At 36.2% G+C, this 61,779-nt stretch overlaps 1 protein-coding gene across 2 annotated transcripts; it reads right to left on the bottom strand.

Moving 5' to 3' along the window:
* Nucleotides 1-8,524: 8,524 nt before the first annotated feature.
* Nucleotides 8,525-51,117, bottom strand: MYBL1 (MYB proto-oncogene like 1). Of its 2 annotated transcripts, XM_047073991.1 has the most exons (16): nt 50,914-51,117; nt 41,202-41,307; nt 40,794-40,865; nt 38,280-38,372; nt 36,428-36,648; nt 28,665-28,839; nt 26,412-26,486; nt 23,784-23,888; nt 19,764-19,997; nt 18,356-18,724; nt 16,306-16,448; nt 15,637-15,751; nt 11,452-11,568; nt 11,254-11,358; nt 10,665-10,844; nt 8,525-9,146 (listed from the first exon to the last, which is right to left on the bottom strand). In XM_047073991.1, the coding sequence occupies exons 1-16, from the start codon at nt 50,931-50,933 to the stop codon at nt 9,018-9,020; spliced, it is 2,259 nt and encodes a 752-aa protein (XP_046929947.1). In that variant the 5' UTR covers nt 50,934-51,117; the 3' UTR covers nt 8,525-9,017. The 2 variants fall into 2 exon arrangements, with proteins under 2 accessions (XP_046929947.1, XP_046929948.1); XM_047073992.1 differs by lacking the exon at nt 10,665-10,844.
* Nucleotides 51,118-61,779: the final 10,662 nt, after the last annotated feature.

Below are 61,779 nucleotides of genomic sequence, written 5' to 3' on the forward strand. Positions count from 1 at the left end.
CGGTCATTTTTTTAATGTGTCTCTCTCTCCCCTGTAGGGGCCAAAGGCAGGCCACCAAAAAATGTGCCCCTTTGGTATATTGATTATTTTAAATAAAAGCTACGTAAGAAAATGCTGATATAAGGACGCTCAGACCCTTCTCTGTTACCCTGAAAGCAGGAAACAAATCTCCCATATGAAAAATATCCTCCCTGTGCTAAGAAGTAAAAAGACATCTTTATCTCCAGGGACATCTTTAAAGACGAGAAAGCTGTAGAAACAAATCTTGTTATTTTTTTCTAATCTACTACCTCGGCCCTAATTCTGCTTAGAATTCCCTACTAGTTAAAGCTCCCAAACATCTGTTTTGTTTATCCTGTCAATTCCTCACAATTTATTGTCTTTTTGTCTAAAATGTATAAAAACTAAAAAAATAAAATAAAAAATAAAACAAAATGTATAAAAACTGCCTGCCTTGATCATTTCTTTCGGTCTCAGATTTCATTACTGGGCCTCTGTCACACATAATAAAACTTTGGGGTTTTCTCTGTTAATCTGTCTTGGGCAAATTTAATTCTTAGTCCAGCTGAAAGACCGTGAAGGGTAGAAGAAGAATTTTTCCTTCCCTATATCACCAAATATCAAATCCCATAAGATTAGAACCAAGTCTGTTTTATCCTTACTAATTTATGGTAGGACTTGGTCAATATTGGTTGCATGAATGACTTAATGATGAACCTAAGGTGTGGCTCCAAAGCTCCCTTCCTCCTCCACTAACAAATACTTGGCTAATCTAGAAACCAAGTCAATGTAGGTGAGCCAAAAACCAGAAAACAACTCTCCAGAATATTTAGAAAATATTTGTTGAGGGCTGGAGCCCAGTGGGAGCTGGAGCTCTTCAGAAATGTACAAATCTAGAAGAGGAGCCAAGGCATACACAAAAAGCTCTAAAAAGAGACAGAAGTAATGATAACTACAAATAGGAGACAGATAAAGTGCAATGGAAATTCAGAAGAGGCAAAGTGACATCCACTTCATGAGGCAGTGAGGTTATCCTGCCTCATTCCACAAACCACCTTTCTTTTTTTTTATTTTTTTAATGTTTATTTCTTTCTGAAACAGAGACAGAGCATGAGTGGGGGAGGGGCAGAGAGAGAGGGAGACACAGAATCTGAAGCAGGCTCCAGGCTCTGAGCTGTCAGCACAGAGCCTGACACAGGGCTTGAACTCACAAACCATGACATCATGACCTGAGCTAAAGTCGATCGCTCAACTGACTGAGCCACCCAGGCGCCCCCACAAACCACCTTTCTTGATAATATTCCACACTCCCTTGCCCCTCAGTCCTTTTACTGCATCCATTTGGCAGATGGATATGCAATCTGCTTCTGCTGCTGCCCTGGATCAACTGGTCCTCGCAGTGGATGCCAAGGGTGAGGCAGATGTGTATCACCATGTATCAGTGCAGGGCCCCTGGCCTGTGGTTGTGCACCCCAGCTGAGGGCACAAGTGGGGCTTAATTAACACAAAAGCATCATTATGGACCTAGCAGAGGGCCTGAACTCATGCTCGCCTAAACAAGTCCTCAGTACTACTTGGCAGTTCTACTGTGTTTCCCTGATAAATCCCTTCCCCGTTCTCACCAATCATTTAAAAATTCTTTACTCTCATCAGATCTCTGACATGCCTCCCACCTCATCAGTTCCTCCTGTCTTTCCCTGCCTCTTACTCCACAAAAGAAACTGAAGTCAATGAATTGGCTCTCTGAGGAGAGTCCTCACCAAAGGGCAGCTCCACCCCTCCCCCCTCCGCCCCGGTACAGCCCACTTTCAATGAGACCCAGGGTTGGAAAAACCTGGCCTCACCTGACTTGGGACATCTTGAAGGGCCACCTGAGCCTCAGAGCTCCCCATGGAGTCGGCCAAGGTCTTCACTGAGACAGCACTATACGGGGCCAGCTTCTCCCTCTGCCCAGTCCTGTTCCCTCCCCTTCCTCAGGTGTTGATTACAAGAGCACCCTCTAACACACATCCTACATGCTCATCTCCATCAGACTGCTTCCCAGGGGTTACATGGCCTACCAGGGCTTGCCCGCTTCTTCAGGAGCCTTCTTTGCACTGTCCTCCTCCACCAACCTCACTATTACACTCTGCCTTTGGGGTCTTTTGGGGTCTTTGAATATGGAATGCCTGCTCCCTCCACAAGGCCTTACTCTCCTTACCTAGTTACCTCATGCTGATCCATCTGCTAGAACTCACTTCACACATAACTTTCTCTTGAGGAAAACAGGTCAGTTTCCTTTGTCATAATTTCTCATGGGGCCATATTTCTCTCCTTCATAGTGCTTAGAGCTCTATCTCCGCCCCTCTGCCCCTGCAGAATTTAAGCATGCTTCCAGGGCTGCTTGTTTTTGCTCACCATTCTACCTTTTGTGTTTTGCATAGTTCTAGGTGGTGCACTCAATGCTGGACACATTCTCTTAGGGAGCTTACAATCCACTGAAAGAGATGGCAATATGGAGGGTAAGAAGGTATTAGACCTCCATCTTACTAATGAAAAAACTGAAGCTTGTGACAGGCATGGTCCCAAGGTCAGCAAGGAGAAGAGTTGGGATTAAAGTAATCAACTCCAAAAGACACAGGGAGAAAGGAAGGCGGAGAGGAAAGATTCCAATGACTGTAATTTACTAAGTTATTCTGTTGTGGCCTGAAATGAGTAGTGTTTCTTCTGAATTACAAAACATTTTCCCTGTGAATTCCTGGTGACTTAAAACTGCATTGCCCAGTGCACTAGCCATTTGCCGTATGTGGCTATTGAGCCCTTGAAGTGTGGCTGGTCTGAATTGAGATGTACTGTGAAGTATAAAATGCATTTTGGATTTCAAAGAATGTGGGGGCAGGGGTGGAAAGAATGTAAAATACCTTATTTAAAAATGTCTATTAAAAGTTATAATTGGGTAAAGTAAGTTAAACTTTAAAAAATGTACAGGCCCTCTCATCTATCACTATTTGCACTCCTTGTTGAGCAAAAAGTGTTCAATTAATTAGTGAAGGTCTACTAGTATACTAGCCCCGGGTGACAGGGAAGTTGGGAATGGTGGGTTAATCAGATTGTAAGCTCTTACAAACAAAATTTGTATGTTTGGCATTTATAGCCCATGGAAATACTCACTTATTTCATGTAAACATTTTGCATAAATTTACTTTACCAGAAGAAATGGGCTCAAGATAGGCTAAAGAAGAGCAGTGAGAAGCACTCCAGAAGCCCCCTTCCTCAAGTCTTTCAACAACTCTGCTACCCAGGATAACCACTACCCTGACGTCTAATAGCATACATTAGTTTCATCTGTTTTTGTACTTTCATAGAAAAAAAAAATCATACACTATGTACTCTTCTGTATACTATGCTTAATTTAAAAAAATTTTTTGTATGTTTATTTTTTGAGAGACAGAGTATGAGCGGGGGATGGAGACACAGGATCTGCAGCAGCCTCCAGGCTCTGAGCTGTCAGCACAGAGCCTGATGCAGGCCTTGAACCCACGAACTATGAGATCATGACCTCAGATCTTAAGTCATGAAGTCGGACACTTAACCGACTAAGCCACTCAGGCACCCCATCCTATGCTTAATTTTAATTTTTAAATCTTTATTTATTTTTGAGAGAGAGAGAGACAGTTCAAGCAGGGGAGGAACAGAGAGAGGGAGACACAGAATCCGAAGCAGGCTCCAGCCTCCGAGCCTGACACAGGGCTCAAACTCATGTACCCTGAGATCATGACCTGAGCTGAAGTCGGATGCTTAACCGACTGAGCCATCCAGGCGCCCCAACCTATGCTTAATTTTAAAGAATCAGCCCAAATCTCAGATGACTGAATGCATACCAGCTCAACATTGTACTGTGTGTTTGGACAAGTTTCTTAAGCCTGTTTCCATATCCATAAAAGTGGATTATAACAATGTTTACCTAATAGAGTTTTTGGGAGGATTAAATGACATTACTTGTGTGACTGGCACATGGCCCCATCTGCTACACTGTACTCAAATTTTCAGGCTGTGAACTTCTGGGTGGTGCAAGATCCCTGGGTGGTGCGAGCCTACCCATTCTCCATAGTATACGGGGAAAAGAAATCCACACTATCTAGGCAGTAACCGAATTCTCAAATGAGCATCTACAAATATAAGAGGAAACTTGGCTACTTGATCCACCTCATTTTTCAGCCTAAGGAAGAGATGCCATTTCTGTTACACCCTTATTCACATCCCCTTCTAGAGTATCAGCTTCCTTAAAGGAAGGGTCATGTCCTGTTTACCTTAGTATCCCCAATACCTAGTACCAGGTACTGCAAGCACTTGGTTAAGTAGTGGTTGCTAATTGAACGAATAAATTAAGTGCCAACTGTATTGGGGCTTAGCAAATTGTGTCAGAATTTGATCCAATCTTTTGACCTATGGTTACAAAATTACAGTAGTAAAATCACAGCAAAGTCAATCTCCTTCCCTCTTTCCCTGTGCTGGCCAGGAAAATCCACTCAAACCTAGCACATTCTGTACTTGGAACTTGAAAAAGCACACCAGATCTGAGACCTGCAGAAATAAGGGCATTAGAGTACACTGTTTTCAATACTGAGTTTGCTCAAATGCAACAGCTTTTAATGTACTAATGCCAAGACACTAAAAAGTTTTCAAAACATTCTCTTTTCGATACATGTCAGCCATGAATAATTTTTTTCTGATATACTTTACTTTGGTTTTCTACTGATATATTTCACAGATTCTTGACCATATCTATTCATTAAAAAAAAAAATGCCAGGGAAGGGGAAAATGTAAAGTTATGATGGAATTTCACTTGGCTCACTTTACCCTCCACTACTTAATTAAAAATAAATTTTCACTGAATTTCACTTGGTTCATTTTACCCTCCACTACTTAATTAAAAATAAATTTTCACTTTTCGCAGAGTGGGAAGTACCTCTGAGAAAACTACTATCTGTTTTACATTATAATTAAAAGTCTGATTAGCTGGCAAGCCTATCACTCTATAGCTGCATAAACTAAGTAGGAAATTACATGGTTATAAAATGAGCTACAAGATTCTAACAAAATGATAGCTTATTGACTATAAAGTAAAACTAGTTCCATGTAGATAACTAAGAAACCAAAGCCATTTATATTCTGTTGTATAAAGTATGGTTAATATTCCTGATAGTCATGACTAATTTTTAAAAATTCTTTCAATTTAACACTTACTGAGATTTTTCTAAGCACCATGCTAGACAAGGAGCTATAAATAGCAGTCCCCACTCTTGAAAACAAAGTCTAGTGGGAAAGTTTTATGGAAGCTCTAGGATAATCAGGAAATGATTCACAGATCTGTGTCTTCAAGGATGAGTAAAATTTTAACAGGCTAAGGAGACAAAGCAAAGCAATCATGCAGAGAAAACATTACAAACACAGGCATGGAAGCAGAGGCATGCACATACATGTTCTTGGAAGATCCAAGTCACCAGGTCTATGTTAGGAAGTGCAGGAGACAACAGACAACCATGGGAGGTCTTTGAACAGAAGATATGTGATCAGATCTACGTGATTTTTAAGTTTATTTGAGGGGGGGTAGGGACAGAGAGAGAGGGAGATAGAGAATCCCAAGAATCCTGATGCCGGGCTAAAACTCACAAACTGTGAGATCATGACCTGAGCTGAAATCGAGTCAGATGCTTAACTGACTGAGCCACCTAGGTGCCCCTCTTTGTGATTTTTGTATTTGTTTCTTTATGCTTACACAGAAGAAGAGAATGTGCTTCATCCTCTTAGCAGTTGTATTTCACACTGTAAATTAATAGATTGGCATTCTACTTTCATGTGTCAGTCTTGAACATTTGAGATCAGCATTCTACTGAAGGGTAAACTCATTTTTGGTGGGTTAATCCATCAGATTTCTAAGCCTAGAAAGCTACAGGTAAAATCTAAATGGTGATGAATACACTGAAGCAATATAATACTCCACAGACCTGACTGGGTGACCATTTGGCCTTGCAGGTGACACCCTGATGTCACTAGCACAATTTCTTGATATTTCTATAGAATGGAAATAATCCAAGTAAGAGATGAAGGAATGGAATTAGAGCAACAGCCTTATGCAGGCTGAGAAATTTACTGCAGATTTCAATGTGGGGAGTGAGGGAGGCAGGAGACTTTTCACTGGGTGATGGAAGAAAAGGCAACACCACTAAGGAAAAAAAAAAAAAAATTGAAAGGTAGGTCCAAGTTCGGAAAAAGAGAAGATGCATTTAAGGTACTGACAGAAGAGTCCTATGGAAATACCTAATAGCAGATGAAAATATGGCTCTGCAAGAGACTGTGTATTTCCACTTCCTGAGTAAAGAGGTCAAGTTGTGTTAACAGATAAAATCACCTGTATAGGTAGTTCTAAAGGAGGGGGAAAAAGTCTAAGAACAGAATGTTGGGTCAACTCCTTAAGGATGCAATGAACATCATAAAACAAAACCAAAGTGAAATGAGGAATGCCAAGTCAGCTTGTACACAGATGCTTTATTATGGATGTTAATAGTCAATATTGTATGCAAGATTCTCTTACAATGGAAAGTTTTCCCATACATCAAAAAACTCAATTTAGTCAGGGTAATTGCTGTATTAATGTGAAAACCTTACAACAAAATGCAATATTATATATGTGTAGTCAGTTTCCATGCAAGTATGGCTGCTACATGTATGTCTGGCATTTTTATAAATACTGAAAGAAATTCAAATGAACACAACAGTATAAAGGTGATGTAAGATGCCTGACACGTTTAAGATTAAAAATCTTCTTGCAAAAAGCAACAAAGCAGTTAACTAAAGGATTCAACCAATACCAACCCAAATATGTCCTATGTCCGTCCAATAATCCCAAGCTTATCTGCAATATATTACACTTGGGATACTTTAATGCTCAAGAAAAATTATGCTTTAAAAAAATATAGCTCTTCCAAGATATTATACTTTGGTGATTGGAGACTATGTACATCCAAACCAGCTAAGGGCTATGGGCTACATTAAAACAAACAAACAAACAAAAACCATTATGTGCTATTAGTTCAAAGTAACTGAAATAGAAATGATCCAGTATGATTTTGCTACAATCATTGGTTTTTATAAAGTGATATTTCTGTGAGAAGTTCACTAATTAGGAAGCAATCAACATACTTAACAAACACACTAAGAAGATTCAAATTGGTTCATCTATTTGTTATCAACAAGGCATAATCTTAGTACCATACATTTTCTTCACTTCTCACTACATATAATATGCAAAAATGAGCAAGTGGATTTAAATAGCTTAAAACCCTTTTAGGTCTACTGTTCAAGAGCTAGGAATTCAAATACTTAGTATTACCATTTCTATTAACATAAAAACATCAGAAAATCTTAAGCTGTCTTTGTTTTAAGGCATAGTATTTTGGCATTTGCAAGAATTTGCCTGGTAATGGTTGATTCCACTAAGTTAACTTGAGAACTTGCCATCATTTGCTTTTTACCTTTTCACACAGTGCAAGTGGTGGTGGCTCTTTCCTTCTCTCATAGCAGCAAGCCGATTCTGCTATTTTCTATAGCAGCATACTTCAGGAGTGGAGAGGGAGAGAGTGTGTCAATTATAAATAATTACAACTACAGTGTACAATTCTATTTGCCTGTCAGTGTTTAAGTTGACAGCACACCATTATATGTCTCAAAAAAAGTACATAAAATCTCTACACAAAAGCAAATAAAGACATTCTTTCAAAAAAGAAATAAGTGCAAACACCTAAAACAGGCAACTGAAGCAACTGTTGTAACCTGTAGAGAAACACAAAACATTTATAAAAGGACAAAATATTTTTATAAATAAAAGGTAATGTTCTCTACTTCTGAAACACTGAGTAAATATAATAAACTTCTAAGTGCAGACTGTTTTTAGGGACCAAAGTACCATATTATTTGTTTAAACAAAATGTAAAATTTTCAAACACATATACAAATCACCAGATTAATTTATATGACCCCCCCATATAATTTAAAAAGAAAATATTAAATTATTATTTAGTAAATTTTTAGAACTATTTTATAACCAACATGATTTAAAGGGCATAGTGCAATATTTAGGTAGATGTGACATACAGTAAAGATACTGTATTCTTTGCAGCTATAACTTACTACTATTTCATACTTAAAAGTCAAAATTGTTTTTTACTATGTTAGCTGTAAATAACAGGAAACAACATTGGCTTCTAGACACCCTGTATAGGTATAAATATCTACATTTAAGCTTTAAAAATGAAAATAAATTATAAAAAGACTTCTTTCCAATTTACAAAGTCTTCTTGCGCCTACATACTGTACAATACATTCAACAAAACTCTTCTGAGATTTATGAAGAAAATACTGACTCTTTACTAATAAGGAAAAAAACCCTTTTCAATGCTTTTTGTTTTTAGTACTATGCTCAAATAAATACATTTAACACTGTAGTTAATTTTATTGTTTTTGAAAAATACCAAAAATTAGTAGTGCAACTTTCTCTCCTTTTCAATTTTTTTTTCCATTGTATTTCTTTGTAAATGATAGCCTAAGGAAATTGGCACATAGGCAAAAGTACTTCATAAAACCATGTGTGCTTCTCATACACAGACTAATGCAGAAGTCATACATACTCATAAACCTATCTGTAAAAAACTGCAGCATCAAGAGAGTAACAACATGTATCTTGTGAAGAAAATATGTGAGAATTTTAGGATATCTGTAACATTCTAATATGGTTTACCCATCTCGTTCTTTAAAAAGAATTTTTAAAAATCTCATCTCTTAAAAAATAAACTATGAAATTACCTACCCCTTACTTAAGTGGCTGGGCTTTCTGCCTGCCCAATATGAAAAATGATGTAAACCGTTTTAGTGCTGTATTAAAACTTTAAAAACAATTACTTGACAAAAATTTCATTGCAACCTAATTTAGTAAAGAATATAGTAAGAGAGTGGGGCATTTCATCAATTTTAATAACAATTACAGTATGAGAGCTCTTGAAGTGCTGCTGGCAGCTGTATAAGTACTCAAATATCTTCTTGCTTGTTCAGTCATGATAAGTTGGTCTTCTGTCTTCCCATAAACCACTGTTTCCCATTCACAATTTGACTGTGAAGGAAATATTAATAGCGATGTGAAAATTACTAAAATAACTATTCCACTTCACAATTACACTTTTAAAAGTCAATTATTTCAACTGACTGGATTTAATGATAAGTAATCACTGTAAACATGTTTTGACAATGGCATTGTGATTCTTTTTATTAAACAATGTTTTAAAAATACATACCGAAATATTTATGGCCAATTTTTTTAAGTCCATATTTTTATTTTCTTAAGTCCATGTTTTTTAGCTATCTATATTGTTTATAGACCTGTGGAGGCAGTTTGAAAGGTTTCTACCCACGACTCCCCCCAAATCAAATCAGTCTTAACATGGAAAGAAATGTCAGTCTTTATTGCTTCAAAATTTTGCAAAAGATTCAAAGAGAGGATGCAATGTCAAAAAATGAGCTGAGAACGCTTTGTTTTGCAAATTAGGAAATATATTCATAACAGAAGATCAAGTTTGTGTTTGTTTCATTGGTTTTCTTCTATTATAAAGATTACTACATTATAGGTATGGCCTGCTATATATATTTTTTCCTGAAAAGTTCTACGTTACACACTGGGAAATCAAATCATTTTAAATGGATTGAGAGAATGTGCTTCATGGCTCTTTGAAGATTGGCAGCTAAGGACTGAGACAAGGTGGCCACATTTGATTGCCAAGTATGTTTTCAAGGACTGCTTAAATGTCAGAATGCTAGGGCTGCAGTCACTGTGGTATAAAGAAGAGAACTTCCTCCTCAATGAACTCTCAAATTATCTGGGTTGAATTCTTAAGATAACGTAGTAAAAAAACTTTCCAGGCTTCATTTACAGCGACATAATGGCTGCACAGCAATAGAAAAAAGAATTTTGTTTTACAACTTCTGAGCCAAAAAGTTGACTGGAAACAATTATACCAACAAAATCAAGCTGAAACTGCTTCCAACCACTTACCCTTTCAAGATAACAATTAGGGATATACATATTTGTTACAGGAGAAGAAATGCCAGAAGGAAACTTAGATATCTTTATTTTAAAAATTAAATAGCGCTGGGGTGCGTGGGTGGCTCAGTTGGTTAAGCGTCCAGTTTCGGCCAGGTCATGATCTCATGGTTCGTGAGTTCAAGCCCTGCGTCAGGCTCTGTGCTGACAGCTCAGAGCCTGGAGCCTACTTCAGATTCTGTTATAGCAGATTCAGATTCTCACGCTCTGTCTCTCCTTCTCAAAAAATGAATAAACATTAAAAAAAATTTTTTAATAAAAAAAATTAAAATTAAAATTAAAATTAAATAGTACTTAAGAAATCAACAGAAGAGACTCTGGCTACAACTCCAATTGTTTAGTTTATATGTGTCCTGATGAAGGAGTCTCTCAAAAACGCAAATCTAGTTTGAGTGACAAAATAATGGTGAATGTTTAGTTACTACTATAGTCAATTTTGAATTTAAAAAGAAAAAGTATAATTTGTGGTAAGTCCAAAGTGATAATTGAATAAACAACAACAAAAATCACTAAGAGAAACTTATAAATTCATACCTGAAGATTCTTTTCCAATGTGACAACTTTAGAAGTGTTAGGGTTTGGTTTCTTTTTATTAAGTGTATATGTTTTGTTGGTTGAATTTAGATCTTGTTTTTCAGGAGTCAAGTTGCACCTATTGTCATGTATTTCCAATAATGGTATCATTAACAAAGATGTTGTAAATATATTTTCTGACTAAGAAAAAAGAAAAAGGAAAATAATTCAAAAATGGAGACAAATAGAGGGACTACTGAGTAAGTGGTAGTGGAAGCCCTGCTCATTTCCCTCCAAGAAAGCTTTTGGCTCCAATAAAATTTCTAGTAATGTAGTAAAATTAAATATTTCAGAAATTAGCCCAAGAAAAGTACTGAAATTTAAAGTTTTCAGAACTACCATTTTTTGACATTATACATAAGTGAGTGAACTCTTCTCAAAACAAATATAAAAGACAAGGAAGTAAATAAAATATTCTCTATAGTTAATAGTTTCTCTCTGAATTAAGCAGAATAATAAATACTAAAAGAAACTCTCTATGAATGTCTAAGAAACAAGAACCACTAGGACTTCAAGCCACCATCTTAACAAAAAAAAATTCTTTACAAACCTGCATGTCTGAAATGTCTTCAGTCAATAGTTGAGTCCCTGGTTCTTCTTTTTCCCAATTATCTAAGACCAGTGATTTTCTGACTTTCTTTACAGAAGCTGTATGCTAGAATGAATAATTTACAATAGAAACATTATGGTAAAGTCACTTTTGTTTTTAAAATCAAGACTTTTATTAACAATAATACTAAAAGATTACCTCCTGTTTGCAGCTTTTGTAAGCAGGTTCATCTTCCTCTTTGAGGAATATGTCTGTTCCAGTTTCTTCTTTTAAAACTTCCCGAATATCTTCTTCCAAGAAGGCAAGTGGCTGTGACTAAATTGTTTTTAAAAGGGTTAAAAAGTCTTTTATAGCAATTCCCTTTTTTCCCCATATATAGAAACCAATCTTTTATACTTTTTAATTATTGGCATTATTTTCACCCAGTCCCTATAGATACATAAGCTGAATGAATTTAACTAATCAGTTTTATGGCAAAACTAATACTGCACATTGCAAGCACTGAATGAAGTGTGGCACTTTCTTTATTCCAGGCTACTAAACAAAAATCTTCTTGGGGAATCTACTGTAGCTCCTGCTTCAATCAGGATCCTCAGAATTAAACAGATGAGAGATAATTTCCCAAATATTTTTATATAAAAATAAGAAATACAGAACAAATTGGGAGGGACCACACTAGCTCTTATTCTACTTTCATTGTAATTATTATATAGCATGTAATTACTAGTTAACACATTTTTCTTACCACTAAATGTGTAAGCTACTTAAGAGCAGTGAGCACATCTTTTTCATCTTTGTATATACTTTTGTACACCTAGCCTTAGGCTTAGAGCTGAGACGGTGTTCAAGAAGCAGTGTGGGTGTGTATGTCTATGCGTATATTGGAAAGAAACCTGAGTGTGGGCTGAATAGTGAGATAGTCTCAGAATACTATTTATCTAGCTTTCTATCAAATAGCTAAGCAAAAATTTGTTTAATTATATCAAACACCTTCCATAACCAAGATCTGCTTTAAAAAAAATAAGTAATCAAAGTGCCACCAAATAAAGAACAAACTGACAGCACAGAATGACCAGCAGTCAACAAAGCTAGGGAGAATAACATTCATATATAAATGATATTTCAAAGCACTTACAAAAACTTTAAAAATGGAAATAGAATTTTTTTTTTTAATGTTTATTTTATTTTTGGGAGAGAGACACACACACAGTGAGAGCAGAGGAGGGGCAGAGAGAGAGGGAGACACAGGATCCGAAGCACGCTCCAGATTTTGAGCTGTCAGCACAGAGCCTGAGGTGGGGCTTAAACTCAAACCAAGAGATCATGACCTGAGCCAAAGTCAGATGCTTAACCGCTTAACCAGCTGAGCCACCCAGGCGCCCCCAGAAATAGAATTTTTAAAGTGCTCTCACATACACCCTGAGATATGAAAGAATTATGTCAGTATTCCTATGCATTGCTCTACGAGTTTTTGTTTTAAGGATTACATTTCACAAATAATATAGATTAGGTGCTCTTTAAAAAAATCTATAATTTCTTTTTCCCTCATAAGAATACAAATGTCCTAGAGAAGTGACTAAGACATAGGTGAATTCATTCGCTACCATGAATTATTCTCTTAATTGTCCTAATGTGACAAAGAAAAGAATTACTGTATTTAATATTTCCTAGGTTTGATACTACCAAAATTTAGATTTATATTTAAAGGACTTCCAGAGTTTTTAGTCTTTTGAGTGATTTTCAATGAACATTAGAAGAATCAATGTTTATTAAGAAAGCAACAGATACTTAAGGTGTACCTGATTAAAATTCCAGAGCCATCTCGAAGAAGTGCATATGACTCATAAGATACATTAGAAAAATAAATGGTTAGCATATAGTAGGTACTCAGTAAATAACAACTGGAGAAGGAGGAGGAGGAATGAAAAGTCAACTTGCTGTAAACAAATGTATGAGCATATGGATATTTTAGAAATTGTAATTACTAAATCATTACTTTCTTTTCATCTTAAATTGTTGACAAAAATCATCTGTTTTGCCAATGGATAAATTCTTCCCAAACGAGAACAAACTGACAGGGACTTTAGGTCACCTAAAACCTAATTACTCATGCACTATTACTTTTTTTAATGTTTATTTATTTATTTTGAGAAAGAGAGAGAGACAGACAGAGCACACACGCAAGCGGGAGAGGGGCAGAGAGAGAGGAGAGAGAAAGAAATCCAAGCAGGTCCATACTGTCAGCGCAGAGCCCAATGCGGGGCTCAAACCCGGGAAACTAAGATCATGATCTGAGCTGAAATCAAGAGCCTGACATTTAACCAACTGGGCCACCCAGGCGCTCTCTCATGTACTATTACTAAAATAACAATTTTATTCAATTTATATGTTGACCAAATGGCCCTGAAGCACTGTAGAATTCTTATGCCTTCAGATCATTATTTATTTGTCTAACTTCCAATTAGGCTACACACTCCTATGAAGGCAGACACCATACCTGACAGGTTCAACATTACATCCCCAGAGCCTAGTCCAGTGCCTGGCACCTATTTATTAGGGACTCAATTATTTGTTGAATTAATGATGAATTTTAAAATGAATAGGGGCGCCTGGGTGGCTCAGTCGGTTAAGCGGCCGACTTCGGCTCAGGTCATGATCTCGGGGTCCAGTGAGTTCGAGCCCCGCGTCAGGCTCTGTGCTGCTGACAGCTCAGAGCCTGGAGCCTGCTTCGGATTCTGTGTCTCCCTCTCTCTCTGACCCTCCCCCGTTCATGCTCTCTCTCTGTCTCAAAAATAAATAAACGTTTAAAAAAAAATTAAAAAATAAAATAAAAAATAAAATAAAATAAAATAAAATAAAATGAATAGCAAAACACTGAAATAGGTTAGTCAGATCAATTAGGTAATTCCATACAACGGAATATTACACAAATATTAAAAATTATGGGATATATATACACATTTATTAACTTAAATCTTAAAGAATGTTACAAGATAGTACGTTGATTCTACTATATACCCATATATATATACTATATAATCCAGTATTTCAAAGAAAGGGAAAAGAGCAGAAGATTTGAGAGTGTGACATTCCTTTTGGTAGAAAACTGATTAAATCAAACAAACCAGATTTTAATGAATGAATCAACCCAAAATATGACTAAAAATAGAAAAACAGGGGCGCCTGGGTGGCTCAGTCGGTTAAGCGTCCGACTTCGGCTCAGGTCATGATCTCGCGGTTCGTGAGTTCAAGCCCCACGTCGGGCTCTGTGCTGACAGCTCAGAGCCTGGAGCCTGTTTCAGATTCTGTGTCTCCCTCTCTCTCTGACCCTCCCCCGTTCATGCTCTGTCTCTCTCTGTCTCAAAAATAAATAAACGTTAAAAAAAAAAATTAAAAAAAAAATAAATAGGGGCGCCTGGGTGGCGCAGTCGGTTAAGCGTCCGACTTCAGCCAGGTCACGATCTCGCGGTCCGTGAGTTCGAGCCCCGCGTCGGGCTCTGGGCTGATGGCTCAGAGCCTGGAGCCTGTTTCCCATTCTGTGTCTCCCTCTCTCTCTGCCCCCCCCCCCCCGTTCATGCTCTGTTTCTCTCTGTCCCAAAAAAAAAATAAATAAAAAACGTTGAAAAAAAAAATTAAAAATAAATAAATAAATAAATAAATAGAAAAACATAACTAAAGTTTCCTAGAAGTGACCAATATTTTAAAAATAGTTTATTTCTAATGAACCTAATTTGTCAGAAATCTGTTATGTCTGGAATTAAAATGCCCATAACTCATCTAACATACTTTCCAGTTGATAATATATATGCAAAAGCACAGATTATACTTCCCACCTCCATTTATGAACTACTATTGTTACCACTATCATTAAAATAATAATAGCAACTAAGTAAAAACTACTTGAAACTTAGCACCAACCACTTTATTTCTACTATCTTTTTTATCTTCAGAAATAACCTCTGAGATGTGGGTTGAATAGAAAACTGAGCCCGATCAGAGTCATAAGTATTATCAGCAAAGTGCTTATGTATATCAAAATATTAAAATTATTTTATTCGACTGCAGGTAACCACCACAGAAACTACTAAAATATGGGTTTTAATATTAAGGGTTCAACTGACACTTGATTTGCTTTCTCTAGATGATATAATAGTAAAAAAAAAAAAAAAAAAAAGTATAAATTCAAAACAAGCCAAGCAAAGGTTTAGTTACAAGTTAAGGAAAAAGATTAACACAACAAATTCTAACTTATAAATCAAGAAATCACATTTTATCAATTTCTGTGCACATCTTTTTTAAAATGTAAAGATTCAAAGATAAATATCAAAATTTGTGTTTTATTAAAATTAGGAAAATTCTTAAGATTAAAAAGAGTATACATACCACAATTTTAAGAGGTCCATATTTTTTCTCTTGAGCAGCAAGCGCATTCTTAAAAGGAGTAGGAGTTCTTGGTGTGGTACCCAATATAGATCTTCTAATAGTAGGTGTTCTAAACCTAGCCAATCATTTAGATATTTGTATTATAGTCAAAATTTGATTTTAGAAGAGTTAAGGCAAAGCCATGATAAAAGCATTACACTAAATTTTTCTTGTGTATACACATGCTTTATTTAAACATTCCAGGAGTATTCTAAAGTATGCTTGCCTAAACTAATTCTTACTGCAATCAGTCATCTTAAAATAGAAAAGGAACAAATGTAAAAAAGTACTAAAAATGTTGTTTGCTTCATATCAAAGTTTTCCACTATGTTTACCTTGTTTCACTAGGGATAAAATATGAGGTTATGATTTTTTTTTCAATTCTAAGTCCTATATGAATAGGGATTAGGATATTTGTATAAGTGGACAAAAAGTTAACCTATTTTTTTAAAAACAGGATTTTTATTACACATTTTTAAGTAAGCTCTGTGCCCAACATAGGGTTTGAACTGATGACTCCAAGATCAAGAGTCACATGCTTCACCAATTGATCCAGCCAGAAACCCCACTAATCTACTCTTAAAATTGTGCTTCCCATTTTCTTTAACACAATTATTTAATACTACTTACCCTACATTTTCCTTTTGCTCTTTGGGGGTTGTTTCCTTATGAAGAGGAGTAGTAATGAGAACTTTCTGCCCACAAATAGGGGTTGATGTAAATGAAGGATTTTCTATATTAATTTGTTCATTTCCAGGGCATGTGTTGAAAAACTAAAAAAGGAAGAGAGTTTAAAGACAATTTCTAGAACATTAATTTCCCTACACAAATATTACACTGATAGGATTTTCAAAGATATTTTCAAATGTAAGATATTTCTCCATTCCTTTTAGAATAGAATTATCAATAATATTTCATCTACATTCCACTCCATGAAAATTAAGCTCCATGAGGGCAGGAATTTTTATTTTGTTCATCACTGCCTCCTCAGCTCTTTTAAGTGTTTAGCACATAATAGGCATTCAAGAAATAGTTGTTTAAAAAATATTCAAAAGTTACAAAACACCATACAACAATTTAAAAACAGTGTATTATTAAATAGGAATCTACAGAAACTGTTAAGTAAAACAGATTCATACAACAGTGTAACTGGAAAAATTTTATTATTTTATTAATAAGTGTCTTTATTAATCTTAAGTGTCCTTTTCCATGAGAATACTTTGAATTCAGAAAATAATAATCATGCTTTGCTGATAATACAGCTGTCTAGAAAATTTGCTTACCTAAAATACAGCTCTCAGAACTTTGGAGTAGCCAGAATTGGTATCAAGAATTCATTTTCCAAATGACACAATTTACTCACTGAATCTTAACTTACATACAACCATGAAATACTATTTTTGTAGCCAACAGAATAGAAGCAGTGGTAGGAAGAAGTGGAAATTACTTTAAGGCTACTTATAACTGAAATAAATTCTAGCTCTATCACTTCTGGCTCCTAATATTTACAATACTTAACGCTGAGATTAGCAGTCAAACCCTCTCAAAACTCTGCAATGATGCCCATGAGTTATGGGATAAAATTCAAGCTCTTTGGTATGGGACACTAGGTCTTTCTTATCATTACTCAACCTTCTCAGCTACTTTCCACCTTAGAATTTATACTTCAACAAAAATTGCTAGTGTTCAAAACTCCAAAAATAGAAAATTGCTGGTGTGCTCAACCCCATTTCACCTTCCTCAGGATGCTTTGTGACTCTAAGAGCTGGGGTGATGTTGGGAAATGCAACTCTTCAAACTGTAGTCCATGTCAATTGCATCCCCTGAAGCACAGGGGGTTTAATTTTCAGAGAACACAGTTTTTGTATACAGCCAGATCCTCCTAATTTTCCCAGCATCAAAATACACTTTCAATAATATCTCAGCATCCTCCAAGTTTATTTGACCATTAAACTTCCTTCTTTTCCTGTAAAACTTTTTAACCTCTATCAAGACACTTTCAGCAAACATCAGCTCCATCCTCTTACTGACTGTGGACAAACTGCTTAACTTCTGAATTTCATTCCACCTCCCTTCTAAGGTTTTTTGCAAGAGGATTAACTGAGATGCTGTAAGAAAAGTGTTTAGCACACAGCCTCGAACACAGTATTCATTAAGAAAGATAGTATTATAAAATAAGAGATACAGTTTGCCCTGTATCTCTTATAAATTGCTGCTGCCCAGGGACGTAACTACAGGAGAAAGCAGATAGTTCCTGACATGCCTAGAAAACCTTCAGACACATGAAATTCTTCCAGTGAGCAGTCATCTATGAATATACACTTGATACCTGTTGAACAGTTAATCAGGAAACAATCTCAGTCTCAGCTCTGCCATCAGGTAACTTTGGGCAAACCATTTTACCTTTCTGGGCCTATTTCCTGATGAATCCTATAAAGATGTGCAAGCAACTACTTACCTAAAACATCCCTTTTAGCTCTAAAAATTTTAAGATACTGTAAAGTAACTACTATACTTTATGAGATACATTCTGATCTACCAGAGCTCAGCACTCTCATGTATACATTTAAATACCTTATCCATTTTTATCAAAGCAACAAACTGCTAGTAAGAATATTAAACATCTAATGTAATCGAGCTCATCAACATTTGGAAACATAAACAAACACAACACTACTACCTGTGAAGGAGAAAATGGTAGTGTTTTCACCGGTGTGTGTTTTAGTGCTGTATTACCACCATCATTGAAGGAGCCATCGCTATGTTCGCTGCCTGGGGACTGACCCACTCGCATTCTTCTCTTCTTTCTGAGGATGGTTGGTGGAGTGCTAAACTTGGCCACATTTGGGGATGTTACAGGAACAGCCTCACTGTCTGTACTGTTACAACTGTTTTTTTTCCCTTCAAGTACAAGACTGACATTAAACTGACATCCCATGGCTCCTTCATTGTGTTGAATTCGCATTAGTTTGACGGGGGTAGACTTGACAGGAGAAGCAGCAGCATCAGAAAGATCAAAACTGGTAACATCACTCCATGCTACAGGATCCTGCAATAAAATAAATCCTTAAGTTAATGTTATAAACTAGTTAAATCTGACATTGAACACAGAAAGATGACTTTCACAAAGTTATTCATTTCTATTAGGAGAAACAGGCTTTCCTTGTTCTTTTTTTTTTTTTTTTTTTAAGACCATTTGAAAGGAACAGATTATGGTTTCACTACACTCCAGTTTGGAACATCCTAAAATAATATTTCATCTAATTCAGTAGCTGAGGAATACTGCCAAAGTATTTTAAATAAAAAGAATAAATTATTTTAAGTTACTATCAAAGAGTACAATTCTTCATAAAACTGTGCACTCTACTCTGTATCAGAAAAATACTATCAAATTCTATAAAGTCATTTGGAAATGTGTATAGAACATCTTCAAAATGGCCATACACTTTGATCCAGAAGTTCAATCTAACCTAAGGAAATAATCATGATTTTATACAAAAATTTACATAAGATGCTCTGCAATTTTCAATACTAAAAAATTGGATACCACCTAAATGTTCAATAACAGTACACTGAGTAAATAAATTTTGTTACATTCATATGAAAGGATAAAATTGAAGTTTAAAAAACAGTTAAGAAAACAAAGACATGATCATGATATAATGTCAAAAAAATCCACAAACATAATACGTAAGAGTACGTTTCAGTTTAAAAATATATGCATATATGTATGTTTTATATGTATAGAACACAGCCTGAAAGAAAATACTTGAAATTATTAACTCTGGGCTTATGAGGATTTTTCTTCTTTACAGTTTCCTCTAGTTTCCAACTCTAATATACTTGTACAACTTGTACAATAAAAAACAAATTGGTAACTTTTAAAAATTTTAGACAAACTACATACTTGAGATATAGATACAATTTTTTATGCCAAAAGCTACTGCAAAAAATGAAAACAAAATTAAGCATGACATATAAAGGAATGCTTAAAATAAAACTGGTCAGTGTCCCTTAAACTAAGTTTCTGAACATGAAACCATGTAGCTAAAATTGAGCTTTTTATAATCTCACAATTTCAAACTTACAGATTCAATAAGTTCTAGAGTCTCTGCAAATTCTGGGATGGTCTGTAGAGAGGACAGCACAGCATTTGCCTCTACGGCCAGGAACTTTGTGGGTGAATTCTGCTGAGCAGACAGAGTTTGATTTTCATCCATACTGTAAAACTCACTAGTGTGCTCCTCGAGGCTATTTAGAGTATTAGACATGCTATCATCCATGAGGAAACTACCAGACCAGCTAGAAAAGCTTCCAGGTTGCTAAAAGTACAAAAGAAATGTGAATATTATTTGTCATTCCCAACCTAAGCATAAATTTGGATTTTAAGTATGAGTTTTTTCTAGAATAACACACTTCACAACATTTCAGCTAAAAATATAGCAGCAAATATACTGTCTTTCCTCAAAATGGATGTAAACATTTTTTTCATTAAACCTCTTGATTCTATTTCTTTTCTCTATTTTTTTTAAATGTATAATGTCATGGTAAGATAAAATTAGCATGTGTATACAACATAAAGTTCAAACTCCCAGAATCTGTCCTCTCTCTACCTTTCACACTTCATCTCCCAACATTTCCACTCACAAGCCCTCCTTTTATGAAATATCAAATACCCAACTACAGTTGTTGCAATTCCCTCATGAGTTAGTCTTTTACCCTAGAGTGTCTTTGCACATACTGCTGCTCCCTTTATCTAGTTGCTCTCCAACACAGACCAAGGAAAACTTGTATTCTTCATTTAAGATACACCTCAAATACTGGAAAGTACTCCATCTGATCATCCACTTTTACCTGTTTCACTTATAATAATGTTCCAGTTCACCTACTTTGCTAGAATATAATCATTGTCTTTCAACACTGCACTCAAATAGAATTTCTTCTAGGAACCCTTCTCTGACTACTCAATCCTTAGAAAACTCTCTTATGTGTTCCCATAAAACTTTGTGACTTATCACACTATATCCTATTTCTTGTCTGTGTCCTCATTGTGGAGTAAATCTTTTGAAGTCAGAGACTGTGTCCTATTTATCTCTCTAAAGAGGTACACTGGGCAATCTTTCGAGCTTAGTTTCCTAGTATCTCATAATAAAAAATGAAAAGAGACCTTGAAGAATCATGGTTAAGAAACAATATGTAATTTGAAAGTTGTTAAGAGTGGATCCTAAGGGGCACCTGGTGGCTCAGTTGGTTAAGTGTCTGACTCTTGATTTTGGCTCAGGTCATGATCCCATGGTTCATGGGATCGAGGCCCGCATTGGGATTCTCTATCTCCCCCTCTCTTTGCCTCTCCCCTATTCATGCTGTCTCTCTCTCTCAAAATACATAAATAAACAAACAAACAAACAAACAAAAAGAGTGGATCCTAAGAGTTCTCATTACAAGAAAAAAATATTTTTTCCCTTTTTCTTTTTCAATATAGTTTTGGGGGCGCCTGGGTGGCGCAGTCGGTTAAGCGTCCGACTTCAGCCAGGTCACAATCTCGCGGTCTGTGAGTTCGAGCCCCGCGTCAGGCTCTGGGCTGATGGCTCGGAGCCTGGAGCCTGTTTCCGATTCTGTGTCTCCCTCTCTCTCTGCCCCTCCCCCGTTCATGCTCTGTCTCTCTCTGTCCCAAAAATAAATAAACGTTGAAAAAAAAAATTTTTAAAAAAAAAAATATAGTTTTGTACCTGTATCGGATGACAGATGTTAACTACACTATTGTGGTAATCCTTTCACAATATACATCAAATCATTATGTTGCACATCTTAGACATACAGTGTTGTATGTCAATTATATCTTAACAAAACTAGGGGAAAAATATGTAAAATAATAGCTCTGTCCAACAGAACTCTCAGAGGTGATGACAATGTTTTTGCATCTGAAACTGCTCAATATGAGAGCCACTAGCCATATGAGGAATCAAATGTGACTAGTGCAACTGAGGAACTCAATTATTAAATTTTATTTAAAATTAAATGGGGCTAGTAGCTACCATATTTTAGAGAGTACATTGCCCTGTCCATAGGAAGTACTAAAAAAATGGTACCTATTACTTTAAAAAAAAAAATTACTAGACTGTGCTAGATATTCATAATAACAAAATGTTAAGTTTCAAGTTAAGCAAGGTGAAAAAAGTTTTGAACATTGTTACAAAGTAAGTTCCACCTGTTTTAAAATTTCTCCAAAATAAAAGAAATTAAAGCAATCTTATTTTATTAGCACAGCCAACTTCTGAGTTTATGGTCACTTTCTGGAGATAGCTTCCAAACCATAAGCATTTCAATTAAGTTTGGAGGTGGGAAAAAGATTCCAAAGGTGACTAGGCCCAGTGGAAAAACCACAGGGCTACCTTCAGACACACCTGAAAAATGAATTTCTAACAACAAACCACAAACTTCAGAGTTAATAATAAGCATTACCAAGAATACATAAAACATATCTAACAATGCTCCAACATAATGGATACCCAGTAAATGACAATAATTACTATCACATAATTTTTAATAATAAATACTTTTACATACATACTTTATGTGGATAGACTAATTCACTGGGTGTAACAACTTCCCTCTAGAATCTAGAATCTCCAACCAGATCTTTATAAGAGTGATATTTAAATAAACAAGTTCTAAAAAATTAATATCTTTCTTCATTTTAAATGCCATTTCTTTTAGCTAGTTATATCTTCCTGTTAAATTAAAAATGGGCGTGCCTGGGTGACTTAGTTGGTTGAACATCCGACTTTTGATTTCAGCTCAGGTAATGATCTCACAGTCGTGGGATCAAGCCTGTGTCCAGCTCCACGCTGAGAGTGGAACTTGTTTGAGATTCTCTCTCTCCTCTCCCTTTGCCCCTTTCCCACCCACGTGCTTTCTTTCTCTCTCTCTCAAAAAAATAAAATAAAATAAAAATAATAGTAATAATGGTAGACTCAAAAAAAAATCAAAAATGGTTTAAACATGATATAATTATCTAGAAACGTGGACTCTCTTAAAAAAACCAAAATTAACTTTAAAATAAGTGCACTTTAGGTCTTCCTACTTGCCCATGGTTTTTGCAGTTTCAAAACAAAAACTATGCTTCCTATGGCATATATCTTGTCCATTAGTTAACAAATGTGATTTTTATTAATACTGTTTTAAATGGTATAAAGACATCACCAGTTGCCTCCTAACACTATTTCAAGATCTCAGGTAATTCTATTTAGCAATTTTGTATTAGTTCCTAGTCACCTTAAACGGACAGTCCCCTCATTAAGCCCCAAACCAAGAATAACCTTTTTCTAAATGTAAAAAGTCTCAGGATATTAAACTTTTAAAACTGTCATTTAAGTATAATTTTTTTTTTCTTTTAATCCATCAAGCATAGCCTAGTTTAGCTAGGATGATTACCATTTATCCTAATACTCCTAATTGTTCTCACCAACCAAATCCCAGACAAGAGTTTGCACATGTAGTAACCAAAACCCAACATCCATATAAAAATTTCTTTAAAGAACATAAAATTTAAATATTCCCTTTCCCTATATTTTTTAAGTTATTATTTTTTTTCCAAATTACCGAATTTGTATTCTTAATATAGTAAATAGGAAAAAATGTTCAAGGACAGAATAAAAGTAATTTTGAAGCACATAAATCTCTACATGTCTATTAAGTTCTTTATTTTTTAAACTTTTTTCTATTAAAGCCATCATTACAAGGAATGTCTAAAATAAAAGCAAAGACTAATCTAAACCACACATTTTACAAATATATAGACATATATTTTTATATATATACATATACACATATGTATAGATATATAATCATACCTTAAGTCTGCTTGACATTTATGACTCAAAAAGCATCTTAGTACAGAACACTGTAAAATACGTTCAAAGAGCTGTATATCAAAATCAGGCAACCTCAAAGTTGCAAATTAGAAAAACTATTTTTAGTCTGTATTAAAATCTGAAGTCATACTGAATAGGCTTTCTGTGTTAGTATATGAAAGTCAATGCTGATGAAAACTACAAGAGCACAAAAAGACTTCTAACAAGGTCTAAACACTTAAGCTTATTTCTTACCGATGAAACTCGCTTTCTTCTAACTTCATTCTCAGCTGACATAAGAAGCAACTCAAGTTCCTTTATTTTTTTTTCCTTATCTGGATCTTCATCAATGAAGGGTGGCTAAAATAAGTTAAGTAAAATAGAAAGACTATTTAAATAATGCCTTTATTATTATTGTTGTTGTTCTAATTTTTATTTTCTTTTATGCAACATAAAATCTATTTTCTCTAATAAAGCTTAATTCAAGTAAATCCCAAATGCTCAATATCACAATCCTTCTGGTATCTAAAGAGATGCTTTTTTTTCCTTCCCCTCCCCCATGGTCTTAAGTTTCGCAAGATCTACACATGAGTGAAAACATATGGTATCTTTCTCTGTATGACTCATTTCACTTAGCATAACACTCTCCAGTTTCACCCACGTTGCTACAAAAGGCCATATTTCATTCTTTCTCATTGCCACGTAGTATTCCATTGTGTATATAAACCACAATTTCTTTATCCATTCATCAGTTGATGGACATTTAGGCTCTTTCCATAATTTGGCTATTGTTGAAAGTGCTGCTATAAACATTGGGGTACAAGTGCCCCTATGCATCAGCACTCTTGTATCCCTTGGGTAAATTCCTAGCAGTGCTATTGCTGGGTTATAGGGTAGGTCTATTTTTAATTTTTTGAGGAACCTCCACACTGTTTTCCAGAGCGGCTGCACCAGTTTGCCTTCCCACCAACAGTGCAAGAGGGTTCCCGTTTCTCCACATCCTTGCCAGCATCTATAGTCTCCTGATTTGTTCATTTTAGCCACTCTTACTGGTATCTGAGTGTGGTTTTTATTTGTATTTCCCTGATGAGGAGTGACATTGAACATCTTTTCATGTGCCTATTGGCCATCTGGATGTCTTCTTTAGAGAAGTGTCTATTCATGTTTTCTGCCCATTTCTTCACTGGATTATTTGTTTTTCGGGTGTGGAGTTTGGTGAGTTCTTTGCAGATTTTGGATACTGGCCCTTTGTCCGATAGGGAGGGAGCCAAAACATAAGAGACTCTTAAAAACTGAGAACAAACTGAGGGTTGCTGGGGTTGGGAGGGAGGGGAGGGTGGGTGAGGGGTATTGAGGAGGGAATCTGTTGGGATAGGCACTGGATGTTGCATGGAAACCAATTTGACAATAAATTTCATATTAAAAAATAATAAAATAAGAAATAAAAAATCAGAAATGCTAGCAAATATTTTCAATTTAACAGAAATGATTTGGGAAATTTATTATTTTATTTTAAGTAATCTCTACCCTGGGATCATGAGTCACATGCTTTACTGACTGAGTCAGCCAGGAGCCCCCAGAATTGGGAAATTTAAAAAAAAAAAAAGGTCATTAAAAAACTTATATCATCTATATTCTACCCAGTTTATCAAAACATATATCCATGGGAATGCAAGTTGGTGCAGCCACTCTGGAAAACAGTATGGAGGTTCCTCAAAAAACTAAAAATAGACCTACCCTATGACCCAGCAATTGCACTACTAGGCATTTATCCAAAGGATACAGGTGTGCTGTTTCGAAGGGACACATGCACCCCCAAATTTATAGCAGCACTATCAACAATGGCCAAAGTATGGAAAGAGCCCAAATGTCTATGGATGAATGGATAAAGAAGATATGGTGTGTGTGTGTGTGTGTGTGTGTGTGTGTGTGTGTATACACACACACACACACACAATGGAGTATATGGAGTATTACTCGGCAATCAAAAAGAATGAAATCTTGCCATTTGCCACTACGTGGATGGAACTAGAGGGTATTATGCTAAGTGAAATTAGTCAGTTGGAGAAAGACAAAAATCATATGACTTCACTCATATGAGGACTTTAAGAGACGAAACAGATGAACATAAGGGAAGGGAAACAAAAATAATATAAAAACAGGGAGGGGGACAAAACAGAAGAGACTCATAAATATGGAGAACAAACAGGGTTGCTGGAGGGGTTGTGGAAGGGGGAATGGGCTAAATGGGTGAGGGGCATTAAGGAATCTACTCCTGAAATCATTGTTGCACTATATGTTAACTAATTTGTATGTAAATTTAAAAAAAAAACAAAATTTGAAAAACAAAAGAAACAAACAAAAAATATGTCCATTCACAACCTAATGCTTTACGTTGGAAGAATGAAAGGAATACCTTACTGGTGCTGTCGACCACCTTACATTTGTACAGCTTATATTTTTCAAACTCACAAAAGTTTCTCCTTTAGTGTAATAATACTCAAAGTAAATAAAACAGATAGTATTGTTTTCATCCTAATCTTATGGATGAGGAAATAGGCACTATTAGAACTTTAAAAACAAAATTTTTTTTTTTTTTACATTTATTTATATTTGAGAGACTGAGAGAGACAGAGCCCAAGTGGGGGAGGGGCAGAGAGAGGATGAGACACAGAATCCAAAGTAGGCTCCAGGCTCTGAGCTGTCAGCACAGAACCCGACATGGGGCTCGAACCCACAAACAGTGAGATCATGACCTGAGCCAAAGTTGGACACTTAACCAACTGAGCCACCCTCGCACCCCAGAACTTTCAAATATATGTTTGAAAGTGTGGGGGTTTTTTTTTTCCTTTCTTTTTTTTTTTGTTACAAATAAAAAGTTACCTGAATAAAGGCAGAAGAAGTCTGAACATGTTCTACGCAATTGCCTTCAGGTGACACATACTGATAGCCTGGGATCTAAAATGGAATTAAAACATTAGTATCATACATAGAATACCATATAAATTTTTTAAATCTGAGGCAGAGCATAAAAACTCTTGACAAATATCGACAATAGAAACTCATGAAGTATCTCTGTTAACTTTGAATATTCATTCATATAATAGTTTCTAACAGTTACATTTTTGTTCTTAGAATCTACTAACGAAAAGTCGTAACTCTTAGGAAAGCTGTATCTTCTCCTGGATGAAATATGAGAATTACTTGGCCTATATTTATCAGCCAGTCAGTCCATCTATTATCTACACTACCCACCAAATTATTATTTTTTTTAATCTCCTCTTAGAAGGATTGCTCTATCTCCTGGAGAAAACAAAGTAATTGTGTTCTTTCTTATCTTTCAGAGGAAGGGGTTAGTCCATACAAAGCACTCACAAGAACAGACATTAAAGCAGGTTTTTCAATATTCTTATCTCCTACTCCTACTCCCCATGCCAATCTCTGTGTGAAAGATATGAAGCTTCTTCTACTACTTGTCTCAGAGAATGTCATAATCACTCATGTGCTTTTTAATACTCTGACAACAGACTAAGAATTATTTTCTTTCTTTTCTAAAGCATCTGTAATAAGAATTTCGAAGTTTCATGCAAATTTAGTGTGCAATGGTGGAATGAAATATAAGAGAAGGTATTTTTAAAAACCTAAATATGTAATGAATAAAAACATAAAATTGTTCATCTTCTATAATGGCCTACCTAAATCACTATCTGCTGCAAAATCACAAAAATAACTTCTAACAAAGAATTTAATTTTCACAATACTTGGTTTGTATCGGTTATCATTAAACTTCCAATGAATTAGAAACTTATCTTTCTCAAACTTTTCATTTAAATCTGTAACAGCATTTCAAACCAATCCATTTTTTTCTTTCAAATCCAAATTAGAATCACCTTTTTAGTAGTTTGAGTTGAATTATGAATACATAATTCTTCCAAGAATTATTAAGAGTACAATAAAGCATTCTTAAAGCACAAGAAATACTCTTATTTTCCAATATATTTTGATGGAGACTGTTAAATACTCTCCTGGCCCCAGATAATTTTTAAAACTGTTTCTATGAGTTAAAGCAATAAATGTAAATGATAACCTTTCTAAGAGCAGAATGTTTCAGTTTATGCTGCTGAAATCTAGGACTCTAAAGAAAAATGTAAAGAAACAATAAAAACCTTAAGGTACTGTGAATATCAGCAGATAACTGCACTGTCTTCATATGTTCTCCTATTTGTAAATTAAGATGTCATACTTTTTTTAATTCTTTTAAAATTATGTGCAAAAGCATGCACATTTAATGAAGTACATTCAAATGAAATCTGTGCATACTAAGCAGACTTTTAACACCAAAATTTTATCTTTTGGTAGACACTATTAAGTCCTGATTTAATCTTTACCTTTTATGTGACGAAAACCAAGAATTGTTCAACATAAAAAATTGTATGACAGACAGGCAGAGAAATGTAAAACAAACCTTATGAAAACTTCTAAACTAATCTCTTGCAGATAAGAAAATGCACTGTAAATAAAATAGAGCTTGCCCTATTATGAACTTGGGCAATCTCTACTCTAATAAACCTGTCTAAACAAAGAATGACATCACTTAGTTGACTGGTTACTAGGGAGAAAGGCAAAGTTGAGTGTCATCAAAGAACCAATTAATTATTTACCACACCTCCCAAAATGATGAATGAATTTTGACTATTTTCTTCTTAAGATCATTTTATACACACTTATCTCTTAGAGATAAGTAATACTACAATTACATAAAATATTTTTAAAAAGGAAACTGCAATGGATGTTAAAGCACAGATGACTATAAGCACTGAATCATAAATGAAGATTCAAAGAATGATAGCATTAGTAAGTGTACATACTAAGGTTCTTAATTAGATAATATAAAAATTACATATAAAAGGAAACATTTTAATGTGTTTGTTTCCAAAATATTTATCAATCAAACAAGTAGGATAAACCACCACTAATGGTTTAACAGCTAGATAAGGCAATTTTTTTTCAGTCTGGAAATTTAAATATCCATTCCCCTTAATATATGTTGTATTTGTTTTATTAAGAAACCAAATATCCTCCCATATAGCAACTAAAGAAATTTTTTTAAATAATAAAGGTATTAAAAATATGTGCCTGAACAGGTATGTAAAACTGATTCTGGGTTTGCAAATGGTCCATAGTCGCACAAGGTTTGTGTTGAAGTTTGGATGAAGATCGTTCTGATTTTATTCCATCTTGTAAGTAGCCCTCCTGTTCCACTTTTCTTCGCATGGTAGAATTCCAATGATTTTTGATAGAATTATCAGTCCTAAGAAATGAAAGTGTATAATTTAAAAAGAAAAAAAGGATTCCACAAATTTTAACACTGTATAAAATGTAAGTACTTAAAAAAATTTTTTACAAACAATGAAACTAGATACATTTTTTCATGTTTACTTATTTATTTTGAGAGAAAGAGAGAGAGAGAGAGAGGGAGGGAGGGAGGGAGAGGGGCAGCTGGAGAGGGAGAAAGAGAATCCCAAGACTCTCCACAGGGCTCGATCCCATAAACCATGACCTGAGCTGAAATCAAGAGTCGGATGCTCAACTGGCTGAGCCACCCAGGAGCCCCAATACTTTTTTAATTCAAAAGATAAACTGTCCATCTATAGATCAGGCACAGTTCTAAATAGTGGAGATATAGCAGTGAATAAGAAAGTCCCTGCTTTTGGGAATGCAAGCTGGTGCTGCCACTCTGGAAAACAGTATGGAGCTTCCTCAAAAAACTAAAAATAGAACTACCATACGACTCAGCAATTGCACTACTAGGTATTTATCCAAGGGATACAGATGTGCTGTTTCGAAGGGACACATGCACCCCCATGTTTATAGCAGCACTAGGCAACAATAGCCGACGTATGGAAAGAGCCCAAATGTCCATCAGTGGATGAATGGATAAAGAAGATGTGGTATATATATACAATGAAGTATTGCTTGGCAGTCAAAAAACAATGAAATCTTGCCATTTGCAACTACATGGATGGAACTGGAGGGTATTATGGTAAGTGAAATTAGTTAGAGAAAGACAAATATCATATGACTTCACTCATATGAGGACTTTAAGAGACAAAACAGATGAACGTAAAGGAAAGGGAAACAAAAATAATATAAAACAGGGAGGGGGACAAAACGTAAGAGACTTTTAAATATGGAGAACAAACAGAGGGTTACTGGAAGGGTTGTGGGAGGGGGGATGAGCTAAATGGGGAAGGGGCATTAAGGAATCTACTCCTGAAATCATTGTAGCCCTATATGCTAACTAATTTGGATGTAAATTAAAAAAAATAAAACTAAAAAAAAAAAAAAAGTGGCTAAGCAAACAATGGACATGCATGCAAAACTAGGAAATAACACACTGGAATCATTTTAAAGAGTTAGAAATGAGAACAAAATGAATGAAGAAAATATTCACTCTGCCCATGCATCTGCCCAGGTCAGAAATTTTTCTTATCCTGTCAAACTGCTTTGTTTCCAACAGTACAGTTGTAATCTAAGTTGATGAGCTAAAACACAGTTTAGTGATTTGATCTTCCCCTTGATCCAAAAGAGGTATCTTGCAAGTGGGAATCTGCCATCAGCTATCTTTCTAGACTGCTCCTTTGTATTGCTGACAACCTCATCCCAACTTGTTATTGTTGTTCCTATTGAAGCAACAAAATTTTTCTTTTCTAATACTCCTGATAACTCAGGAAATTGTTTTGAACTCTTTCCTATTTTGGCAGCTCTGACATTTTATGACATTTTTCTCCACCCCTATTCCCTAAACCTTTGACCACTCCTCCCTCTTGCTTTTTTTTTTTTTTTTTAATAATCCTTTTCTGATTTCTTTTCTGTTTTTCTCCTCCAGTGATCATCTCCACACTGTTTTTCTCTCTGTATTCTGTCTCGGGCACTTCATCCAATTTTTACATTTTCTAATCATCCCTATATGGAAGATGGACAATAATATCTATTTATTCCTATATTCCTGACCCTTCCTCAAGCTTTGCACTCATATTTCCAATGCCCCACTGAACATGATCAGTGGGAGATGCTACCCTATGCTAACATATATAATGTATCTGAACAAAAATTTACTCCAGTGAGTTCTCCTTTCCTTCCCTGTACCTGTTAATATATAATCAATCTTTCTCTCATCAAGGATTGAAGCTTTGAAGCTATCTTTTTCTTTTTAATTTCCTTCTACTTCTCTCCCCTAACCTCCAAATCCACTAGTAATCAAGGCATGCTAATAATTCATTCAAAATTGCTTCTCACATCTGGCACTTTCATTACATTCATACCATTACCAGAGTCCATGTCCTTATTACTTCACATCTGGATTCAGATTGAGATGTAGGGATCATGTAGTAAGCAACTGATAGGTGCCAGATACTGCTAGCTGCTTTCATAAACATTGAATCCTTCCTTAAATTCTCTCTCTTCCAGACTATCCTCTACCCAACTTTCAGATTAATATTCATAAAATGTTAACTTAGTCATCTTTTCTTTCTCCTGGCAATAGCCCTGCAGTAGCTCATTCAAGGGCAGACAACTATGTTTCTTCACTTCTTTTTAACATTAACTCTACTCCACTGAAGTTACATCTTTGTTAAATGCTGTATATACTGTGGTATATTGAAAAAGAGGCCATAGACTTTCCCCATCCTAACATGAATACTGCTTTGCAAAGTGAATTTGTAATTCCTTCACTCAAAATGTGTCATCTATTTGTCCAGTTTGTCTTGTGACTAGACTTGACCAATGGGACAACAGCAAACATGACTCAAGCAGAGACTTGAAAAGTGGTTTTGCATTAGGGCTTGTCCACTCTTGTTGCAGTGGGAACCTTGAGCTCACCATGTTAAATGAGACTGAGCTAGCATGATGGAGGAAAACTTTGGCTGACAGTGTAAAATCAATGGCCATGGGAATGAGGCCATCCTGAATTACAGCCATCAGACAACTCACTAGCTGCCCATGTATGCACGAAAAACTCTGTGGAAATCAGCAGTCAGCCTGGACTAGAACAATCACCTGCCATCCAAAGAATCATGAACTAAATAAATTAGTTGTTTTAAACCACTTAAAAAAAAAGAAAGAAAGAAAGTCCCTGCTTTCATGGGGCTTATATTCTCATTGAAAGTGTGGCAGCATGGAAGGAGGGAAGAATAGAAAAACAAAAAAAAATAAGAAGGAAACCATCAATGCAAACTATATTCAGCTATATATAAAAAGATCAGGGGTGCCTGGGTGGCTCAGCTAGTTAAGTGTCAAACTTCAGCTCAGATCATGATCTCACAGTTTGTGAATTCAAGTACCACATCAGGCTCACGGCAGTCAGCACAAAGCCTGCTTTGGATCCTCTGTCCCAGCCCTACCCACCCCTGCTCACGCACTCTCTCAAAAATGAATAAACATTTAACAAAAAAAAGATCATATACCATGATCAGGTGGGATTTATTCTAAAGATGCAAAGATGATTCAATATCTGCAAAACCAATCAACACCACAGTAACAAAATAAAGGATAAAAACCATATGATTATCTTAATGCATGCAGAAAAAGTATTTGATAAAATTCAACATCCATTTATGATAAGAACTCTCAACAAAGTAGGTACAGAGGAAACATACCTCACCATAATAAAGGCCCTATATGACAAATCCACAACTAACATCATAGTCAATATTAAAAAAAGGAAAGCTCTTCCTCTAAGACAAGGATGCTCACTCTTGTCACTTTTATTCAACGTAGTTTTGGAAGCCCTAGCCATAGCAAGAAAAAGAAATAAAAGGCATCCAAATTTGAAAAAAACTAAAACTGTCACCATTTCAGATGGATGACTGTATACAGAAAACTCTAAAGAGTCAACCAAAAAAAAAAACAAAAACAAAAACAAAACATTAGTACTAATAAGTGAATTCAGTAGAATTACAATATACTAAATTAGTATATAGAAATCTGTTGTTTCTTTTTTTTTTAATTTTTTTTAACGTTTTATTTTATTTTTGAGACAGACAGAGACAGAGTATGAACAGGGGAGGGGCAGAGAGAGAGGGAGACACAGAATCTGAAACGGGCTCCAGGCTCTGAGCTGTCAGCACAGAGCCCAACGCGGGGCTTGAACTCACAGACCGTGAGATCATGACCTGAGCCGAAGTCGGACGCTTAACCGACTGAGCCACCCAGGCGCCCCGTCTGACTTCGGCTCAGGTCATGATCTCACGGTCCGTGAGTTCGAGCCCCGCGTCGGCTCTGTGCTGACAGCTCAGAGCCTGGAGCCCGTTTCAGATTCTGTGTCGCCCTCTCTCTCTGCCCCTCCCCTGTTCATACTCTGTCTCTCTCTGTCTCAAAAATAAACGTTAAAAAAAAAAATTAAAAAAAAAAAAGAAATCTGTTGTTTCTAATACAGTAATAACAAACTATCAAAAAGAAATTAAGAAAATAATACCATTCACAACTACATCAAACAGAATACTTAGGAATAAATTTTACCAAGTAGGTGAAAGACCTGTACTCTGAAAACTGTAAGACACTGATAAAAGAAACCAAAAATGGCACAGATAAATGGAAAGATATACTATGCTCATGGACTGGAAGGATTGTTAAAATGCACATACTACAAAAAGCAATCCACAGATTCAATGCAATCCCTACCAAAATACCAATGGCATTTTTCATAGAGCTGTAACAAATAATCCTAAAACATGTATAGAGCCACAAAACACCCCAATGGCCAAAGCAATCTTGAGAGAGAACAAAGCTAGAAGTATCATTCTCCCTGGTTTCAAACTATACTACAAAGTGACAGTAATCAAAACAGTATGGTAATGACAAAAAACAGAAACACAAAGGAACCAAATAGTCCAGAAATAAACCCACAGTCAATTAATTTTCAACAAATGAGGCAAGAACATCCAAATGGGAAAAAGACAGTCTTATCAATAAATCGTGCTGGGAAAACTGGACAAGTACATGGAAAAGAATGAAAATGGACCACTTTCTTACACCACATACAAAAATAAACTCAAAATAGATCAAAGACCTAAATGTAAGATCAGAAACCATAAAACTACTCGAAGGAAACAGGCTGTTAGCCCTTGGACATTGGCCTAAGCAGTATTTTTTTCATTTGTCTCCTCAGGCAAGGACAACAAAAACAAACAAATGGGACTACATCAAACTAAAAAGCTTTTGCACAGTGAAGGAGACCATCAACAAAACAAAAAGCCTACTGAATGGGAGGAGATATTTACAAATGATATAATCAGTAAGGATTAACATCCAAAATATATAAAGAACTCACACAACTCAGTATCAAAAAACAACCCAATTAAAAAATGAGGAGAGAATATGAACATTTCTCCAAAGAAGATATGCAGATGGGGGCACCTGGCTGGCTCAGTGGATGATGCGACTCTTGATCTCAGTCAGGGTCCTAAGTTCGAGCCCCACGCTGGATGTGGAGCCTACTTAAAAGAAAAAAAAAATTTTTTTTAATTAAAAAAAAAAAAGAAGATATGCAGATGGCTAATAGACACATGAAAAGATGCTCAACATCACTAATCATCAGGGAAATGCAAGTCAAAACCACAATGAGATATCACTTCACACAGATCAGAATGGCTACTATCAAAAAGACAACAGGGCACCTGGGTGGCTCAGTTGACTGAGCATCTGACTGTTGCTCAGGTCATGATCCCAGGGTCATATGATCGAGCTCCCACATCAGGCTCCGTGCGAAGCATGGAGCCTGCTTAAGACATTCTTTCTTTCTCTCTCTAACTAAAAAAACAAAAAAAACAGACAAGAAATAACAAGTGTTGGCAGGGATGTGGAGAAAAAAGAATCCTCCTGCACTGTTGGGAATGCAAAAAGGTGCAGCCACTATGGAAAATAGTATGAAGTTTCCTCAAAAAAATTAAAAGCAAAACTACCATAAGATCCAGTAGTTCCACTTCTGGAAATCTATCTGAAAAAAGCAAAAACACTAATTCAAAAAGATATACACACCCCATGATCATTGCAGCATTATATACAGTCAAGATATGGAATTAACCCAAGTGGCCACTGACAGATGAATGGAAAAAGATATGGCATATACATACAATGGAATATCACTCAGTCATAAAAAAGAACAAAATCTTGTCATTTGCTACAACATAGATGGAGCAAGAGGGTATTCTGCTAAGTGAAAACAGTCAGGTAAAGATAAATACCATACAATTTCACTTATCTATGGAATCTAAAAAACAAAGCAAACAGACAAAACAGAACAGAAACAGACTCATGGAAACAAAGAACTATGTGATGGTTGCCAGAGGGGGTGGGCAAAATAGGGGAAGGAGATTAAAAGTACAAACTTCCACTTATAAAATAAACAAGACATGGGGATACAATGTATAGCATAGGGAATACAGTTAATAATAGGTAACAATTTTGTGATGGTGACAGATAGTAGCTAGATTTAGATGGTGATCACTTAATAATTCTATCCTTCATAAAATATACATTTACTGAGAACCTACTTTATGTTAAAGCACTAAGCTAGCTGAGTAAAAATATATTTAAGACTGAAAACATCAGAATTTTCTAAACCAAGTTGAGTAACCTGAATAAAAAACTTAACACTATGCTTTAATTTCCTTATCTATTAAAAAAAAAACACAGCATTGTTTGCTCTGCATATTTCACTTACATATAAAGATTAATTAAAAACATAGGTAAAAGCATTTTATAAACTATGAAGTATAATATAGAGACTACATACAGCAATTAAAAAAAAAAAAAAACATGCATACCTTCTGAGTGAGGTATGGATTTTCCCAAGGTTGATGGTCTACTGTACTACAATAGGGAAAAATTTCAACCAGTGCAATGTATAGTAATACTTACAATGTATAGTATACAGCAGTATATCACTCTCCCAGAAGGAAATTCTGTATTTTAGCCACAGGGATATATACACTACTCTCATGATTTGAATCATACCATAATTAATTAAGAATTAAATTTTGGGGGCGCCTGGGTGGCGCAGTCGGTTAAGCATCCGACTTCAGCCAGGTCACGATCTCGCGGTCCGTGAGTTCGAGCCCCGCGTCAGGCTCTGGGCTGATGGCTCAGAGCCTGGAGCCTGTTTCCGATTCTGTGTCTCCCTCTCTCTCTGCCCCTCCCCCGTTCATGCTCTGTCTCTCTCTGTCCCAAAAATAAATAAACGTTGAAAAAAAAAAAATTAAAAAAAAAAAGAATTAAATTTTGTCTAATGAACTTTCATAGTTTATTTCAGGCAATGTATTTCCTATTCCCTGGTCTTGTGCATAGAATCTAGTATGAAAGAAATCTCTTCAATTTACATTCTATTCCAACCAGGTTTGTACACAGAAGGTCTGTCTGACTGGCAATGATAAGTAAACAATCTAGAAGTTATTAAATATTCACATAATCGGAAGGTCTATCATTTTACTGCACAAATTACTGCTATAAAATATTTCATTAAGAAAGTAATTCTATTGCTTACACAAAATTTATTACAAATAGGCCCAAAACGTTGCTTGTCTAAATTTCAATTATAAAAGTAATTCTATCCCTCATACAGAATTTATTACAAATAGGCCCAAAAAGTTGCTTGTCTAAATTTATTACAAATAGGCCCAAAAGGATGCTTGTCTAAATTTCAATTATAAAAGTAATTCTATCCCTTATTTATTACAAATAGGCCCCCGAAATAAATAGAATTTATTACAAATAGGCCCCCGAAAATTGCTTGTCTAAAAAAAAAAAATAAAAGTCATGGGGTACTTGCAAATATATTTAATAGTAACATAATAAAGATCAAGTTTAAGTACAAGAAAATGTATATACATTTATATAAGCACCTTCCAGGAAGCAGTTTGGCAATTTCTGCCCAACGATTTCCCAGCCGCTTATGTGCTTCATAGATGATCCTGTCCTCCTCTTCTGTCCAGGAAGATTTCTTTACCTCAGGATTCAGATGATTATGCCATCTTTCTCTACACTGCTTGCCTATTCTTCCTTTCAAATGTTTTGCAATTAAAGACCATCTTTTCGGCCCATATTTCTGAACTAATTCAATAACCTAAGAAACAGAAAAAACAAAGTTTAAAAAAGCAATACCTTTTTAAAAGTTTATTCATGGGGATGCAATGTACAGCACAGTGACTATAGTTAATACCGTAATGCAGGGGCGCCTGGGTGGCTCAGGGGGTTAAGCATCTGACTTCAGCTTAGGTCATGATCTCACAGTTCGTGAGTTCAAGCCCCACATCAGGCTCTTCACTGACAGCTCAGAGCCTGGAGCCTGCTTCGGATTCTGTGTCTCCCTCTCCCTCTGTCCCTCCCCTGCTCATGCTATGTGTCTCTCTCAAAAATAAATAAACATTAAAAAAAATTAAAAATAAATAAAAACTATACTGTAATGCACATCTGAAAGTTGTTAGATCTTAAAAATTCTCATCACAAGAAAAAAAATTTTTTAACTATATATGATGACAGATGCTAACTAGAATCCTTGTTGTGATTATTTAGCAATACAAACCAAGAGCAAATCATTATGTGGTACACTTGAAACTACTATAGTGTTACATGTCAATTTAACATGACACAGTGAGAATACATCTCAATTTGAAAAAGCATTACCTTGATAGAATTTTAAAACATAACTCAAGAATACTATTTCTTTTAAATGCATTAAATCCAAACCACAACTACTAATTGTTAAGTTTATTTAAGTTACTAATAAGTTAACTAATAAATACTAATTCAGCATTGGCCAAGTACAAAAGTTTACCTCAAACTTATCTAAAATACAATGTGCTAATTAAAGTGACTTGTAAGTTAAAATGTTATCACTGAAAATCAATTTAACGGTAAAAATGTTGAGACTTATAGATTTTCTACTCTTTCTTTAAAAAAAGCTTCAGTTGGAGGCCAAATAAATCAGTTTGGAAACAAGAAGGATCTACAAAGTTATTGTCTTCTCATTTATTCCTTTCTCATACTAAAAGGATACAGAACACACATTCTAAAACCTATCACTGACCATCAAGTAAATCTTACCAGTTCTGAGCCTAGTAAACTTTTTTTTTTTCCCTTGAGTGGCAGGAAAAAATGCTCTAATTCCTCAACCCTATTAACAACATTTCTGCCATAAAGAGCATGAACTAAAGCCAATTCCTAGCGGAGGGCAGCAACTTTCCCATTCTTCTCAGTCTTTTATAAAACAAACAATTACCTTAATATCGAAATCACCAAACCTTTTAGAAATACAGTGCTCTGGTATCTATCTTATTTTGGGGCACATTATAGGTCAAGAGGGAAAGTTAAGAATGACTTCCTCACATATCATGTTATCAGATAAAATTAAAATTAAAATTAAAATTAAATTAAATTCTGTTTTTTAAAATGTTAACTCAATTTTCAACAAGCTATACCCTAAATGTTACTAACCTAAGCTCTAAATAAGATAAATAAGCTAATAACATTTTTCCTTCTGTAAACTAAACTCACAAAGAAAAGCTATATATATTATACTTGGTTTGACTCAATTCAGAAAAACTGTATTTCAAGACATTCAACTTTCAATTCTTCTACAAGCAGCAACCAAATCAAAGTGATTTAAACATAACCTTTGTGACAAAACAATATATTAGGAAGAAAAAAAAAGCCAATCCACCTACACAGTGAGAATAAAATATATGAACATGTTACCCTCTGATCTTCTTCTTTAGTCCAGGGACCCTTTATCAATTCTGGATTTAAAACTTTCTGCCATCGATGCTGGCACTGAAAATCTGAACGATTCTGAAAGAATTGATAATTTTGTTATTAAACAATTGTCTTCCAGAAAGCAAGTCAGCCTAAACTCAAGAAGAAAGTCTTCAAGAATAATGCATTCAATAACATTCTTTAAACTGTAATATTTATCTTATATGCCTGTGTCTCAATTCATTTTTAAATTAAAGTCTCTGGCAGGGCTTAGACTATATATTTTTAAGTATATATCTCTACACTGTGCCTTATAACACAGATACTGCCATGAAGAAATGTATCTGAGCACTTGGGTGGCTCAGTCGGTTAAGTGTCTGACTTCAGCTCAGGTCATGATATCACAGTTTGTGGGTTTGAGCCCCATGTAGGGCTCTGTGCTGACAGCTCGGAGCCTGGAGCTTGCTTTGGATTCTGTGTCTCCCTCTCTCTGCCCCTTCCCCATCTGCATTCTGTCTTTCTCTCTCAAAAATAAATAAACATTAAAAAAAATGTATCTAAGATTGAGAAATAAAAGAGAGTAAACAGAAAACTATACAAAATAGACAAATGAACTCAAATAGCACAGCAGTCTGGATTCATACAGTACAGCAGTACTTAACTCTATACAATTTAAAAACCCCCAAAGGCATTACTAGGCCACTGCATGGTACTTAAAGGATTTTTATACATGATGACCTCCAAGTTATCAAGAAAAAACTAGAGGCGCCTGGGTTATTCAGTCGGTGGGGCATCTGACTTCGGCTCAGGTCATGATCTCGCAGTCCATGAGTTCAAGCCCCACATCGAGTTCTGTGCTGACAGCTCAGAGCCTAGAGCCTGCTTTGGATTCTGTGTCTCCCTTTCTCTGCCCCTCCCTGCTCACACTGTGTGTGTGTGTCTCTCTCTCTCTCAAAAATAAACATTAACTCCTATGTATAATAAATAATAATAATAATAATAATAATAATAAAACAGTTAACTTCATGAATGACAAAAATATTAGAAGTATATAAAGGGATAAATACAAATACTTTGTTTACCAGTCACTGCCTTTGTGTCTAGTGGGTCTCAAGTTATTTTTATTTAAACTGAGTTTCTTGGGGCACCTGGGTGGCGCAGTCGGTTAAGCGTCCGACTTCAGCCAGGTCACGATCTCGCGGTCTGTGAGTTCGAGCCCCGCGTCAGGCTCTGGGCTGATGGCTCAGAGCCTGGAGCCTGTTTCCGATTCTGTGTCTCCCTCTCTCTCTGCCCCTCCCCCGTTCATGCTCTGTCTCTCTCTGTCCCAAAAATAAATAAATGTTGAAAAAAAAATTAAAAAAAAAAATAAAATAAAATAAACTGAGTTTCTTCATTTATGGCTTCAAAACATCAATGCTGATCCATTTTTAAGGCTATCATTTTCTTCAAAATAATCAGACTGCTCCTGTATGTGCTTGTAGCATTTCTTTGTTCACTTCATTTGCTGCTATACCCTCAAGTTAAACTGGTAAACCTAATATAAATAACTTTTCTAATTTAGTTTCCATTTATCTAACACCTGCTAAATGTCAGGAAATATGCCCAACATCCTATATGTCATTTCTAATTCTCACAATACTACAAAAACGAGTACTATTATTTACATATTATAGACAAGGAAGCTGAACATCAAAGAAGTTAGTAATTTTTCTAAGAGCAAACAGCTAGTAGAGCTGGCACTTGAATATAGATCAGACTGACTCCAAAACTTACGCACTTTCCATTATCTGGTCTCAATTTTCAGGTTATGTTGAAAAGCATCATAACAATTTAGAAAGAACATAGGTAATCTGATTTCTGATATCCACAGTAGTCAAAACAAATTCAAATGTGACTATTTTGCCTCCCTACCTTTAATGCAGTAAGGAACAAAAGGAATATATGTAAATTATAAATTCATAAATTTTGTAAATTATAAACTTACATACTAATGAATAGCATGTGAATAGTATGTAAATTATAAAATTACATACATACGTATGTATGTAATACAAAATTACATACATACATACTAATGAATAGCATGTGAATAGTATGATGAACGACCAATAAGTAGAATTCTTTTAAAGATCAATAACACCTTAAAATCCAAATAAAGGTTGACAAACTTTCAACAGAGCTTTTTCTGATTTTATTGATTAGGTGCCAAAAGATTTCCATACATTTAACTTCTCTCAGAATGTTTTAACATTTATCAGCAAATATTTATAAAGCCCTACCCAAACCTAGTATTTTCATTTTAGATTAGTAATCTTTTTGGGCCCCTATATAAACTAATTACTAGAAAAATCGGACTTTTTAAGCCTTTGGCCACTATAGGAAGATCAGAAAAACAGAGATGTTTTTAGAAAGGAAACCTAAGTCTAAAATAATGAAGACACATTATTGAAAAACAGCAAATTTAACCCAATAGCTTATGTTATCCATGTTATAAATAGAAGAAAATATTTCACTCACTTGAAGATGACTAGCAATTAGAGTCCAATCATCAGTTCCGTGTTGTTCAACCAACTTCTTTAACTTATCATCCTATTAAAACAGGTGTGAAAATTAGAAAGCTTTCTTTCCTTTGCCTATTCCTCTATTGCTAAATATAGATAACTGTCTAATTCTTTCATGTCATATCTGATGACCAGTAGTAGAAGGATAAGCCACTGTAATACAAGCTCTCCCATTTACTACAGTGTTTCTGTCAGTCTTAACATCATACCACTATTCACACCTCTGGTGGAAGAAAAATATGTGCATATCAGTTGATGAATAGCTTTTCTCATGTTTTGCTTTTCAAGATCTTTAATTCCTTTATTAAATATTATTAACCAATAAGTACAAGTATGAAATTACTAAACCTTATCATGTAATTACCTCATCTCTTGTCCATTTTACTCTGTTCCAGAGTTTCTTCAATCCTTTTTGTTGTGGTACTTCATAATCATGATCAGCATACTGGAGGTCATCATCCTCATCCTCACTAAAAAAACAACAACAACAACAACAAAAAAAAAAACACAATTGTTGGGGCGCCTGGGTGGCTCAGTCGGTTGAGCATTTGACTCTTGATTTCGGCTCAGGTCATGATCTCATGGTTCATGAAATAAAGCCCCTTGATGGGATCCACACTGACAGCATGAAGCCTGCTTGGGATTCTCTCTCTCCCTCTCTCTCCACTGTGTGTGTGTGTCTCTGTCTCTAAATAAATATATAAACTTAAAAAAAAATTGTGAAATCAAGAATTTTATGCAACTTTGTAAATTCAATCATTGAATCTGTGTATACAGGTATGACTGAAGAAGCCACCCAGACTAAAAACATACGTCCCAACAGATTATTCAAGATATAAAAAAGTAAGAGTTATACAATGTAGAGTAGCTATAGTTCTTACTGACACCAGGAGTTGATATGCCATCAGGGGTCAACTGTAGACAAGGAAAGAGTTTATGTCATGCTAAGGAGTTTGACTTTCATTCTTTATTTGACCTTTATCCTAAAGGGTCAAAGGACTTTAAGTAAGGGAGTAAAACACAAATATCTCATGTTTCAGAAAAATCACTGGCAGGATGTAGAGAAATGGAGGAAGACCAATTAGTAATTTTTGATAATAATCCAAGTAAAAAATCATTAGGGCCTGACACTGCTAAGGGTAAAATACAAAACACAGTCACATCCAGGTAAAAGAAACAATGGAAGAAATGATCCATTAACGTTACAATAACAACAAAAAAATTAAAACATGTAGAAATAATATGAATATACAAGATCAAAATATAGTAAACAACAAAACACTATTGTAATATACATTAGATCTGAACAAATGGAAAAACATTCAGACCACATTCCTGGATAGGAACAGAATTACAGATGTCCATTCTCCCTAAAATAATTCATAAATTTAAATTAAATTAAAATACCATTATATTTTCAGAGGAATTTAAACATGCTGATTCTATAGTTCATATGGAAAAGTAAACAAATAGCACTACCCAGTGAAGACATACTGTAGAGAAACAATAAATAAAACAGAATACTACCGGCACACAGATACACAGATCAATGGAAGAGACTAGAACATTCAGAAAAAAACAAAATCCGAATGGGAGTTCGGTAAATTTTAACAGTAACATATCAAATCAGTGGTGTGAAGATGGATTTTTCAATAAATGGTAAGGCAGAGGGTAACAAATTTTAAAAACAAACTTTGAGGGGCGCCTGAGTGGCTCAGTTGGTTGAGCATCCGACTTCGGCTCAGGTCATGATCTCATGGTTCGTGAGTTCAAACCCTGCATCAGGCTCTGTGCTGACAGCTTGGAACCTGGAGCCTGCTTCGGATTCTGTGTCTCCCTCTCTCTCTGACCCTTCCCAGCTCATGCTCTGTCTCTCTCTCAAAAAATAAATAAATAAATAAATAAATAAAATTAAAAAATAAAAAATAAAAAAAAATTTAAATACAAACTTTGAGTCCTACTTTAAAATAAAAAACTTTAGATGAAGCAAATATATTTTAAAAAAAACGAAACTGTAACAATACTATTTAAAAAAAAATAGGGTAGGCCTGGGCACCTGGCTGGCTCAGTCAGAGAAGAGTGTGAGTTTTAGTCCCATGTTGAGTGTAAAGATTACTTCAATAAACAAAATTTAAAAAAATAGGGTAGGGGAGGCTGGGTGACTCCATTGGTTAAGCATTGGACTCGATTTCAGCTCAGGTCATGATCTCATTTAATTTTGTGGGATTGAGCTCCACACAGGGCTCTGTGCTGACACCACAGAGCCTGCTTGGGATTCTTTCTCCCTTGCTTTCTGCCCCTCTCCTTCCCCTGTGTGAACACGTACACTAATGCACACACACATTCTCTCTCCCAAAATAAATAAATAAACTTAAAAAAAAAATAGGGTAGAATTCCATCTTTTTATATCCTTGAGTAGAACAGATCTAAATATAACAAAATCAAGAAACCATAAAAGAATAAACCAACGAAGGTAGTAATAGTGGCAACAATAAGAAGTGCATGAAAATGACAAATATGAAAAAAGTAGAAAAAGATTTTGCAAGGACTCAATGACTCCAAAATTTCTGGCTTTGGGAGCATAAACAGAGCTATCCACCAAGATAAAGAATAGAAGGAAAAACAGAACTTTGGGAGGGAGAAGAGAATGGGGAGTCTCAGGCAGTTTTGGACTGGCTAATTTCAAGGCACTTGAGAAATATATAAGAGGAGATATCTAGAATAGCACAGTCCAATAGAAATATAATGCAGCCATATATGTAATTTCCTAGTAGCCACATTTTAAAAATAAAAACATGTCAAAATAATGTTATGTTATTTAATACATTAAAAATTATCACATAATCAACATAATCATGAGCTACTTTACATTCCTTTTTTCTTACTAAAGAAAATCTAGTGTGTATTTTATACTTAGAGTACATTGCAATTCAGACTAACCACATGTCAACAGCTCAATAGCCACATGTGGGAAGTGGCTATCCTATGGGCAGAGCAAATCTAGAAGGCAACTAAGCCCAATATCTTCAGCTCAGGTAGGAGGCCTAGGGTAGACACATAGTTTTGACAGTCACCAGCATACAGAGAACAATTAAGGCCATGAGAGCACAAATCCCCAGAAGAGAGGGCAGGTCTTTATGATAAACTGAATCAGAAGACTTTGAGTAGCTAGAGGACTGAATACAGTCATGAGCATCTGATAATAACAAGAGCTAATATTTATTTAAACTTTCTAAGTACCAGACATTAGGTCGTCTATGAAATTTCTCTCTTAAAACCCCACAACAACCCCAAGAAGAAAATATTATTATTCCCATTTTACATAATAGGGAGCCTTGACTTAGAAAATTAACTTCTTGCCCTTAGTTATGCCAAACACAGCATGACTGAACTCCAAAATCCACTACTTAACCACTATACTACCACATAATAGAAAAACAGGGAAGAAGCTGGAAGACACCAAAGACACCAGAAGAACCAGGTTCTAGTTACAACTTTACTTATTTTGCATCCTTGGACATATTAACCTCTTAGGGCTTTAGTTTACCTGTTTGTGAAATGAGCACCTACCTGATAGTGCTTCATTAAGGATAAAATTAAATGAAAAAACACATAAAATACCTCATATAGGATTGTGGCACAGAGAGGTAGTTCAACATTAGTATTATGTGCATAGGCTGAATGACCAGCAATATCCGTGATTATTTCTATTTCAACTCTTTTCCAAAAATTCACTCAGATTTCAAACAGTTAACGTTTGATGATTTGTTTAATCTCAATGTAATATATTTAAGAACATGTGGGCAGTTCCTAATATCTACAGTTTAGTTCTTACAAAACTGAAAAATGGAGGCCTAGATTTAACATATACTGTCTACGGATTCTTTGCAGGAACTTGATTTCCCTTGATTTGTCACTTCTATAGGACCAAAAGTCTTCATATCTGACCAAGCAAGACTCCAAGAACCCCAAGTCCCCTACCTATATAGCTATCTATCTCTGCTTCGGTTCAATACATTTCAACATTCCAATGCTCTCTCACTAAGGCCAGTGTCTATTTGTAACATTAATCTGCCAGTCCCACTTTCATATATGCTTGTTTTGTTGAACTAATCTGAAAATAAAAGTTTAAAAAAATAAATACCTGTTATTTGCTGCCATCTTCAGCTATCAGAAATATCACCTGATTAGCCAAGATGAAATTGTTACAATGGAGATGGTTCAGGATCCAACGACTTCATAAATTTCTAAGGCTACCAAATCAGATAAACACCATATTGAGGCTTTCTGTCCCATTTGTATATATTCATGGCATCTACCCTTCCTTTTTAATGCTCATCACATATGACCTTCCCAACCAAATAATAAGTTCAGGAGTGCAAAGACCATATCTGATACATTGACCTCTCTGCACAAACACAGTACCTATAATATTTGTAAAATTAATGATTATTGAATGATCTTCCTTACTTTTACCTCCTCCAAGTACTCTGTATCCCAAAATTACCTCACTCCCTTCCAATCCAATCAAAATTTCCACCTCTCTCAGTACAACTGACCTCAAGTGGATATGAGAAAGAACACTTTTTTCTTTTTTTAACAAATGAAAATATCTTTAGGAGAAGGTGAAAGGCATTCCCATTTATTAAAAAGGACTTTCAAAATCCAAATGCACTTCCAAGTGGTAGAATTTTAATTGTTTGCTGAAACAAAATATTCAGTACAGAATGGGTTCTTTAGGGTATCTACTAATATTGCCTAACCTTTCCTAAAACTGTCCCTACCAACACTGACACTTCCTGCCATCCCAAAGAGCCCTCAGTCATGCTTTTCACAGCTTCCCCTCTTTCTTCCCTCCCCTCAGATCCCAACAGCTTCCACAATAGCATGTTTGAGACTGCTTTTTAAAATTGGGTTATTTCTGGATCAAAACAATATTTAATTTGGGGACCTGCCTATATAAATCTTGAGTATTCAAAAAAATATCTACATCACATCTGTACAAAATTCACCATGGGTTCTTATCAAAATATTTTAAGTTAAGGATAAGAGTCTAAAGATGTTACTTGGGTCAAAAGACTAGTGTGCAAGCAGCAGTTTTCTTAAACTTGTTCAACTTTAAGATTCTGCCTCATTTTTTAACCATATACTTGATTTGTGAGAAATTTCTATTTCTACATGCGGTTTCATTCTCTGTTTTGCATCAGCATGGTCATCAGTTTCAGACAGAGTTATACAGCCCAATGTTCAGGAAGCTGGGTTTTTTGAGTGGGTTAGTGTGAGGGAGGATTAAAGTAGAATTCTTAGAATCATCTCTCTACCACTGGGACTTTCCTAGAGTCTATCCACCCAGCTACTTCTTAGTTTTAGCATAAAGTTATTTCTATATTAGTTAAGTAATTGTTAAAGGATGATGTAACTTTTAAATAAGTGTGACAGAATAAGATCCTAGAAAATTATCAATATCACTAGCTACAACAGAATGATGCCTGAGAGTGCCTACAATTTGCCAAGAAAAAAGGGAAGGGATAAAACTCCACAAATAATCTCACCAACATCCCACTTTCACCATTTAACAGTAAAAAAGTTCCATTGCTTAATAATGGTTAGATACCATCAAAACAAATCCGTTCTATTTTTCTGCTTTTCAATGTCTTCCTTTAGCATTTCTATATTATAGCAATCGATAATGATAATAACTAAATAAAATCAACTCCCTACCTTATAAACAAATAAGCCATTTTTAATCTAGAGTGACTGATCTAGAAGACAGCAAAATGGGTGAAATTATTGGTCCTGTCACAAAGCAAAAATAGAAGAGGAATTTGGTTTCTGAATCTTCACCCAGGACTTGGTTTCCAAAATTACTCTTCCAGTTCTATTTTTTAAGTCAAAGAAAATATTTATTCTATAACTGTCTAATACATAAGCTAAGCACTACATTAAAATGAAAAGGTTTTTTTTTTTTTAATTATGAATGAACAGTGATTAGGATGAGTATTAAACAGCAAAATGAAATGCATGCACACATACACACATAAATACTATGACTCATTAGGCCAGGAAAATGGCTAAGAATAACTCTACACTAGGCATGAGCTAATAGGATATTACAGTCATAACTTACCCTGTGAAATAATACACAAACTATTCTTGACAATATTAACACAAAATACTTGACAATATTAAGATAAAACATTAGGGAGAAGTTCAATTTTAAAGGACATTAATTATCTCACCTAAAAAGAGTAATAAAAGGTACTGAAAGGAAGAACTTGAGAATTTTTTAAAATTTACTTTTATATGAAAAGAAACTACTGGTTTGAAATTAGAGATATATCAAGTTCTTTAAATTGGCTCTAATAAAATCACTTCAAATTGATCATATTTTAAGTCATGAACTGCATCAAATCTGAAATTTTTATCAAAATCCAAAATTATATCTTTATTATACTGTCTTAACAGGGTAATTCTGTATTTTTTAAAAAGTCCAATTGAATTCAAGGTATGAAAATTTACCAGGTTGATTTAATAAAGTGAAATCAGGCCACCCAGTGGTTAATATTATGTACTGCATACATGAATATTTTATTTCCAAACATAGGCTGCAAGCTAGCATCATTATAGTAAGACAAAATTGACTTCATTTGACCATTACTAATAGCAATACTGAAATAAATACTGAAGGGAATTTTACCTAGCTATTCATAAATGAAAATAATGAGAGAATTTTTCTATTTTATTCCATTAGTGTATATATTTTTAAATGAGCAAGGATGATTACAAAAGGGTTCAAAACAGGATATATATTAAATCTAGAAATTACCATACAGACCATAAAATCCAACCCCCTATAAAACAGATTTAAAAACCTGGATATAGAGTTTACTTGCTTTCCTAAAACAATATTGCTAGTTAATGACAAAGCTGATTAGAAAATCAGTTCTCATACTTCAGTATTCTTTTCACCCATAATACTCATTTTGCTGGAAACAACATAGTAAAATTGCTTCCCCTCACACACATACATAACCACTGAAAAACATTTTCCAATGCAAAATCTGGCTTTTACCTTTATCAAGTGTATATATCTGAATCTGTTACTACTTAAATAGGTCTTCTAGGTTCTAAATGACATTTTTTAAAGTTTATTTAAGGGTAGCCCTGGCTTTTAAAAACTAAAATTAATTACTTAATACATAATGATGCTTAAAAATCAAACACGTGTTGAGGCACGTGGGGGCTCAGTTTGTTGAGCTTCCGACTTCGGTTCAGGTCATGATCTCACAGTTAGTGGGTTTGAGCCCCCGTAGGGCTCTGTGCGGACAGCTCAGATCCTGGAGCCTGCTTCGGATTCTGTGTCTCCCTCTTTCTCTCCCCTACCCCATTCACACTCTGTCTCTGTCTCTGTCTCTCAAAAATAAATAAACATTAAAAACAATTTTTTTAATCAAATACATGTTAGTAACAGATATGCCAATTGGTATTGCCTGTAAAATATATCATTAAACCCCCCAGTGGGATCTAAAACTATTTAAAGTCACATTAAATGAGCCTTTTCCTTTATGTAAATCTAGTTCAGAGACACTACAGCAATCTTAAACAAAAAGCAAAAGAGCCAACATCCTTCAGTTGTTTCAACCTGAGGTATCAGTTTTTTTACTCTTTTTTTCCCCATATCATACAGAAAAAGTATACTACAGAATTTATGCCCATAGTCTTATGTAAATCATTTATACAGCAAAGTACAGTTTTTGCTCAAATACTTAAATAGTTGTATAGGGGAGATCTTAAATTGACTAAATTATTTCCTTTCTCATTCAACTATAAATTAAGTTCATATTTATTATTGAGATATTTAGCCAAGAGACATGAGACTACACTTTGCTCAACAAATAATTTCTCCTTCAAAACATTTCACATTCTATTCTCTTCTAAGATAAAAAAGACATATTTTCATAAATAAGCAATATAATTTAGAGTATGAAACATTCAAGTATGAAGACCCTAAGAAATACACCACACAGAGATGATAATTTCTCACCACATCCTCTACCTCTACGCTCCCATAGGGAACACAGCTTCACCCCACCACATTTAGTTACTCCAGCCTTATGACTTTTTAACTCATTCTACAATACATTTCAATTCATACAGCTGACAAGGAACAAAAGTCAACAGTACAATTAATGTTTAGATTTCAGGGCTCACAGTACCGCCAATAAAAGAAAATAACCTACACAGGCAAATTAGTCATTAAATCACTTCTCCTTTCTTAGTCTATTATTATTAAGCATACAAAAACTATGAAAAGAACAGACAAAATCAACCAGAGAGGGCAGGGTTCTGACATTCAAGCATCCCTGTCTAACCATAACTAAATGCTGATGATAGCATTAGCTAAGACATTCTTTCAAATAAGATTAACATCAATAGTGATAGGTAGATAATACCACACAATAAATATAAACAAACTTCCATTACTGAGTTGACATAGTCAAGTGTCACCTTGCTTAATGAAGTTACTTTATTTTTAAAATTCTGCATATTTAAAAATCCAAAAGAAAAGGCCTAAACGAGTTCCTCAGTAATTATAATTATAGGAGCTTTTAATATTGATTGTTTTTGAAGATTAGGAAGTTAATTAGAGCAGCAATTCTCACCTGGGTGATTTCGCCCCCCAGCTTTCAAAACGCATTTGATAATCTCTGGAGACATATGATTGCCACAACTGGGGGAAACAGGGTGTTATTGGCATCTACTGGGTAGAGGCCAGGGATGCTGTTAAACATACTACAAAGCACAGGACAGCCCCCCCCCCACCCCCAAAGAATCATCTAATCCAATATATCAATAGTGACAAGGCTGAAAATCCTATTCTAGAGGTGGGTTTATGCATGTGTATGTGTATATTTGTTCCACCTCAAGAGTTTGACCTATACTGTACTTGCCACAAAATAACAGTCTAACAAGGACGTAATCATATATTTCATGTTGATTTCTGCGAAAATACCGTACATACAGCAGATACTTAATAAATGAACAAGGCAGCAAATATTATGTGTCGCTATTGCCAGTTTTTAACAGAAATCTGCAATGAGTGAATCCTAGTACTAAATTCCAAGTTTGGAAATACATCTCTCATTAAGACTTTAAGGTTGTGGACCTAGATAAAGAAAGCCATTTGTAAACCCTACCAAACATCTTTTAAGGTTTATTTAATAATAGTGACAAAAGACACCCTAGTTTTGTGCCATCTAAGTGGTTACTACACACAGTTTAGGTGTAGCTACTATAGCAACATATAAATAAAAATTAGATGAGTAAACTCCTCCTAGCAAGTTTCCAACAAAAAAATATGCCCTACCTCTGGGCAACACTTAGTTACAGTCAGAGCCAAACACGGGCACTAAAAATATTCAGTGAATCAAACATTGTTTTAAGATGAAGCTACTGGTGGTAACAGTGTGACATCTTCCCAACAGAAGATATTAAAAAGATAAACATAAAGTTGAGACACGATAATGGTAAGTACAGAACACGTCAAAACGGTCCTCTCTCATCAGCTATTCCTAAGGGGATTTTCCATACCTGTCAAGGCAGCAAAGATGGCAGAGGAGTCCCAGCGCAGGTTTATCACATAGTTCCTATTTTAATTGGTACAGTAGTTCAGAAAAAAGTCTCGCCGAATACCATTTTTTCAAGTCCGGGCTGTACACTAGCACTTCTACGTGCGCAGGGTACTCCCTAAAAGCGCACAGACTTACCTGGCAAGAAACTCCGACCAAGAAGCGGCTGTGCGAGATTGGAGTCTGGACGTGCGCTGTGGGGAGAATCAACTCAAAAGAGCAACCTGACCATTTGTTACTCACTTTCTGCGCCTTAAACATAGTGGTCCCCAACTCTCCACAAGTCACGGCTGAGATCCAGCCAGCCGGGCCGAAGCGGCTGCGGAGCAGCGGGAAGCAAAACCTCTGCCCTAGCTGGGGAGGGCCTGATGGGGACGCACTGGGAAAAGGAAGAGAATCTGAGCCGAGACTGTGCCAACAGGCCTGCGTAAAAGGGATGTCACCCACCTGCGCGACCTCTTCGCCATCCTTCAAGTACCGCATAGGCGCGGGCTGGGCGGGGACGCAGTTCAGCCTCCTCCAGCCTCAAGCGAATGTTCCTTGTCCCCGACCCTCCAGCCGCTTCCCTCGCTCCCTCTCCGAGGCGACCGAGAGTGGAACGCACGTCCCCGGCAGGGCAGGACGGAGGGACGGAGGGGCGGACCGCGACCCGCCCCCGGCCCGCAGCGCCACTCCTAGCCCCGGCCCGGCCCGGTCAGGGATGCCCCCAACATGTCAGCAGGCGCGCTCTCGCCCTCCCTCGACCCCTCCCGCCGCCTCTCAGCCTCCTAGCTGCGGTCCGAGCTCAGCTCCGCGGCTGGCGCCGACCCCCACCCTCACCCCGCAGCGAGCAGCTCTGCAGGGCTCGCAGCCTCCTGCAGGGTTTTGTCCGCACCGCCGAATCTCGCGCCCAGCCTCCCTCAAGAGCCGCCGTTTGAATCTGCGCACGCGGCCCCGAACCTCATTGGCTGTAGCGGCCGCACGCGGGGGGACGAGGGCGTGGTGGGGAGAGCGCGCGCGGCTGAGGGCGGGGCTGGGGAGCTGGAAGTCGGGACTGGAACTCGCGGGAGTCGGGGAAGGAGCTGGGAGTCAGGGGGTGGGGCCGCAGACCGGGCTCGCCGGTCCCGCTTTGACAGGACCCGGAGCGCGCCCAGCGCCGCACCGCGCGGGGCCTTCTGGGAAAGCGAGTTCCGGTGCTCGCAGAGGGGCGGGTCCGGAAGCTGCGGTAAGAGTCCAAACTTCCCGGAGTGTGCTGTCAGGGTCTCTGGGGGTTGGGTGGCCCCGCCTAGGCAAGTCCCCACAGTCTTCTCTCAGCCACAGTTCCTCCACTCCGAACTCCTCCGGGTGTATCCCGCCTCATTAGTTTGGAGGCGCGGTCTTCGGACTTGAGACAAATCTAACCATAAAATTTGCGCGGCCGTTATTGCTTAAGCAAAAATGTGAGCTATTTTTGCCCAGACATCATAGCTACTAGAGTAGCGAAGGCTGTGGCAGAAAACTGAATACCAAGAATAAGCAGGAGTGACAGGTGAAAAAAGGTTTTAGCTGGAAAGATGCTTGGCACGGAAAAAGGAAATAATCCAGGTCTGCGTCTGGTCTTGGCAGTGCCTGCCCTTAGCTCGCTCTCTGGGAAGTAATTGATGCGCGATGAAGAAGCCCTGATCCAGGAGAATAATGCAGGAAGACAGGAGCGGACTGGGAGTTTTGCCCGGATAAATGAGTATGGTAGTCAACTGTGGAAAGTGACGGTCTTTCCAGGAGAGACGGAAGAGGGTAGAACCGCACCGAAGGAGCTTCAGCAGTTGTAACTATTCTAAAGGATTCAAGTATGAAAACTAGGAGCTGCTCGGTTCAAATAGTTCAAATAACATTAAAGTAGATTACAGTAACCACTACAAATGGTAAAAGATCCAGATTTGCAAGGTACCATGCTCTACTGCATAGAGCACTAAACCACATGTTAATATTATAACAAACTTACATTTTGCTATTTTGAAATTTTACGCATCAATTTTTGCAAATCAGAGATGCAGGTGCAAATGTGAATTGAAGAAGAGCGTGCATGCACTACTTTCAAAACTTAAAACGCCTTTTTATGTATTAGCTCCTTTTTCTCAAGGTACGGATTTGGGGAAGGTAAAACACCTTTTAAATCATTCCTTATTGTGTTGTTCTTTCACTTTTTAAAAAACTTAATTTAGAAAGTAATGTCATTTGAAAACAGTGTTCTCTGATTTACTCCTGAGTCATACATTACTCGGTTTATTTATATTCTAACAGGAAGCAGAATTTCTGTTATATTTTAGGTTTTTTATACAGAATACATTTTTAGAGTTTGATGGCAGGTATTTTAGATTTTGACAATAAACTAAATACCCATCATTTTAGAGATAGAGAAAAAGGTAATTCCTCAGAAAGATCAGATTGCAAATTCATTTAAATCACTTAGAGAAGGACAAAGTGTACAGTTAAAGTGGTTCACAGTCATTTGAATACATATACTCAAATGTAATTGAGAATTGGTTTGGTTTTTTTTTTTTTTTTAGCGAAACATTTTAAAAGTGTTCTTCTTCAGAGTATATAAGGAGTTTTCAAAACAATTAGGAGGGGAAAAAGCAATGAAAAATGGGCAAAATATTAGAACAGACCCTTCACCAAAAAAGATATACGAAAGGGAAATACACCACTTGAAAAGATGCTTCACATCATTAATCATTAGAGAAATGCAAATTAAAACCTCAGTGAGATACTACCACATAGCTAGAATGAGGGAGGGAAAGGACTGTGCAAGTGTTGGTGAAGGTGAAGATGCTGAGCAAATACAGCTTTCACGCATTGCTGGTAGAAATGCAAATGGAAAAGCCACTTTGGAAAACAAATGTTTACAGTGGCTTTATTTGTAATCACCAAAAACTGCAAACACTCGAAGGGATCTTCTCATTGTCACACTTCTCAATACCAAGAGTTGGTTTTGAATAGCCTGTTAAAGCTTCTCAAGTTGTTCCACTAAAGATATAGGGAATTGTATACCAAGGGAAGATAGATTGGGAACAAGTGTTGGAAATTCCTTTGAAAACTATTTTATCTTTTAAAACTCATATAGGGGTGCCTGGGTGGCTCAGTCGGTTAAGCGTCCAACTCTTGATTTCCCCTCAGGTCATGATCTCATGGTGATGAGATTGAGCCCCACATCTGCTCCATGCTGGGCCTGGAGCCTGCTTAAGATTCTCCCTCTCCCTCTGCCTCCCTCTTTCTCTCAAAAAAAAAAAAAAAACAAAAAAACCTCACATGAAGTTTTCTTTCTACTCCATGACAAATATATTCCTGTTTTCAATTATAAAAATGATTTTTCTTTTTTTTTAATTTTTTTTTTCAACGTTTATTTATTTTTGGGACAGAGAGAGACAGAGCATGAACGGGGGAGGGGCAGAGAGAGAGGGAGACACAGAATCGGAAACAGGCTCCAGGCTCCGGAGCCATCAGCCCAGAGCCCGACGCGGGGCTCGAACTCACGGACCGCGAGATCGTGACCTGGCTGAAGTCGGACGCTTAACCGACTGCGCCACCCAGGCGCCCCTATTTATTTTTTTTTTAATTTTTTTTTTTAACGTTTATTTATTTTTGAGACAGAGAGAGACAGAGCATGAACGGGGGAGGGGCAGAGAGAGAGGGAGACACAGAATCGGAAACAGGCTCCAGGCTCCGGAGCCATCAGCCCAGAGCCCGACGCGGGGCTCGAACTCACAGACCGCGAGATCGTGACCTGGCTGAAGTCGGACGCTTAACCGACTGCGCCACCCAGGCGCCCCTATAAAAATGATTTTTCAAGCATGTACTAATTTACTTTCTTACTCCAAGTCTTTAAATACATTGCTAAATTGCTTCATTAATATTAAATCAGCAGTATGATGCAGCACACTCATCCTTCCCATGGTTATACCAACTTCTTATCCTCCCACAAAGGCCAAATACTCCAAAGCTTTGCTTATGTTAGTTTGAAAAGTTTTTGCTAGCTTAATATACTGAGAGGCTATACTTTTAATAGAGTTGTATCTGTGATTCTCATAGAGTTTTGTCTGTTTTATTTATTGCTAGAGTCCCAGTCCCTAGAATAGTAATATGTTAATATGCTCAAATACAATCACTATACAATGAACAAAACAAAGGCAAATAATAAGCACATGGATAAATATAAAAAGTACAAATTAAGTTTGAAATACCATTTCATGAGTGCTAAGGTTGCAAAATATTTCTAAATCCTGCCAACTAAATTTGAATAATTCCTTGATATTAGTACTGAAGCTGGTATAATCCTTTTGGAAAGCAATACTGAGCAAAAGCCATAAAGATGTGCATAGCCTATGACAGACATTTTATCTTAATATACTGTAATTCAATGTAAGCAAAAAAGTTGTCATTTAGTGCTTATAGTAATATATTACATTAAAACCCCACTTTGGAAGTTTTCACATTTTGAGACTAATTTTTAAAAATTTGTCTAATGTTTATTTATTTTTGAGAGAGACAGAGCATGAGCAAGGGAGGGGTAAAGAGAGAGGGAGACACAGAATCCAAAGCTTGCTCCAGGTTCTGAGCTGTCAGCACAGAGCCCTACACGGGGCTTGAACCTGCAAACTGTGAGATCATGACCTGAGCTGAAGTCAGACACTTAACTGACTGAGCCACCCAAGTGCCCCAGATTTTAAGACTAGTTTAAATGGTTCATCATCAGAGAAGAACAATTATACAGCTAGTAGAAATAGTATAATATTAAGGCAATGCAATTAAATGACTATTACATTACTGGGCCCTTCTAGGTGTTGAGCATACATTCATCTTAGGCAATATTCACAACTTGTATAATTGTAACAATCCTTTGAGGTACGTACTGTTATTTTCATCCACTTTATAAATGGGAAAAATAGTGCACCAAAAGATTAACTTGTCCAAGGGCATATAATGGCAGAACCAAGATTGGAATTAGAAACCAAGCTTCCAGTCACTCTACTACCCTACTATCCATGAGCATTCCAACTATCAGTATAGTATATACTATGGACATAGTATGCTGTAGAGCAAAGAGCTAGTAGCAGAACTGTATGATTAATATGTTATTCGTATACATAAGAACTCAGGGTATGTGTGTATGTGGGTATGTGTCTAACATTATAGAAAATGGTCTATGGACTACACACCACAAACTGTTTAACAGTGTATCACTTTAGAGAAAAGGATGAGATGGGAGAAGGATGGGCTTTAACTTTTTCATTTTATATGTAAAGTGAATGTACTTTTATATTATCTGACTTTTTAAAGCATAAACTCTTGTTTATTTTTTAATTTTAAAAAATGAGCTGCCAATAGAAGGAAATAGTGTAACTATGGTATATAAAACAATATTGATAATGCTAAATAAGTATGCTTTGGCAGAAATGATGAAACAAAATATTATGTGCTCCATCTGAAAACAAAACTCAGATTCAGATATCTTGTAGGGACACCTGGGTGGTTCAGTCAGTTAAGTGTTGGACTCTTGATTTCTGCTCAGGTCATGATCCCAGGGTTGTGGGATTGAGCCTTGCATTGGGCTGTGCACTGAACATGGAGCCTGCTTGAGATTCTCTCTCTCTCCCTTTGCCCCTCTCTCCTGTTCACATGCTCTCTCTCTAAAAAACAAAACAAAACAAAAAAACCCTACATCTTGAATATATAATTGTCTGCTCCAACCTCTCTCTCCCCACCACCAATATATTTTGGTAATCTGTACTTTACTTTTAGGATGCTATTTTAAGTTTGATGGAAATTATAAGTAGAAATCATACTGTTATAAGCAGCTATAGAATTCTTAGTTTGGCTTTTAAAGGTAAAAATAAAAGTCGTTGATCTGCAAGAAAAAAAAAACTAAGAGAAAAAATGTTTTAAAGTGTCCTTATTTCAGGAGATGGGTAGGGGGGATGGATTAAATAGGTGATGGAGATTAAGGAGTGCATTTGTGATGAGCACCGGGTGTTGTATGAAGTGTTGAATCACCATATTGTATACCTGAAACTAATATTACACTCTATGTTAACTAACTGGAATTTAAACAAAAATTAAAAAAAAAATAAGTGTCCCTATTTCAAACCAATATCCTTTGCTCTATTCTTTTGTGGTAAATGGCCACCCAAAGATATCCGTGTCCTAATTCCCAGAACCTGTGAATATAATACCTTCATGGCAAAAGGGACTTTGCAGGTGTGATTAAAATAAGAGTCTTGACCTGGGGAATTCAGTTCGGATTATCCAGGTGGATCCAGTGTAATCACAAGGATCCTTAAGAGTAGAAGAAGGAGGGACACCTGGGTGGCTCAGTCAGTTGAGCATCTGACTTCAGCTCAGGTGATGACCTCACAATTCGTGGCCCAGTGCCATGTCCAGCTTTGTGCGGACAGCATGGAGCCTGCTTCAGATTCTTTGTCTCCCTCTCTCTCTGCCCCTCCCCTGCTTGCTCTCTCTCAAAAATAAACGTTAAAAAAAAAAAAAAAGGAAGAAAGAAGCAGGAGAAAGAGAGAGATTTGGAGATGTTATGTGTTAGCTTTGAAAATGGAGAACAGGGTCATGAGCCAAGGAATGTAAGCAGCCTGCAGGAGCTATTAAATAAATCAAGGAAATGGATTCTCCTCTAGAGCCTCCAGAAAGGAACACAACCATGCTGACACCTTGATTTTAGCCCAGGCAGATTCTTTTGGAACTTCTGACTTCCAGAATTTTAGGATATTAAGTTTTTACTGTTTTAAGCCACTGAGTTTGTGGTAATTAGTTATAGCAACAATAGGAAATTACACCTCTGAAATTTTCAACATTTTTAGCCTGTGGTAATAAAAGTAGTGCTTTCTTTTCAAAAGGTAATCTTTCATGGCATTCAAAATTTAGCACTTATTTACAACAAGCCTAATAACTGAGGGTTCAAAATGAAGAATAGGAACTCCAAATTAGGAGTACTCAGAGCATTAAACAAGAGAAATAATTTACCAGATACCCCAAAATCCTTAAAGCAGGACTATTGCTTATCTATAGGAAACATGACATGTGCCAAGATACGAAGGTTATGTGCTTCTCCTCTTTAATTCTAAGCTTTCTACCTTTTTAATTTTATTAACTTCCACTTTATCAGGGACAATATCTTGTTTTTCTTTTGTTTTTGTTTTTGTTTTTGTTTTCAGCTTCCCCTACTCTCCTGGCTTAGGACATCCAGGAACTCCCAAATGGAACAATGAATTTGGAAGATTTGGAGGGAATTTGTGGTTATTGAAGATCATTACTGGCATTTAGTGTGCCAGTTCTTCTAACAGAAAACTCTTTTCATGTTTGAAACAGTTCTGCACAAGGAAGAATTATCCTGACTTCCATTCAACATTCAACCCACACTAAATGATAAACCTGATTATATTTAAGCCCAGAATCAACTGTTTTTACTTATAAACACAAGTGCACACGTGTTTGGGTCTTTTTGCAGTTTTAAAATACACTGAATATTTCCAGAAGTACAACTACTATGTAAGCCAGAGGAAGGTTGTGTTTTATTTTGTTCAGACTTAATCAAGAGTTGTTTCTCCATTTTAGAAAATCACATCACTGAGGGTAACTCAGCTTAAGGGTTTAAGACAGAAATGGAGCCCACCAATATCTATGTTTCTAGCTATTTTCATAGCGATTCTACGTATATATCAGCTGGATTTTATTATAAATCTCTTCTGTTTCTCCTCCATATTATAGGGAGAACATTAAATTGATTTTTTAAAAATTTGTAAGTTATCTATGAATATCACTTTAGTAGGGTATAAGGAGTAGAGTATATGGTTATAAAAAGGGGACACAGGCTCTGGTAGTTTTGAAAATATTGATCTAAATCGATTCATTCATCCATCTGTCCCTCCCTCCCATAACCCGGTGTCTGCTATCTTCCCTTCTTCCCTTTCAGGCAAACTTCAAAGGTGTCTTGACGTGGCTATCCCATCAGTCTTCAGTCCTAGTGTAATCTAACCTTTACCACCATGCAGTGGAATTGTGTCTGTAAAAGTCACCAAACCCTGTTAAATCCAATGGACACTTGAAGAAAGAAATTCAATTTCATTTTACTTGAACTTACTATAGCATTTGACTTTATTACTTCCTTTTATTTGAAACTTTCACCCTTGTTTTCCGTGACCTCACCTCCATGATTTCCTTACCTCAGACTGTTTTGGAAGTCTCTCTTCTGCCAGCTCCTTAAATGTTCGCATTCTCCCAAATTGCATTTGGCTGTCTTCTCACTGTACACTCTCTTCCTAGACTATCTCATCCACTTCTATGACTTCAGTCATATCCTATGATTTACAGGTCTTCACTTTCAATCCCAACCCTTCTCCTGAACTCCATCTCTCTCCCTCTGGAAGCACTAAACACCCCAAATTCACACTGCCCCAAATGGAATTCACTCCCTTTCTACCAATCTGGAATTACTCCAGTATCCTATTCCAAATTAGTAGGACTACCATCCAGCCTCTCAACTCCTAACCTGAGAGTCTGGATTCACTTTTCACTGTCTCTGAAATATCCTCTCCTTGACATGCCCACAGCCAGTGGGTCAGTTCAGGCTTCCATCTCTCACCAATTATAGCAAGACTTTTTTTTTTTAAATGTTTATTTATTTTTGAGGGAGAGAATGGGAGCTGGGAAGGGGCAGAGAGAGAGAGGGAGACAGAGGATCTGAAGCCAGCTCTGCACTTTAAGACCTCAGAGCCCAATTCAGGGCTCACATTCATGAGTCCCGAGATCATGACCTGAGTTGAAGTTGGACACTTAACCAACCCAGGCACCCCAATTACAGCAAGTCTTTTAACTGATCTCTCATCCTCTAGGCTTGTCCAATTCACTGTATCCTCTCTACTTGGCCACCTGAGGGATTTTTTAAAACACAAATCTGTTAAAATTTTTTTTTCTAATGTTTATTTATTTTTGGGAAAGACAGAGACAGAGCATGAGCATGAGCAGGGGAGGGGCGGAGGGAGAGGGAGAGACACAGAATCCAAGCAGGCTCCAGGCTCTGAGCTGTCAGCACAGAGCCAGACTCAGGGCCAGAACCCACGAATCATGAGATCATGACCTGAGCCAAAGTGAGATACTTAACCAACTGAGCCACCCAGGTGCCCCTAAAACACAAATCTATTTAACTTCTAATGTCTGCCTTGGGAAAGTTTCAACTTCTAGCTGGAGTCTCAAAAAACCCTTCTGATTTTGATATTTGGGATCACCTTGCCTATTTTCGAACTATATTTACTTTTAAAGCAATTATGGCTACAAAACATATTTTGAATAACATTAGGACTTGGCAACATAACAGTAATAGTATAGCTCATAAAAGTTAGGAAGTAGCATGGGAGGAACTCACGATTTATGAGTTCGAGTTCTGCATGGGGTTCTGTGCTGATGGTGTGGAGCCTGCCTGAGATTCTCTCTCTCCCTCTCTCTCTCTGCCCCTCCCCCACTTTCTTTCTCCTCTCAAAATAAACTTTAAAAAAATGAAATAAAAATGAAATAAAATAAAACTGATGGCTCAATAAGACTGAAGTATATTATATGAAGTTAGAAGATGACCTAAAAATGGCAAGGGAATTCATCTTTCATAATGGAGGAATCAAATACTGTCTAACGTTGATAAATCAAGAGATTAGACCTGTTATGGAGGTAACCACCAAAATAGAAATTGTTGATTTAGCAATTGAGATGAAGGAACTGGGTGTCTTTCTATCTAGTTTTGAATTTTTTTTTAGCCAAATACATTCATTGCTTTGAGAATAACTTTTTAAAAAGGAATACAATTAAGGCCCATTTCAATGAAAACTTTTATACTTTTTCAGCTATTGATTTAATTTCTCTAATTATTTCACTGTACCAAAAAATAAATTTAATAACATTGTAAAGTTTATTATACTAAAGACATAGCCAAATCACATGCCATAAGATCACAAAATGAAATAGTCTTAATTTGAAAAGCAAGCTTGGGGGCACCTGGTGGCTAAGTTGGTTAAGCATCAGACTCTTGATTTTGGCCCAGGTCATGATTTCACGGTTTTTGAGTTCGAGCCCCGCGTCAGGCTCTTCCCTATCTGCCCCCTCCCCCAACTCTCTCTCTCCCTCAAGATAAATAAAAAAACACTTTTAAAAATCTTAAAAAAAAAAAAAAAGAAATATTCCAAGTGCAACTTTTACATTGGTTACTAGTCACTTAGGCAGTCCTACTGCTACATGGAAACAGAGGAAATGACAAATACCATGACAGGGCCATGAGAAGCTAGAGGAAGAAATGGAACTAATCTTCCTATAATCCTGGTAATGCTGGAGAAAAAAGCAAATAATTGAGGGTTTCTAGCTCCTAATTTGATTCTTTCTTTACTATTTTGCTAAAATTTTTGTTATACATCCATGCATCTTATACTGGTCATATTCAGTAGCAAAGATACCTTTTAGTTTCAAAGGATAGGCTCATATTCTCAAGTTGGTTTTATGCACTGAATTTAGAATCTCATTCTGTTACAGTGTGTTTCCTTTTCCTTAGCAACCCTATTTGCACGAGCTTTCTCAAACGTTTTCGTCCCTATCCATTCAACTGGATCACCACCCTCTTACAGGAAGGATTTGGGGTCTAAAGGGTGGCAAACATAAACATCACACTTAATTTTGTTTGATTCACTGCCCTAAAAAATATTTTTGGTAGTACTGAATCTTGCCAATTTGATTTTTAAACATCATATTAATTCTTTTGATCTCGAATGACATCACTTCTAAGGAAGCCTTCTCTAAACCACTAGTAGGTCAGGTTAGTTCCTCCTGTAGTGTAACCCTCACCACCAAGGGATGCCCATGATGACAAGTGAGCTTGTTTAAATGACTCCTTCACTAAAGATTATGATGGCAGGAAGTAAGTCTTTCTTACCATTTTATTATTTCTTATGTGTAGCAAAGTACCTGGCACATAATAGATTTCATAGAAATGTTTTCTAGGGGAAATGCAAGTAACCATGAGGGAACTGGACTTTCATCTAACCAATGATTCTCAAATTTACCCAGATCAATTATCTAAGAAATGTGGAAATCCTTCTCTAAAGCACCTCCCAATTTGGAGAAGGAAAATCCAAGAACTTGGGGTAGAGGATTGAGGTTCAGGAAGGGAAATTGTAGGAAGTGAAATTAAAGCCAGGTGGTACACACATTGAAATAATTTCAAACCAGGTTGGCATACCTGAAAATGAGCTAGATTTAACAATAGACGTTTTTATAGACCTATGTGACCACCAAATTTTACTTGGCCACCTA

This window comes from Lynx rufus, unplaced genomic scaffold (genome assembly GCF_022079265.1).
Source record: "Lynx rufus isolate CCGP_SWC_20201006 ecotype Redwood Valley unplaced genomic scaffold, mLynRuf1.p SCAF_12, whole genome shotgun sequence".
Lineage (NCBI taxonomy): Eukaryota > Metazoa > Chordata > Mammalia > Carnivora > Felidae > Lynx > Lynx rufus.

Coding starts and splice junctions, on each gene's coding strand:
- MYBL1 (XM_047073991.1), bottom strand. CDS start 50,933: ATGGCGAAGAGGTCGCGCAG. Junction 41,308..50,913: donor ATGGCGAAGAGGTCGCGCAG/GTGGGTGACATC, acceptor TTGTTTTTTTAG/TGAGGATGAGGATGATGACC. Junction 9,147..10,664: donor CATTGGAAAAGAATCTTCAG/GTATGAATTTAT, acceptor TTTCCTTCACAG/TCAAATTGTGAATGGGAAAC.